The 71,379-nt window shown below is 46.7% G+C and overlaps 2 protein-coding genes and 1 pseudogene across 2 annotated transcripts; 2 read left to right on the top strand and 1 right to left on the bottom strand.

Annotated features, from left to right (window-relative positions):
- Window positions 1–15,450: 15,450 nt before the first annotated feature.
- Window positions 15,451–45,184, bottom strand: LOC120836208 (cysteine-rich hydrophobic domain-containing protein 2-like). The gene is made up of 5 exons (XM_040500854.1): window positions 45,066–45,184; window positions 42,181–42,235; window positions 39,306–39,461; window positions 20,758–20,814; window positions 15,451–15,703 (listed from the first exon to the last, which is right to left on the bottom strand). The coding sequence occupies exons 1-5, from the start codon at window positions 45,182–45,184 to the stop codon at window positions 15,653–15,655; spliced, it is 438 nt and encodes a 145-aa protein (XP_040356788.1). The 3' UTR covers window positions 15,451–15,652.
- A 1,317-nt stretch (window positions 45,185–46,501) lies between these two features.
- LOC115326644 lies at window positions 46,502–47,229 on the top strand (annotated as a pseudogene).
- Window positions 47,230–48,421: 1,192 nt separating this feature from the next.
- Window positions 48,422–69,829, top strand: LOC115326642 (G2/mitotic-specific cyclin-A-like). The gene is made up of 8 exons (XM_042287668.1): window positions 48,422–48,880; window positions 52,437–52,683; window positions 53,781–53,926; window positions 56,200–56,423; window positions 58,890–59,094; window positions 61,305–61,418; window positions 65,598–65,731; window positions 69,114–69,829. Exons 1-8 carry the CDS (start codon window positions 48,662–48,664, stop codon window positions 69,160–69,162), a joined length of 1,338 nt encoding a protein of 445 aa, XP_042143602.1. The 5' UTR covers window positions 48,422–48,661; the 3' UTR covers window positions 69,163–69,829.
- Window positions 69,830–71,379: the final 1,550 nt, after the last annotated feature.

Below are 71,379 nucleotides of genomic sequence, written 5' to 3'. Positions count from 1 at the left end.
GTTTCTTTTTGTCCAGAGTAACATTTTAGATTTGTTTAAACATGAGAATACAACGCGAGCGGTCGACCAGTCGCGTCCGCTTGAGTGGCCTCGGCAAGACAGGTCTCGTGCACACTGACCCTCGGCGAGAAAGGCTCGCGCGTCGCAAGCAGCAAGTTGCCGGCGATCGTTGACCATTTTGCTGGGTATTTTCAAACAGTTTATGAAATGGATCTCTCGAAGGAGTGAAATGTCGTCGTGTATTGAAAATCGCAGCTGCGAGGACGCCGCTGACGTTGCGCTCACGACGACCGCCCAAGCAGCGGCAGCCGCCGCAGCTCGCAGCCGCGGTCTCGTAGGAGCCGCCATTTTCTAACCGTGCTCGTCTTGGCTTTAAACAACTTCTCGAGGATCACGAATCCTCCTTAGAGGAGCGCAAAGACTATTGGCGCACGCACGCAGTTTCCAAAAAATAGCGTACGCAAAAATAGAGCACGCAAAGCGCAAAACCTGGTTAGCGTTCGGCGCATGCGCAGTGGCGATGACGCTCTTATTTGTGTACGCAAGGCTTCAGTGTGAGCTTTTTTAAAACTGCACAATATCATACAAAACTGTCTGCAGAAATGTTCAAAGCATAAAGCCGCGTTCGCGGATAATCCTCTGATCATGTCCGCAGCAAAAACAGTCTTTTGTATGAAGTATGACAAGTGTATCTACAACTTAAGATAATAGAAAGCTCATTATCTTCACGCTTCTTGCTTAGGCGTGAATCGTTCACGGGTATCCTTTTCGGCTAATGCCGCGATCTCATTGGCAGCGGAGCGATAATGAGATGTGCGGCCAAAAATGGCACCCCTCCCCCCCTCCCCTTCCCGGTTGCCCCCATCTTACCCGTTTGCCACATGACTGGCCACTCGACGTTATAGGGGTCATGAAACAATTCAACTCATAAATGGCACGTTGCATCAAACGGTTCAAGAAGACGGAAAGGGGGAGTCCCCTCTTGCTCGGACTCTCATTTGTGTACCCGGACACAGCCATTCTCCCCCTAGAAGATTAGCCCGTCGCTGAAAATTCAGACAAAAGTTGCTTTCCCCACCCCGTTTTCCCCGAAGCTGACAGTGGTGTGAAGCTACGTGCTCGTTGGGCCAGCCACACTTTTGCTACGTGATCACGCCCTTTCGCGCATACCCGCGCGCAGAGAATGAGGTCATGTGATGAAAGGGAGGCGGCTGATTTTTCGGGCAAGCGCGTAGCTTCCACCGCAATGTCAGCTTAGGGATGAAGGGATTAAGTGAGGTCCGGTGCCGTGTGACGTGCGTTTGGACCCGGTAACGCGCTTTGGGGACCGCGGATGTATCACAGTGAGAAGGCAGAGAGCTTACGAAGGGAAGGAAGTACAAAATATCGTATATCCTACTGTAACCTGGTGTGGGCAACCACGACCAGTACAAACCTTAAAGGGCAACTCCGGTCCATACTTTCGATTTTGGGATTATGGCTGTTTTTAGTGCAGTTAGCGCCCCTGAATCGCAAGGTGTAATTTTTTTCTCGTTATTGTGCGTAGTTTTAAAGATATCGACGTCTCAAAGTTTTGTTTGGGGCGCGGCCGACAAAACCGAAACTAGCCGCTCGAGGTTCCGGCAACACTGGAAATCACCAGCTATGTGGTCGTGACGCCAAGATCGTTCTCGTTCAGCGAGTACGCAGTCCAAGCGGCACCTACCTCTGTTGCGCTAGCCGTCTAAAGATAGAAGGTAAGCTGATTTTGTTTTAATTCTGTATACGTTGTAGTTCTCCAGCATATGTAGCAAGAGTTACTGCGTATACCCAAAAGCTAGCGACTGGAAAACCCGTCAACTCGTTCGGTGGCGTACTCGGCGGCCGCCGCCGCGCGTGCGCTATGCCGTGCCGTACTCGTTGCTTGTATACGCAAAAGCTAGCGACTGGAAAACGAGTGAACTCGTTCGGTGCCGTACTCGGCAGCTGTCGGCGTGCGTGCGGTCTCGCGCACTCGTCGCCAGGCCTAAATTGTCATCGGGGCTCCGTGGATGGAGCGGCGTTGCTCTACACCGCGCTGCCAGTGACGTACAGTGCTGGCACTTTCGCGCGGGGGTCAGTCCCAGACGTGAAGCTTTGAGGCTCTCCGGCGCGTTCCGCGACAACCGAACAGACGTGTGTCAAGCTATAGACGTATGTTTTTTCGCTATTTTTTCCTCAGGCACGTAAATGCCGAATTTGTAAGCTACGACACTAATTCACCACATAAGTTCGTCCAGGTAGTGAATCTTTGTACAAAGAAAAAAAAAAAATTTGCCGCACTAAAACAAAAAAAAAAAAGTTCTTTGGGCAGTTTTTTTGTTCTCAAAGCTAGCAAAAGTTTTTGTGGGTGATAGAGGAAAACAGAGAACGTTAGCAAGGTGAGAACACTTTCTTTCCCTTCCGCATTCCCACCCCACCTACAACATTTTTTTTTATTAGAATACATAGTATTTTAACTTTTCCTTCGTAACTTTTGACTAAGCCAAGTTTTTCTCTTTTTTTTTTCTTTTTTTGCATTTTTAAATATTATATTTACCTCCAGCCAAACTCGGGCAAATTAGAGAGTTGTAACTTACAAATCCGAACTTTCGCGATTTCTTTAAAGTCCCTTGTGGTATTCACAAGCGCATTGTTAATTAATACTGCTGCGTAACGGGTTCGAACGATTGGGAGGCGAATGTTTATATCGCATGAGCTTCACGCGCCGGCTGTTTGCTGGTAGTCGTTACGGACCTGAATACTACGCACTAGATTGCGTAGTAAACAAGCAGTGACGCAAAGCAGAACATTGTTTTCGTTTTCATTACAAACTTCAGTGTTTGGAGCTAGTTAGTGGTTGTACTCTACATGCCCACCATTCCCCATTCAACAGACATTCAATGGAGCGTGAATGCTCAATCTTCAACACTGCACTTGACAATGACTGTTTTATTTATTGATCAGGATACTTTTATCATGCTTACCTTTCTGTGCATGTACGATGGTCAAAGAGCGACGGCACGGCATCCTTTTAAGCCTCGACCCCTTCGCTGACAAGCCACAAGCAACCAACACCTGTAGGTTTCGTTCGTAACTCTCCGGCGAAAAATGATCGGAGCAGAGCTTCGATCTGGGGGTCGACGTCCAAGGCTTTCCAAAGTCCACTCGTCGAACAGCGTTCACCCACACCTTCTCCAATTTCCGATCCGTTGGACGCTTGTGAAAAAGCACCTCCGGGTTGCGCAGCGGCTTGTTTGAGCAGCCCACAGCGCTTTAAACTGTACTCGGCATCTTTCGAGGAACAGCTGGGCAGTCTTGGGCGCACCGAGTTGCTCGCTAAAACGAGTCTAGGAGACCTCACAAGCAAATAAACAAAAGGCTATACCGAAGCTACGGAAGCTACAGGTAAAAGCAACGGCTAAACACGCAATTACAAGCCGAAGTAGCGGTGGTAGCGGCACAAAGAAGCGCGCGCGACGGCTGCGCCGTGCTCCCGTCCAGAACGGAGGAAAAAAAGAGAACGATGTTGACATCACGGCCCAATGTTGCTTTAGCGATCGGCAACCCGCTAGCCGCCCGCTAAGGAGCAGCGGCTCGCGGCGGGTCGCGTTTTTATTATCGGCATTAGTTGAGAATGCGGCGTCCCACGGACGTGAAATTTTGGCTGGGGTCGTATTTTGTGTCACTAAAGCGATACCAGTAATTTAATTCATTTTGAGTTTTGGCCGCAGTTGCCCTTTAATAAACTTTTTTTATTGCAGAAGAGAGCAATTCGAGTCGTAGCCAATGCGTCGTATTACGCACACACCGATCCACTTTTCTGTAAGCATAAAGTAATAAAAATACAAGAATATTACATATATAAGCTTGCGACAGTAAGAAAGGCCACAGAAAGAGATCGGTGGCTAGAGGGAATTAGCATGCCAGAAGAATATTATTACGTGCTAGCTAAAGTAACCGCCAGGGTGTCGAACCGAAATTTTTATCGGTTCGGTTCCGGTTCACGGCTTTCGATTCGGTTCCGGTTCAGTTCCGGGGCGCAAAAATAACGGTTCAAACCGGTTCGAACCGGTTTGAGCCGCTAAACTCTGAATATATTTTTCCGCGTTCTTCTGGCAATATACACTATTTCCGTTGTGAAACAATTAACTATATAGTTTCTTCGATCGTCCGTGCAATTTACTTTTCCTCTTAGGTACCAAAAATATTAAATTCAGTTATTTAATTTTGACGCAAGTGCAGAAGAAAATCTACATTAACATCCATAACGTCGTGTTAATACAACTCAATATCCCTTTGTTTACGAGTAAAATATATTTTGCCTGAATCAAAATGTTTAGTTACAAGAGTAAAGAGTTGAGCTTCTTGGTACATACCTGTAAATAGATCAGCTTCTAATTTAGAACTATACTGTATTATCTTGTCCTTTCTTCGTGTTTAAGTAAAATTCTAAAGTTCAAGCTGATCTATTCACACGGTATAAAATGTTGTCGCGAAGTGTGGTAGGTCGTCTAAAATACCCGTGATTGGTACAACTTTCTGTCGCAGTATTAAAAGTGAAATCGTGTCATTGAACTGAGGAATTAATTACATCACATAAAAATATGAAATGAGCATGCACCTCGTGGCCATATATCATAAAATAAGGTTTACGAAATACACTTCACAAAATATATATATATATATATATATATATATATATTATATATATATTATATATATATAGAGAGAGAGATCGACTGAAAGGAATTATCCTAAAACTTTGTTACATTTCGAAAATCTCACTGCTTTTAGCACAGTTGGGTCCGTCATCATATATATATATATATATATATATATATATATATATGATGACGGACCCAACTGTGCTAAAAGCAGTGAGATTTTCGAAATGTAACAAAGTTTTAGGATAATTCCTTTCAGTCGATCTTTTATAGACACACCGAGCGGCAATGAAAATTCCTGTTGTTCTAACCAGACATTCGCAAATCATGCATCAAGAAGTAATCACAATTGTTCACTCTAATATATACGCACCTTCGCACTCAGATCGAATCTGGCCCAAAATAATGCTTGCCCAAGTGAACATTTTCTTATACAGAATAAGCTTGCATAGCCTGGCTGTTAAGGTTTGTTGTACACATGATGCCGAACAATTTAATTTACAAATGAGCATCACCCTTGCTAATTGATGATTTTAACACGATAGCGTTAGGGAGCTCATGCCGCAGAAAAACCGATGTCGGTGGCGTGACTGGAAAATCCTGATGGGTCGATAGGTTCATGACGTCAGAGCTACATACCCTAGCGCAAGAATTTCAAACAACCCACAATGCTTACGTGAAACATGGCATCACGCGTGGAATGAGGGTGATTAAAACATGATATGTAATGCGAAATAAAGGGTGCCGTATGTTTCAAATGATTTCACTTTTGAAAGTAATTCCTTTGCCTTAAAGAAAAAAATTAAAAATTTTAGGCAGGATTCGAACCCACAACCCTTTAGTTGTGAGTCAGACGCTTTTCACTATAGCCACGCGAGGCACGCTTGCGCGGCAAATGAGAATGCGATGCAAACGAGGCCCGTTGACGCTATCGCTTTCCTCTTTTAAAGGCGAAGCTTAAGCGTCCTTCAAAGTTATTTTCTGTTAAGTAAAACGAAGTAGCATTTCACGTTCTACTCGACATGGCAGCTACTTAATTGGACATTTTCTGACGGTTTGCGTGCATAATCGTCAAAGTTCCACCGCGCGCCCCTGTTTACTTTGTTTTCGTCCAGCCCACAGACACATAAAGCTAATGTTCACCACATAAAAGAGGCAATAACAGACTATATGTTTGAGAAGTTATATGTGTGAGGAACACATAGTTATTTAAATTAGCTTCCAAATCAGAAATGTATGTAAGGCCGTCCCATATCACTTACAACGTGCCTGTCGAGGATAAAAACGCCGGAAAAGATTGGCATAACACCTTTCGAATAATTCGGGGGGCATTGCTTTAGAGTGGTCCGCCCTCTATTTATGTTGTCAAATATTCAATTAGTAATTAAATATATTTTATATTGATAAAAAAATTTTACTTTATAAAGTTCACATAACCGCTTGAGACCGACGCGGAAGGACGATACTCGAAACTACACGATCTGTGGAGTCTACGTAAAAGTGTTTTTCTGTTTGCTGATTGGCAGTGTGAAACATCGGGCTGCAGGGTACGCTAAAAAGGACTCTGTGCTCACATGATGGATTGGAAGTTAAATACACGAAATGTTCAGAAAGAGAGAGATAATTAATGTTATTTTTTTCCAAATAATCCCTTGCAGAACGCCTTACTGCAAAAAGAGATGCGTAAAGATGTACGCAATGATATTCATGATTTTACATAAATAGCGCGAAGGACAGAAAAAGCTTCTTGAAATCTTAGTATAAATTACAATTCGTCAGCTTGCATGAGCTCAAAACTTCCGAATTACTACCTCGGGAGGCTAATGTTATATTCGGTTTTACCTGCACTTATTTTGGGCCCTCACTTTACAACACTATGCTAGAATAGTCATGCGTTCTAACATTTCTCTAGGCTGCCATATCTCATCGCGAGACTGCTCTAAATACGCACAAATTTACAATTGGGACATCTATGGCTAGTGTTGCGAACATCGCATTTCACCAGAAAGCTGAACTGTTTGGCATGGTATGCACGTGACGTCATCACACTATAGGCTGGGGGTCATTCTGATTTCTTCTTGCTGGGAAAGTCGAATTCGACGGTGCAAAAGGCACGCTGCAGGAGGCGCAAGCTCAGTGAAAGCCAAGTATTTGAAAGGCACGTATTATCATTCTTAGTGCACCGTCGTGAGGAACGGCGCGAGCGTCTGGCACGACAAAAACGTGCTTTTTGGCAAGAGCATTTTTCCAATCAAAGTAGTTTCCGGGGTCACGCCTTTTGGTCTGCGCCAATGATGCAGGGAAGAGGAGCCTTTACAACACAGTATGTTTTTAAAACTCCCCCTCCCCCCCGGCCCCACACACAGACGCACTTATTTATACAGCGGTTCTGTTAAGGGCTAGTTTCCCCAGTGCCATGTCCGTCAGCAAACAAATGATGACACTAAACTCTGGAGAGCTACCGCCATCTATAAATGACGACGGCAACCAGACAACCGGCTTGCCAGTTGTCGGGTTGCCGCCGTCGCTCTTAGATGGCGGCAACCTTTCCAGCCTTTCAACTCTGGGTTGCCCGACTTGCGGCTATAGTGTTAAAAGTGCATGGGAAAGCCAAAACGACAGGTTCTTTGAAGAGTGCAAAAGCTGGAGACAACGCTTCACTATACGATTCGAACTGCTATTCGCACACCCCTAGTCTTTAGTCATTGGGTACGCGGGAATATTTTGTTTGCCTGTCTGGTCTTTTTTTGTTCAAAACCCCTTATTATATTTTAGATTGCGTGTTTTCGTTGTTTACCATTCAAGCTTCCCTCTTTGAACATTGAACGAGCGAGATGTGGCAAAAAAGATTGATTTTCTGTCTTTTTTAGAGACAGGAAAATAGTAACTAAAATAGTGATAGTGTAATTTATTTTTCTCTCTTTTTTGCATTTTGAATGGGTTGAGCAAGGAAAAACACGCGCCGGAAAAATTCCCTGGCTACGCCACTGCTATGTAGAACAAGTAACGAGCCCGGCAGTGCCTTGCCAGGCCTACGTCGCGTGTCGTTTCCGCGGCTGAACAGTGAACATGGCGAGTAGTCGTCGGAAAGTTTAGTCGGATTCTCAAGTTCGAGCAGTGGCCATTTTGAACGGCAGGCCGTCTCCGACGAATCGTTCCAGAGATACGAGTCCACCTTCCGCTCGTCAATTTGGAGGGGGTCCCACAAAACGAATTTTCGCCTCTTTCACCGATTTGGGGAAGCGTTCCGGATCTGCCAGGGGGATTCACCGTTAGTTTATGGAATAACGCAGGTGCTTTCTGTACTTATTTCGTACATTGAATGTAATCCTTTTAATGAGCCTAGGCATCAAGATATGAAGCGAAATGGTACGACATTATGAGGACATGAAGAGACATAAGAGACATGGGTCCAGATTAAAAAAAAGCTAAAACTATATTTTGGCTTCGGCCAAATAGGAAGATCACGTATTCGCTCAGGCCACTTGACTAAGCGTATCCGGTTCTGCGCTCGCAGAACTCGCTTTTTCGTATTGGGGAGCGGTGGCGACTGCTTTTTCTAAGACTGCGATGGTTCAAGCTCGACACAATGTCGGGGAAGCCAACGTGATTGTCCCAAGAGTGAACACTTCGACGCTGTCGCCGGGCACCGTCATGTTTCCGTGGATTTTGCCTACTATTGGTGAGCTGCTAGCGACGATAGTGCGCTCTTATTGGCTCTTTAGTGCGATTGACTGCTTGTTAGCGCAACTGTGTGTACAAGCTTGGAGCAAGCGCTCTTCGTAACAGAACGGTGTCTGCTTGCCGCTACGGAAGCACCGCACTCAAACGCAAATGTGCGTAGAACCTCTTCTCGCGGCTTGCTTTGCAAACGCACCCCACAAACCATGTGGCCCCGATCTAGCAGTTGGAAGCACTCAAATAGAGGCGCGCTAAGACTGAACACGAAGGGACGCCGAGCGTCGAGAGCGGCAACTAGAACCTGCGCAGTCGATGGATGCTTCAAAACACTACACCTGTCGGTCTCAACCACGCAGGAAAGAAGGGTCATTGGGTCGTCTTTTTTTCTAGATTTGGAGTGCATATACTATAAGTGAATTAATTTTTGCAAATATCTAATCCTCCTTTTGGCGAATATGTGCTGACCCCTAGACATGCGACTGGGTTCGAGACTATGTGGCTAGAAAACAATGCACACGAAAGCCTCTCCCACCCGTTATCAAAACCTCGGCCCCATCCTGTTCGCCCATTAAGCCACTGTGGCCTAGATACGCCTCCCCCAAACTCGCCTTAGTCGCCATCGTGGGTTATCGTCTGCCCAAAAGTCGACGCGAAGCAACCATCTTCCCTCTCTATTTGGCCTGAAGGAAGAGAGAGAGGTTACTAAGAAGATTTACTCTCGAACCAACGTTTCTACAAAAGGTCCATTTTCGCGAATCGCCTACAATTCGCGAAATGTAGGTTCCCTTTGAGCAATGGACCTTTTATAGAAACATTGGTTTGAGAGTAAATGGTTCTAGTACCTTCTCTTCCTTCTGGCCGAGTAGAAAGGGAAGATGGTTGCTTTGAGTCGACTGGTGGCATAAGATAACCCGCGATGAGGGCAAAGGCTAGTTTGGGGCCGCCGTATCTAGGTCACAGCAGTTCAATGGGCAAACTGGATGGGGCTGACATTTTGGGTGTCGAAAGAGGGTTTGCGCGCGCATTGTTTTCTAGCCACTTAGTCTCGAACCCAGTCGTGTGCTTAGGTGGCAGCACATGTTCGCCAAAAGGTGGATTCCGGTAAAATGTAAACACATTGGAATCTACATTGAGATTCCACCGCGTCGCGAAAATTAGAACCAGCGAATTATTCCAAAACTTCAGCTTTGATCTAAATCGGGAAAAACTGAACCCAAAAAAAGGAATTTTTTTTTCTGCAATGATGAAACATGTTTTGCTTAAAAAGAAATCTGCACGTCCAACATGTTCCCAAACGTCTCATCAAATTTTCCGTTACTGCTTGCAGGTTGAGGCTACTAGTCCGTGGAGTGGAGGATACCAAGCGTTTTCGTCACATCAGCGGCAGTCGCCACTTGTTTGTGAAGCACGTGTTGCTTTGTAATTATCTTCCCGATTGTGGTACAGTCTAGTTTAAACCTGTTGTTTCTTGCTGGAGTTGTGAGGAATGGCTAGAAGTTGATTTGCGCAGAATTAGTTTGCAAACATGTTGCATCGTTGATGCAACATGTTTCTTGCATCAAGGCCTGAAGTTAAAATAATATAACTATAAATGCTTTCACTGTTTATATATTTCTTATCTAATGTTAAGGTACACATTGTGTAGGCAGACTCCATTGAACTGTCAAATCTCAAGTTTAGATAATTATTTGTTTTGCTGGGACTACAGTACGTGATGCGAGAATGTCCTTATCATTGATAAGATTGCTTTCTAAGACTATTTAAGCTCGTTTCCTGCGTATAAGTACTACTCTTGTCATCGAAAAATGAGGTGCCATCTGTGGACAATAAAAGGCCTGGACCTACCTGTTCAACTGTTTTGCTGGAACTAGGGTCTGATGTGAGAATGTCTTTATTGTTGAATAGTTGGCTTTCTAAAAACTTTAATACTTATCTTGCTATCAAGAAATGATGTGCTGTGTGTCCACAGTAAAAGGCCTGAACCCGTGTGCTTATCTGCTTTGCTGAAACTACAGTCTGATGCGAGAACGTCTTATCAGTGAAGATGGTTTTCAGAGACTATATAGGCTCATTTCTAAAAGAATATTGTTGTTCTAGGTCTACAATGAACAAACTTTCTGGATGTGTGTTGCCCAGTAAATTGCAAGAGTGCATTGCAAACTATCGGGACTTTTTTGTCTATCAAACAGTCACTACTGCCAAACCTAATGCAGTGATGTGATTGGCCTAAGCCATTTTGGAGCATCTCTTGGAGCAGCCAAAACAGTGTTTCGCAGCAGCAAAAGTGGTTTTTGAAGCGAAAATTCTTAGAACATTTTTTTCTTTGAAGTGCTAGACTAACGAAGGGCGCTTTGTGCTGTGTCGTGAAAGACTTGCTTTTTGTGTTCCCGACGTGCCAGATTTTCGTCAAAAGTAAGCAAACATAAAACAATAAATTGCAAGAGTCCCTGCTGGTGCCTCTGTCGTGTAGTCATGTTCACATGCACGTGAGGGCAACATCAGCATGCTTTCACTGGTACGTGCTTCGTCGCGCAAGCGGAGGCAACGGCTGTTCAATCGAAATCGGAACAATGCCACTCCGCTCCATCGCCAACTGGTTCCCAAAATAGTATGCAAAACGTAACTGTCCAGCATACGACAAAACAACACTCCAGTGGCGCGTGCTTGCCAGACCGGCAGGTGAGATACAAGCTAAACACACAGGAGAAAAGAACTTGAGCGCATCGATGCAAGACATCGCGAGCCAGGGTAAAAAATTTGGAGCGCTTTGTGCAAAGACTGAACTCGAGAGAAGCAACCACGATGTGCGGGTGCAGCGTGCAGACATTGCATTTTTTGCTTTAGCTCTCTCCCCTTCGCCAACTTTCTTTTGCTGCAAATGTTTCATGTACAAATGTCCGTCTCAAAAGGAAGCCCACCGAGAGGAACCTAGGTAATCGTTATTTCGACTAGCAGTCTTTGAATTAAAGGGACACTTTAACAAAATTTGATAAACAGCAGTCGTGTTCAGAAATAGGTTGAATATGATCTTCAATACCCGTAAATGATAACTGCACGTCTGTATTTTGAGCCTGATCACTGTATTTTGGGTTATTAACGGCCCACTCTGCTAAGCGCTTGGAGAGCAGCCAGCGGAGAGCACGTGGCATTCACCGCAAACGTGACGTAGTTCATCTCGGAACGAGCAAAGCTTCGGCGAGGCTGATGCCGCGATGTCCTAACGGTTCCAGCCACCGAAGCGGCTGCTTTTGTATGAATTTTGAGTGACAGGTTAATCTTCTATAATCTTGTAGGGGGACAATAGCGAGTTCTGGGAGACACAAAGGATATTCTCAGGGGGGGGGGGGGGGGGAGCCCCTCCTTCCCCTTTTCTCTCGTGGTGGCCGGAGGCGAGGCAGTCATATTCACTAGCTCTCAAGGTTCCTAGACGGGCATTACAAACGAGGCGTTAGCGACATCCACCAGGTGCTCTTTGCTAATCGTTTAAAGGGGGACATTACCCAGAAAAAACAATTTCGGAAAAAAAAGCTGAGTTAAAAAAAATTTTCACATTTACTTCCACCAACACCTAGATAACGTTCGCAGAAAGTTTCATTAGCTTACACTGCATAGTTATTTTTTTATAAATTATTTTCGGTCCTCCGATGCTAAAGAAAAGCCAGGGGTTGGAACACTTTAAACACATTTTTCCCCGTTCCTTTTTTTGGCATAAATTTCACTTTAGGAATGCTATCCTTTTCTTATTACGTAACTTGGATTAATTTTTATGAGTTCTTCTGGAGTGAAATTTAAAGGGGAAGATAGCTATCAGCTTTTATTTTTTATTTTGTCATCTTTCATGGTCAAGAATGAAAATCTTGGACAAAGAATGGAAATCTAAACAACACTATTTGAGTTTATGTGGCCTTTTTGTCATGAAAGATGGTATAATATAGAAATATGGCTCGACTGTCCTAAAGGAATATAACACATGAAAACGACAAATTTATAAGTATTTTCGAAACAATAGTTTTCCTACGCAGACACGCCCACTTTCTTCTTTAAACATTTGCAATTTTTTTGTACTTCACCCAGGTTAACAAGATTTGGCAGAAATATTCTCACCGTCAACAAAAATAAGCCCTGTAAATGTCATTTAAATCAGACAAGTGGTTCAAAAATTCACTTTTTTGGGTAGTGTCCCCCCTTAGTTCGTTTTAAAATTCCTTTTCGTGCCTTTTTCAACAAGAGATTGATGTTGTCAGTAAAGCAACTCTCGTCGCGCAAAAACGTGGTTTTGTTTCACAGCATGACGTCATGTCTGGCACCCGGCACACTAGCGTCGGGGCGTTCGCACACGCCCGCGCCTGTCGTTGAAGAAGTTTAAAAAAAACGCGAGACGAGATTCCCGAGACGACGAGGCACGAAACGCGAGACGGCGGCCAAAACCATGCAAGACCGGATGGATGCAGGGCACTTTGTGTCGGGCGGCCGCTTGCGCCACATAGCTCACGCATGCTCAATTACGTTCTTAGTTTAGTTTCGGTTTTGAAAGGCGACCAAAATTAATCCTTTGGAGCAGGCTTGGCGCAGAACACCCGTATTTTGTCAAAATGTAGCAGGGTTAGCCCCTTGGCGCAGTTTGGCACAACAATCACATCACTGCTAATGTACACTTTCTTTTAACTCAATTTAAAACTCTTGTCACCAGCATTTCACAACCAGTTTTAATTGAAAGCTGCAAGGTTTCCATATGTTATAAAAGATTATCCAGCGTAAATTTTTATGATCATGCCACGAAAAAAAAGTCAACCATTCTGTGGAATGCAATGTTTGTAAGTACAAGTTTTCCTTTTAATGTCACACACTTCAGAGGTACACAACGTTACGCTGCCATTAATTCCGTGCACTTATTTTTTTTTACCTTTTGTGACATGAATAGGTAAGAATGCGAGAGTTCGTAGCAAAAATAAATATGCCAATAATTCAGAACAAAATAAAAAAAAACGTTTTAACATTTTGTACAGGTGCCTCGGGTTACAAGAATAATGTATATGCGCCTCCAAGTACTGTCATCACAAAGGCTACCTACCCAACCGAACAAAAGCAATGTATGCACTTTTCAACCGTATTTATACGTATAATGCATGGCTCCCTCAAAAAAAAAAAAAAAAAAAAAAAACTATATTTACTGGCCGACGAAATACGTTTGAAGGGAGAGCACGTTTATATTTTGCTTTTTCGTACTAAGGGCACCTGAAGGCAATGTAGTTATTCAAGCTCAGTTTGCATTCGTCGGCTAGTAGCGGCTACAGGCTTCCTAAGCTCTTGCACGGTGCTTTGCCAATTCCATATGTGGCGCACTTCAACAACTACCAAGTGCCTACTATCACTTGACACGATACTGTACTCGCTGTGCAACATTGGTTTGCAAGGTTGCTTTCGTGAGCAGTAATTGTAGAGTGATAAAACGTGTGAACCTAGTTTGCTGTTTATAATTCCAAGAATACTTGTCCGCCGTTGGGGGCACTAGCCACCCGCCATCTTGAAGTTTTCTTTCGAGCGTCGGTGCAGAAGAAATAGAAACCTCGACGAAGGTGTGCAGCGAAATCCTGTGGCCACCTCAGTATATTTTTGTTCTCATGGTGGTCGTGCATTGAGTTTCCTTATGTCATGGCACGTGTATGATACACAAAAAGAAGGTTTGTACAACAAACAATAGTCGAGATGAGGCGGAAACTCTGAAAGAAAATACTCTTTGAAACAAGTGCACAACCACGACAAAACATTAGGATGTCGAGACATCTCAGAAAACAGACAATAAGAATCGCTCGGAACATTGCCATGTGCAGCTACATGCTCTCGGTATCGCAAAACTGAAGTCACCATTTTCCCGTTGGCAAGGAAATACATGCCCACCCTCTATCACGAAACGACTCTCATCCTTGGCCTCTCAAAGTTCACCATTCATATTGCATTGCCTTCTCTCTGCAAGAAAAAAGCACCAAAAAAAGGAGGAGAAAAAATTTCCTGGCTAGGGACTTCTGATGCGTCGCAAGAACAAGGATGCGAACAGAGGAGCGCGTGGCTCGCGGTACAGGCTGCGCCGCCTGGAAGTGAGCCTAGGGGCGAGGGTGCGTGGCCTACTTCGATGTGTTCACGCCCCTCGATTGGCGCTCCCCAAGCTTCAGCGGTGCGCCTCTTAGTGCGCTGAAAGCTATCACCGCTATCTTTGCTGGCTCAGCGCGTGCGGTGCAAAGAAGGTCGCCGCACTCGCCGAGCAGGCAAAGATAGCGGTGACAGCTTTCAGCGCACTGAGAGGCGCACTGCCGAAGCTGAGGGAGCGCCAATTGAGGGGCGTGAACACATCGAAGTAGGCCACGCACCCTCGCCCCAAGGCTCACTTCCAGGCGGCGCAGCCTGTACCGCGAGCCACGCACTCCTCTGTTCGCATTTCATTTTTCCCCGATAGTACAATAGTCGAGGTCTTCAAACACACTCTTCGTGGCATCCTTCTCTTACAGTTGGCTCGTATTCGTGAAAAGCGAACAATTGGCGCCGATTTGCAAAGCTCCAAAACACACAATGTCAAGTTTTGATGTGTGTACCCTTTCCTAACGTTTCTGAAACTGATTGCCCGGTTAAAAGGGTTTAGCCAACACAATCCAAGCCGACGATCACGATCAATGGCACGCCATAAAGTTCTAAACTTTGTCGGCAGTCACCGAGGAAGCAGTCTCAAATGCCAGGTGCACTCGTTACGGAGTTGATGACGCTAATTGTACGAGCACCCTTGTCAACAACATTTGCGTATTTTAGATCGGAGCGCCCGCTAACAACTTTATTCCTACTGCTTCCGAGTTTACGCTCAGACAACTTGCAACTGCTGACATCTGAAAAGGATTGATAGCATCGAACAAGCAACATGTCTTTGACGCTGCTTCCAGCAAACTCCAGTTTGTTAAGTCTAAGCGCGTCCTACATACGTTTAAACACGGTAAATTAAAGGCACCTGTGCAATTCTCTGCTGTTTTTTGTTTGCGACCTATCTCTGGTCAAACGTTTCTTTTAAACGACACATCAGATCTCTTGCGTCTGCACTTGGTACAACAGTCTTGTTGTGTCGGCTAAGAACTCTTGCCTTGCGCCGTTTTCTTGTCTGTAAGACGGTCTCCAAAGAGACGCAGCAAATGCTCAGGGCGGGGCTGTCTTCGTTCCGCCGTGACAGAGATTCGCTGCGCTCTGGTCGTCCTCGAGAGCCCTCTTGCCGCCTCATTGGTCCGAGCGCCGCGGCAACACTTGAGAAAGGGGGACTGGCTCGTCGGCCTTTAGTCGGGCCGATGGATGGCCAACTTGGGGATGAATTCGATGAGCAGCAGCTGGTTTCAGAACCAGTGGTAAGGGACCCTCATAATTAGCAAACTTAACTATTTTTGTTTGTAAAAAAAAAATGGTTAGACAACAAGTCAAACAGTGAGCATAAGCAAAATTACATTGTTAATTTTGTCTTGCAAGAAAAGCCACTCTTCGAAAGTTGTGTATATTGATTGCAGAAACATTTCCTCACGAAAACTGCAGCAATGGCTGTCGGCTACAGTTTGGCTTACTAAGATAGCCAATGGCCGACACTGACCAATGGCTAACACAGTAAGAATGTGTAATGGCTAACACAATAAGAATGTGTAACCTTCAGGCCATTTCATTCGTAATAAAAAGATTGATGTGATTGCCGTTAGACAAAAAGTATAAAAGGATGATTGAAGGCAAACTTTGCTTGCTTTGTGTCGGATCAAAAGCCACTCTTGGAAGTAGATGCAAGCTAATTAAGGAAACATTTGGTCGAGAAAACGGCAACAACAGCTGCCGTTTTCTCGACCATCGCCACATTTGCCACCGGCCAATAGCGACATTCAGTGATCTCGCCAACTTTGCTGCCAACGTGCGCAACAAAAGTCTGAGAAACGGAAGAAGTGTCTCTACGTCTTCACTTTCTCATTTATAAGCTTTTTCTCTGAGCACTGCACAAGCTGTGCTAGCCTCGCAGCCGTAGCACGAACAAGCTGACGCAGAGTAGTTTCAATAACTGGAGCCCATTTTCGATCGGAGGGTACTTGCGTATTCCATCATGCTGTTGGAATCGTACTGCTGCTTTCTGAGCTTCCAATGTAGACCGAGTTGAAACGAAGCAACACGCTCGTTAACCATTGAATAATCTGCAAGAGTTGGAGCAACAGTCCTGTGCCCCCATGGGGGGTTTACGCCTAGGCTAAATGAATATGGCAGAAGCTCTTTTGGTGGAACTTTCACGGGCGGTTTTTTATAGATATGCAACTGAAACTTCACCGTTCCATTCAAAGTGGTCTTCTAGTCATACGATGGGTGGAATTCCCGTCAAGAGGGAGAAGCTTGTGTGATGACTCGGATTTCAGTATAAAGAGATTGTACTCTAGCATGAATCGCCTTGATATGATGATGACATGACATACTGATAATACATCATATATCATATGATATGACGACTCTACAACCTACTATCAGGTTGTGCAATTGCCGAAGGTGTATAGTGTGGATGCAAGACTGTCTGCAGCACTTACTTGCTGCAACGGAGCAAGCGTTTGCACAAAATTTCTCTACGTTTCTGAAAATCGGAGCCGTCAGCAGATGATGTTCCTGCTGCCATGACGAAACGAATGCAGTGTAGTGGACACCCCCCCCCCCCCTTTTTGAATATTAAAAGGTGGAAGAAACCAAAATGACAGAAAAATGTTCACACTGTGGTGTCTCTAGTAATAGGTCGGCATTTTTGTGAACAAAACCCGCACACTTACTTTCTCACCAAGAACTTGGAGGCTAATTGTTTGCACAAAATTAACGAGGCAAAGATCTGATTTAGAAAAAGGAGCGAAACCGCCGGAATGTTGAGCGTGATGTTCACATGGTCAGAACCTTGGCACAGATCACATTTTCTGCACTCCCTCTCTCAATTAGAGTGGCTAACTGTATGTGCTTGATGTGCAAAGCAGGCACGTTGAAGATGCGCGAGCCTTTCTATTAGAAGTCTACCCATTATCGAGTAAAGCCAGCACGAAGAAAGTGTGGCTCTGTTGACTACAGTGCAATCCGCTTATAACGATAATGAAAAACCCCAAAATTCATTCGTCATAACTGATTATCGTTGTATCTGGACTAAAAGCTGGGCGTTTCTAGTCTTGAAACTCTAGAAACTGACCGTTATAAGCAGTAGATCGTTATATCTGGTATCGTTAGAAGTGGATTGCACTGTACTACACAGATTCCCCTACCAATTGCCTTTGTTTGCTGAACAGGAATTTGATGTTCGTTTGATTACAGAACGCATTTTTGCAGCCGAACTCTTAGGAGAAAATCGTCGTGAAGAGCAGTCATGAAGAAGTGTCACAAAGGACTGTGACGTCACCTGACGCCATGGCATGGTGATATCAAGACGGCGTCATTTTGTCACAGCTCGTAGCCTTTTGTGCCTCCCCAGTCCTTGTCGGCATGATCAAGCTATTCATTGTTTCACCTCAAGTGCAGCCACATCCGACACTTTGGGCTGACGTGACCGATAAGGCAGTGTCAGACGCGCACCGTCGTGGTGCTTCTCTTGTTTATGTGTGCGTTCTATCATCGCTGAACCAATTGCAGACAGACTGGTTCATCTTGTGGTTTTAAAGCTGCTTGATTGGTCCCAACTACCTTGTAGCAGCTTTCAAGTATCCTCATAGATGCTGCCAGAAAGTTTCACTCCCGTAACTGAAGTATTTTCTCTGCAATAAATTACTTCCGACATGCAGGTGCCACCTGGAGTGTGGGTTTCTGAAATTTCAAACACATTTATCTCAATTTCACTTTTCAGCATCAAACCTTGTTTCAGGAAAGCTACCATTTGATAATGAAATGATGTGTGGATACAATTTTTGAAGTTTCTGTACTGAAACTTTTGTAAACAACGTTTTTTTTTATGAGCTTACTTTCTGCATTTTCATGGTCCTTTGTTATGAAAAACTGCAGTAACTTAAACCGAATGCTGGTAAACAATTTTTTTTTTAATTTTCACATTTTTATTTTTAATAGAAATGGTGTTTTGTCATTTCTTTACATAGCCGTGTGACAGAGATGTTATACTGCATGCTTGTTCAAAAGAACTGGACATTATCATTTCCTTTTCTAAACGAGTTTGTCTGGGGGGGGGGGGGGGAGGAAGTGCATGTTCATTTTATGTACATTTATGTAACTTTGAAAAAAAATATACTTATACTATTAAAATTTAGCTTGTCATCCTCTTTACCAGCTATCAATATGCTCTGCAAATTTTATACGAAAAAGACTAACGATTAAAAAGTTTGCTTTCCTGAGTAGTATCCACTCTTAAAAAAACACTAAACCTATGAAAAATACTTTTTTTATTTGGAAGGACAGGACGTCCGTCTCAAAATAAATACATCTCTCAAAATAAATGCATATAAAAATTGTTTTTGTTTTGTTTTGTACAGGGTGGATTTAAGGAGACGCCAGGCTCTTTAAATGAGCCACAAAATTCGGTTTCTTAACCTATCACGCTACGACTTTGCGCAGCGTTGCCCACAGATGGTGCATTTTTTTGTAATATTTGCAAAGACCGAAATTACCTGAGAAAAAAGTAAAGAAACAAAAAGTCTTAGCTCCTATGGAAATGCAGCGAAGCCACCGGTCTTCAAACAACACGGCGCCGTTTCGCACTGGACACAAGAGATGGCGCAACGGACGAGCATACGGCGCCCAGAGCCGGCGTTTTTAGCAGACAATCTTTTCGACTCAAAAGCGGCGCGCATTCCGCTGTCGGCGACAGTCGCAAAACAAAAACAGGCGCGGTAACAACACAAAACTGCAGTTTCTCGTCTGCTAAAGACGCCGGCTCTCAGCGTCGTATGCTCGTTTGTTGGCGGCAGTTGGCGTCGCGACCGCTTGCGCCATCTCTTGTCTCCCGTGCGAAACGGCGCCATGTTGTTTGAAGACCGGTGGCTTCGCTGCATTTCCATAGGAGCTAAGCCTTTTTCTTTCTTTACTTTTTCCTCAAGTAAGTTCGCTCTTTGCAAATTTTACAAAAAATTGCACCATCTGTGGGCAACGCTGCACAAAGTCGTAGCGTGATAGGTTAAGAAACCGAATTTTGTGGCTGATCTAGAGAGCCTGGCGTCTCCTTGAATCACCCTGTTGTATTGATGATTCAGTACACATTTTTCGATATCCGGGCAATACCAAAACTGTACTCTAGGCCAGGTTTGTACGAAACTATTTATTGTCCATTCCAACTCAAGAAAGTTTTTGCTAATCTGGGGATAATGAAAATACATGAATATTACAAATATAGACTTGCCATGAAATATAAACAAGAATATACCAAGAGTAAAAGATTTTTATTTGACTTGGCTTCCGTCAGAAAAAAACCGCAAACACATACCCTTCGTCACCCTGACCCTCTGATAATAGATAGATACATCGCGTATACTGACTACGGCCTTCAGACGATTAGAAGAAGCCTGCCTCCGTTGCTCAACACTTTCTCGCATTCCAATGTTGATATAGTATCTTTAACCCTACGTGAGATCCGTGAATATTTTCTTTGAAATAATGTCGTGTTAACTTTTTGTATTTTGCAAGTCCATTTCCTTCATTGTTGTGTGTGGCTGATATCTAGTTGGCATTTTCGGCCCAGTGTTTTGATTTTCTTCCCTTTGTTTTCTTATTCCTGTTTTGCATTGGTGGACTTCTTTGCTTTGTACAATTTTTGACACCGCTGTGTTCCTGTGAGGGGGCTGGGGACCAGTCAAGCTCTTTGTAAGCTTTCTTCCCCAGCTTTCACCATATAGCATACATGTCTATGGTAAATGAACTATTATTATTATAAAAAAAAGTAGAGCGAGGGAAACGAGGGCTGGGGAGGAGGAGGCAGACGAAACGCAAAAGAAAGGAGGAAGTTTCCCCCTCTCCTCTCCAGCATACCGTCTGCTTGCTCCTTCCCAGCCTTCCTTTCCCTCGCCCCACCTTCTTGAGTTGAAATGGGCTATAGTGTTCGCTCGGAGGCAACTCGGAGGTCCAGCAAACTCGGAGCGGACACTAGTTGGGTACGAACCCCATCATCATCATCCCACAGGGGTACAGTTTCGGTTTCGTCCGCAAACCAAAAAGTTTGTATTGTAGCATAAATATTAGTAAAAAAAATGTTTTTTGCGACAGACACATTTTGAGACATGCCTGTTCTCTCCAGATAGGGTACTAGGTGCAACGCTTTTTAAAGTTGAAATGAAGTAGAATAGTGTAATTTCGTGTTTGACTTCAGCCCGATTTTAGAATGAGACAGCCCTCTAACGGTTGCCTGCAGAAATGCAATGGGCACAAAAACAGGACCGCATGGCGTTGAAGCCACACTTACCTTGTGGTAAAGGTGACTATTCTCCCAGTCCAGGACTTTCTCTATCGAATGCCGCGTCTGCAAATAAGATAGATTCCAGTTTTCTATCACGTTCCGACACAGTCTTCGAAGGTCTGTAGCCGTCTATACACGTTCAAAAGTGTACATTGGCGCTTTAGTATTTGCAAGATGCAATCATAAATGTGACGTTGCAGCATCCAATTGTGTACAAGTTGTGGTCATACACCGAGCGTCTGTCAGGACCTGTTCTAGTGTGCTAACAAAAACAACAAAACAAATGTACAGCACGGGGCTTCAGAGTCTTCCCAAAATGATAAGCATGTAGTTCTTTCAGATTTGTTTTAAACAATGTGGAAAACACGATCGAAGGATACTTGATTTTTCTTGCCACGGGCACTAGTCGAAACTTGAAAGCTACAGAGGCCAGATTCACGAAGACTTTCTCAGGCTACGCAACTTAGCTATGTTCGCAAGTCACACACATCGTAAGAAGTGCGAAAGTTAATATTTACGAAATGAAGTTCTAGTCTTTTGGTGCCCTGCAAGCTCCCGATGCCAGCGGGAGCGTGGCTATTGCTATGGCGATAGTCCTTTCGGCAACAGAAACAACTAATCAGGGCTCAACCCGCTTCGGAGCACGTGGATTCTGAATTACAACAAGCGTTGGTGGACTTTCCGCCAATGCTTGTCTGGAGATTGTTTCCGCGCAGTGAAATGACGACGCTAGTATTTACATGGGCCCTAATGTCGAGAGAGAATGCCGAAATAACTGCCTCGTACGACTGCTGTAAACTCAATCACTACGAAGTCAACACAACTACCATCGTTGCTAAAAGAAGACGGCTTGCACTGTTCGTCTGCAAAAGCGGCGCACAGGGAAAAAAAATTGCTGCAGCGTTTTTTCGCGGCCTCGGGGCTGTAGGAGCGAGCAGTCGTCCAAGAACATACATGTGAACTACAAAAGTGTCGGCAAGAGCCATGTCAATACCTATTTAATACACTGGGAGGGGACATGCGCGTGTTTGATCGAGTCGCTGGAACAGCGCTGTTGGACTGCATCTCGGTCAGTGCCTCGGGACCAATCTTTTATTTATTTATTTATTTACTGAAATACCTTAAAGATCCACTGAAAATAAATGTTTTTAAACAGTCTGGTTGAAACACGCGTGTCAAAAAACTAACTTTGCGCAAAACCAAAATAAGTTTTTGAGCAATATTGACGGTGTGAGACGCGATTTAGTCGGTAGTAACCTCCTTTCCACTTGTTTTCTCTCTCGGCATTTCGGGTGCACGGAGGAGAGGTGGATCGGCTTGGCCCTCACGTTGAGGTGGCGAGAGTGTATGACCATTCCGTGACCTCATGGACATTCCACGCAGAAGTTTAAATAAATCTCGAGCCTTCAATACTCCTCCAAAAATGTATTTTTTCACGTAAAATTAATTTTTTGAGACGCGTGTCCCAACCAAACTGTTCAAAAAAACTTCTTTTTTTTTCGGTGGCCCTTTAAAGGTTTTCTCAACTGGATTACATAAAAGAAAAGGCACATACCTTACGAGGAAAAACTAACTAAAAACAACAAAAAAAAATCGAAGCAAAAAAAAAAGAATAAATAACTAAAGCAAGTCACACAGCCACCACTATTTTAAACAAGAAATGATAGAAGAGAAATCATAACATTTCTAAATAAAAGAAATAAGAGTCTAAAAATATTTGGGGTTAGTTTTGGTGACAAAGGAATCGGGAAGGGCATTACACCAAACAACATAGTTTTGAAAAGAAAAAAAAAAGGAAAGAAAAAGGAAGAGGTTTTTCAGGTGTGGTGATCAAGTTTGCACAGGTGGTGAACATGAGGCGATACATTGAGAAAGTGATTTTCGCGGGCCTTCGCGGCCCTTGGCCAAGACTCTCGGACGGACGGCGGCAAGGCGACGCCTGGAAGTAGTCGTTCTACCGCACACAAGTCTTCGTCGAAACCTGCCGTGACTGTGGTTTCCTCCGCACTGCCAGTCCAGGTGACGGACGAGGTAGCACCGAAAGACGCTGATGGATTTACGCCCGTCCAACGGAAGAAACAGGTCAAGCCTTCTTCTGGAACCTGTGCAAAGAGTAAGCTGTCGTCAGTCCCTAGACGACCGAGGCTTGAGGCACTTGTTGTTTCCCGCCTTAGTCCAGACACTTCATGCGACGATGTAGGCGCAGCTCTTACTGCCCTTCTGGAAGGGAAACCTTTTACCTGCATCAAGTTGAAAACAAAACATGATAGCTACTCTTCTTTCCACATACCTGTGAATGAGGAAGACTTCAGCAAAATTAATGTGGCGGACGTCTGGCCAATGGGCTCTTTTTTCAGACCATTTTTTGGAGCGGTACGGGGTAATGATGATCGTGACACAATTACGACTTTTTCTTCGATTTGGAAAAACGCGATAACCGTGCCGATGCATAAGAAAGGAAGAACAGATGACCTATAAAAGTATAGACACACTTCATTAGTATGTCCATTTGCAAAGGTTTACAAAATAGTACTTTCGGGACATATTTCGAGCTTTTTTAAACATAAAACCCTGCCCTCACAACACGGTTTTGTGCGCGGAAGATCAATATAATCAAACTTGGTGTCTTTTCTTAATTTCGTTTTGCCTATCGTGTGTCAGCAGGGTCAGGTTGACAGTGTATATTTTGACATGTCCAAGGCATTTGATTTGGTTGACCACTCGTTACTTTTACAAAAGCTGATATCGTACGGTATGAGTACTACACTATGCACATTGCTTCACAATTATTTGTCCGATAGATAGAACTTTGTACGTATTCTCGGTCATCTCTCCCGGCCTTTTGTCACCCTGTCTGGTGTTCCCCAGGGGTCCATTCTTGGACCAATTCTTTTTAATGTTTTCATAAACGACCTTCGTTAATGTGTTCTACATTCAGAAATCCTGCAATAGGCCGATGACATCAAGTTATTTAGGCAGATAGTATCTGTAGAGGACTGTGTGAAACTAATGGATGATGTTGTGGGATTTGCCCTTTGGGGGGGGGGGGGTTACCACTTAGAAGCACAAAGGTTCCATGGGTCCGGATAAAGACGTGTTTATTGACTGCAATGCCAGCACGCTTCGCTGTTAGACAAGAAAAGTCTGGGCGCTGGCTCAATTGCCAGTATCACCCGGTCGGTTTCCCGCGCTGCCGCATTAGACAGATTCACGGGAAGTCGGAGGCCCACAAAGAAAAACCGAGCTCCGTAGAGCCAGGGCCTCCGCCGACGAGAGCCCCTGGCCCACTTTCGGGGCCAGCTTATGTAGCCTCGGAGAATGAACGCGCCCGGGGAGGCCACTAGCAGTCGCGTCCATTATAACTCTCAAGGGTGTGCCGAAGGCGCGTCCACCCAAAATGGGCAAGGGAGAGCCGGCCCCTTCGGGGAATTCGGCCTCGTGGTTCCTTGTATCCGGGAGGCCGAAGCCATTGGTGACGACGGCTCCCACGGCCTGCTCGAAGCTAGGCCTGGATAGGGATAGAGGGAACCCCATGGTTCCCACACTCCCCCCTTCTCAAGGCTAAGGTAGGCCAAAAAATAAAACGGCCTACCGGCTCTCGAAAACAAAATAAAAAAAAACGAAACCGCAAAAAAACTACCGCCTCCGGTACCGACCCCCACATGCTAGGGTTAACAAATGGAATATCTTCGGGGACGCTCCCGGCGTTGAAGTCCGTGGCTCACCATGGCGCAGGGACAGGACGATGTCTTGGCCGAAGTCCAGGAATGACGACGCCGGAGCGTACCCTGACGACGCGCCCCGTCGTTGGCGTCGACATGAGCGCCCATCCGCAGTGCATGTGGCTTGCAGGCGGGCTCCAGGCATCGGGACGGGAATCCGCAGATTGGGGCAGCAGCAGGGTCGCCGTGACGGCGAAGTGTGTCGGGGAATGACACTCGAAGTCCTTGAATGGCAGCAAGTCCCCAGGTTCCCAGGGTTGGAGACGGAACCAGGCAGCAGGAGGACACGTGACGCCATCTTGATCACAGCGGAAGTGAAAAAGTCTTCGGGCCGGCAGGGGGACAGGCAGCCCCGGCGATGATGACGTTGCCCCGGCGAATGATGACGCTGCCACGCTGCCCCGGCATTGTTGTCCTCCTCGTGGGCCGCGCCATGACTCACACCCGCCTGGTACTGGAATGCAACCTGCGCTCTGACCCCTCTCCCGTTTCTTTCCCCAAGAAGGAAGCTTCGGAAATTCCGAGCAAGGTGGAGCCGTCCAAATGAGGACACTCGACCAATCTCTGGGTGCACAGGGCCCCAGAGATAAAAAGAGGCAGAGACAAAGATGTCTTTTCTGCCGTGAGTCACGTGCTTCGCACTGGCTCGGCTCGCGAAGTTGTTGTGAAAAAGTTCCACGACTCCGCTTAATGTGAACACGGATGTCCACATACCATGCTGACTCGCGTCACCCCGGACAATAGATTTGTTGGTGACTGATCGACTAGGCAAAGTTCTTTGTAGCTGCTTTTGCTGACGATGCCTGATCGCTTCGATTTGCGGGCGCAATGAAGTGTCAAATACACCACCCTGTCGTTTCTTGTGATATTGAAACGATGCAGGGCTGCAATCGGGCAGGCTCGCCAACATTGTTATTTTTCAAACATGTTAGCTTTTACCTTAGGCTAAACCACAAATTCTTGTGGCCAGGTATAGCACAGCGACCTAACTTCGAAAAGTCTTGGAGCCACGTGCTGCCCTGGCCAACGCGAACAAAGAAGAGCACCGAATGCAACTCCCAGCCGCGCAGGACAGCCACCTTGAACTGCAATGTTCGTAGAGGCCAAGCGCCGTAGCACGAGTTTATCCGCATCAGCAAGAACAGAAACCGATCCCAATTAAAAAAGAAACCCCGAGCCAATAGCAATACCAGACTATTTACGGCACCGATCGGAAACAACACGAGTTGCTCGACCCGGCGAGTACGCTGCCCGGCTGCCAAAGCCCGTCTGCAACAATACGAGTTGCTTAGCGACGTTAGTGGCGAGCGTACCGCCCGGCGAAAGCACCACCCGACTCCGCAGAGTCCGCGAAAATATTTACAACTATTCACATGTTTACACCCCGGATCCTTCTGCAGAGCGTCAAAAACACCGTCGATTCCTAACGAACACCTCGAGTGCCGTGGTTCGCGATCTCGTCCAGTGACCGCATGGCGCCTTATTGGAAAACCCCAATATAAACAGCGTATTATGGATATTGGTAAACAATATCTTTTTATTGTATTGCAATACAATATAGACAGTGTATTGGAAAACATTACATTTATTGTATTGTATTACAATAAGGATTTGTTATGGGATTCCAATATCCATAATACGCTGAAAATATTGGAATCCAATACCGTATAAACCATTATTGGATCCCCATGTGTCGTATGGGGATCCAATAAGGGTTTACGATTCCAATATACTCAGCGTATTATGGATATTGGAATCCAATATATTATATCGGCTACCAATAAAACTATATACGAGTTGGAATATCACGTTCAGCGCAACATTTCTCTGCAACGAGGTCTCTTCTTGTGTGTATTTCTGAGTGATAAATTAAAAAAATGTTGCTGTTGTGAAATTGTGAACAAAGAAGCAAAACACTGGACTTATCCATACCAAATATATTTAACACATTCCTGAACTGGAGGATCTGGCATTTACTGCAAAAGAAAGTTAATTGTTTAGGACTCTCATTCAAAAACTTGATGTTTGAAAACAGAATGTGAAATCCTCACCTTAATGAAAACAGCACCTGCTAGCTGTAGTTATATAGAAACTGCAAAATAAAAATTTGTGATTAGTTCGCGACAAGTAGCAATCCTTCACCAAGCGGATAGATTCAAAATTATGTCTGCGTTTGATTGTGGAAAAATAAGCTTCAATGCCACTGCCACAGGTCATTCTGAGCTCAGTCAATTAAATATACGTATCCTCTCTTCTGGCTTCACTATTCCTGCTTCGCACCTAACTAGAGTATCTGGAATGCTCACCTTTGAGGAAAAACGAACTGGTGCTTGCTTGCTTGTGGGCCGTGGAAACTGGAAGAGAGATTTGCGGTTAGTTGCGTCCAAGTAGCCGTTACTTTGAGTACCCACGTAAAGTACACGAAGTCTGAAAGATTCAAAATTACATGCGCGGGACATAGATATCCTCTTGCGACGTAACTGGGCACGTGTCAATGTCGCCCGCTTGTATTACCGAAAAATAAGCTTCAATGCAGGAGCTCCCAGTCGTTCTGAGCTCCGTCAATTAAAAATGCTGTACCGGTCATATGGCTTCAGTATTACTCCTTCGGGAATCTGGAATTCTCACCTTTGAAGAAAAGCAAACTGGGACCTGCTGGCTCTTAGGCTGTGGAAACTGCCAGAAAGATTTGCGATTAGCTGCGTCCAGGTATCAATATCTTTGACCAGCCACCTACAACACACTAAGCCCGATAAATTCAAAATTACATGTGCGTGACATGATATGCCTCTTGTGACAAAACTGGGCACACGTTTTGTCGCCTACAGCAACACTGAAGCCAGACGGACAACAGGTACGGCACCTTTAATTGACGGAGCTCAGAACGAGTAGGGACGCTTTCACTGAAGCTTGTTTTGCTGCAATACACACGTGTATTGCAGCAAAACAAGCTTCAGTGAAAGCGTCCATAGTCGTTCTGTCAATTAAATATGCCGTACCGCTTCTCTGGCTTCAGTATTGCTGCTTCAGAGCAATCTAGAATATCTAGAATCCTCACCTTTGAACGAGAACGAACTGGCGCCGGCTGGCTTGTGGGCCATGGAAACTGCAAGAGAGGTTTGCGATTAGTTACGTCCAAGTAACAATTTGTTTGGGTAGCCACCTACAGCACACTCAAAATTACATGCACGGGACACAGATGCCTCATGCGACGGAACTCCCTTCATCCTTGTTTTCTGTTAACTCTGCTCACCTTCACCACTCGCCTCCAATTTCTGCGCTACTTTTTTAATCTCAATTCCCTGGTTCCCAAAGGCCATGCCATGGCTTGCGCCAGTCACGGATCTGTCAGCCCTGCGACTGGCGCTATTGTGGCAAAGGCGCCACAGCACCTGACGCTTGATGTGCTCTTTCAATATTTTGAGCATGGCTCAAAACAGGTGGATGGGTGTCTGGTATGCCCTTTGCTTATTTGCGGATCGTTCCGAATCAGAGGGTAGGCGCTTCTGCGACCTGGGCGCATGCTCGGTATTTTACAATAGTTGAAACCGAACTCTGCAGGAATCTTGAAACATAACAAACATAATGTGCACGCCAAAAGGCATAGCAAATGAAACACACACCATCTATCTATTTTCGTTTCTTGTCCGCAAGAAGCTGTCGTATATGTAGCCTCCCTTGCTTAAGCCGTTCCTCCCTAGTGTCCCGGTCGGGTCTCGTCCTGATGAATCGTCGGTGGAGACCTGAGGAGCAGTCAACATCAGATTAGACCTTTTTGAGACAGAACCATATACTTGCTGAGAGGAAGTGCACCCAAACGAATCTCAGGCATGTCATTTATAGTGCGTTTTAAATTGAGACGAATGATGTAAAATGAGACGTCAATACTGACGCACCCCTTTTGCGAACCCAAAATTTTGAAGGCCTTGTCCCCCTCGCTAGGGGGACAAGGCACATGAATCCCGGCATGTGGATGAAATTTTTACCTTAACATCCCGACTCAATGCCCATCCCTGAATATTCGACCACCACACTTTTAGAAAAAAAAATATTTTTTTTAGAAAACACCGAATCATCTACCACCCCTACAAACGCCTGAACCAACCATACTCGTACCGTGGCTTGTTTGCTCAGTGCCGCCCACGAGTTAATTCGGGCTGACAATGTTGTTTTGTTTTTTTTTCAAATGGAACCCACATTCTTAGTTTTGGTTTGTCTTGTAGAAGCAGGTGGATACTTTTATAAAGCTTCCTTTCTATGCGCTTCCGAGTCAACATTTTTGCAATGGCCAACCCCCGGGCTTTGATTTTGCGCTCCTTGATGAATGCTGAAACTCATATAGGCGGGCAATAGCTCGCCTTGAAAATACTTGGTTTTGGTGGCCGAGAACAAACTCGTGTTCCTGATTGGCAGCCACTTGCTGCCAAGAATTACTGCAGATATCCTAAAGATTAGTCTAACACAGATGCTTTGGTCGGACAGAGACACAAAAGCCTGAAACAAGGCCACTATACAGACAGGAAATAGAGTGTCTGTGAGGAATGAAACGCACAACTCAGATAGGCGTGAATCACTCACCTTGAAAGCACTTGCCATGCGCGGCAAAGAGCAAACTTCTGGCCTTGATTGGCTGGTGCTTGCCACCAAAACCTGCATGTATAAGAAAGAACCTGGTCTTAGTCAAATTTGGGTGTTTTTGCAGAAGAGAGACAACAAAATACTAATGCAAGACCACTACACATAAGTTATGGCATTCAAGAGGAATGAAATACAAAACTCATAGGCGGGCAATAGCTCACCTTGAAAATACTTGCTCTTGGTGGCCGAGAACGAACTCGTGTTCCTGATTGGAAGCCATTTGCTGCGAAGAATACCTGTAGATATCCTAAAGAACCCAGTCTTAGTGTAACACAGATGCTTTGGCCGGACAGAATACAAAAGTCTGATACAAACCACAAAAAGCAGGAAATAGTGTCTGCGAGAGATGAAAAAAGACCCAAGTGGAGAGGCTCGTTCTGTTTCACGTTAGTCAAATAGTGTAGCTCATTTTGCTAAAACGATGCATATTTGCTAAAAAAAGTATCTATATTTTGCCCCATTTAGCAGGGTTTACTGCCAAGGGTACCTGCACACCAGAATAAGTCAGAATTAGTCAGTTTTTTTTGTTGTTTTCTTCTTTTGATGAGCGACAACAGAATCCTAAACAGATGATGAAACAAAATATGAACACAGCAAGACAGGCTAGTTTGCCTTCATGCAAGCGCAGTGCCTCGGCCAACCAAATGAGGTTCTATTCTTTATCACTTGTCATATTTGGTGGGAATAGTAAAGTAAATGAAAATAAGGCAATCTCTCTTGCAGCCGACAGCTGCAAACAAAATTCATATACCTCAATAAACGACCTGGAAATAAAATTGGGTGGTGGCCAAGTGGTTTAAGGTGTGGAATTTCAAACTTACAGACTGTAGTTTTGGTTTAAGTCCTCCTGGTGTATATTTTTATCCTTATAACTATATTTACATTGTTTTTTTTGTATTTTTGAGGCACAAGTACTTAATTTATATACTAATTCACCTTTAGAAGCGTTTTAATTACACTCCATGCCTTTCTAGTGCTCGTAATTGATTCTTGGTGAAAGCGGTCTTAAATTTTTCTTTTCTTGTTGTCGCTGCTGCTTGCTTTCTCACCTTTAGAATGCTGACAACTCGACACAAAAGTAATGAAAATTGTGTTTAAAATGTCATGAAGATCAGCATTTCCAAGCTGTACCCCTGCTTCATGCCCCGACCATGCCACCATACCATAGCTGAGTGCAGTGACAAATGGTCCCAGGTTTGTCACCCAACCGTTTTTTGGGCTTACGGTGTGGCGCGACTCATGAAGCACCTATGCTTCGCGATGGAGCCAGTGTGCGAGGTGTGACACACTAGAGCTGTGCAAGCCACAGCTTTACAGCCTGCAAAGCGTGGGAAGATCCCTCTCCCTTTGCAGAGCTGGCATTAGCTCACCGAGAAGCTATGGCAAGCACTAGAAAGCCACAGAGTGTGAATAAAAGCGCTTCTGAAAATGAATTAGTGTGTAAATTATGCATCTATATGTTAAAACTTAAAAAAAGTATATATGTATATATATATATCTATTTAAATACTAAAAAGGCAAAAAATAAAAACAAAAATGTTTCCAGGTGGGCTTGCCCCCAGAGCTCTACAGCCCTTGAATTCAGTTCCCTAAAGCCCGCTTTAGACGGAACAATTTCGCCCAGCAACTTCATGTCGCAACACCAGCAACACGGGCCGCCCGCGTTCACATGCAGCAACCGAATTGCTACGACTTGCCATCATCATCATGAAATTTTATTTTTCTTACAGTATTTAGACACACAGTTATATCCTAAAAACACGTTTTTATGTCTTTAAATTGGGCTGAGAATACTAACTCGTCTTTTTGAAACAGTTTATTTTCAAAAATGATCCATTTCAAACCAGAACTAAGTCCTCAGTTCTCATCATCACGACCACAGGGGTGTCACGTGAAAATATTGCATTCCTGATTGGCTGCTGCCGCTTCAAACATCTCCGAGTAGTCAGAGTTGCTCGTCCGCTTCGAGCCGGACCCAATCTCAGCAATTCGTGTCGATCTAGGGAAAACTAGGGAACAACCCGCCAGCAGCCCCAAAATTGCTGGAAAGGATGCCCCGTCTGAAGCGATCCTATACTCTGTTTCATACATAGAGTGCAACGCAGTCAAAGCTAGCGCACTGGTTTGCATTCCTGACCGTGCCTACGTTCGCCCCATAAGATAGTGCGTCCCCTGCAGAAAAATTTTAAAAAGTCGGAAAATGTGCCTCCCCGGGGCTAGTAACTGATATTGGCGTTATGATTTCAACGGAGCACAAATGTTTTTCAAGTAAAGGAAAAGAGAATGTAAACCACCTTAAATTGTTTTCGTGTTCATCCGTGTGGCAGCCGCTGGTTTTGAGAAGATGGCGTCTTACGCAGCAAGCTCAAGTACCTTTCCTGCTGGGATGTTTTCGAAGATTCGTTCTGCGAAAATCTTGAAAGAGTGCAAGCAGTTGATCGCCAATGTGTACGGGAGTATAAGAACACATTCCCCGGTGAATTCGGTCGTGAAGTCCTGGAGACGGCCAGTAACGACACTGGAGTGTGCCCTGTACTGTCGCGAAGTGCAAGGCACAGTGCCTATCTGGCAAGGTGGCGTCCCCGAAGCAAAGACCTCGCAACAAGAAAGTTTCGAGCACGGGGACCGTCAAGCATGACGAGTTCACACAGAACGCCATTCGCCTGAAGGTGCATTGCAAGTGCTCCGAGAGGGAGATTCCTACCCTTGACAGCTATTTCAAAATAAACTGTACAGGCCACAACTATTGTCGTTAATGTTTTATTATAAATTTTGGGACAAGGCCGCTATCAGGGCGATTCCTCATTCCACGCTGCACGAAAGAAAAATATAACTCGGTGCTGGAGGCAAATAACACTTGCAAGCGGCAGACCAGATGGTAGAAATCTGGCCTCTCGGCGACTTATAAATAAAAATCAAGAAGGAGGAACTCAAATATGCACTTCGTCAATGCGCACAATCTTGCAGAAAAAGAATGTCTACAAAAGAAAGAAAAAAAAATCTTTGCGCGTAAATTGGGTTTGAACCACAGCCACCGAGAGATCAATATCGCCAGAGCAGCGCCTTCTACCACTCGTCCACGAAACGCGCGGAGTAGCACTTTTTCTATTTTTTCATGCGCACCACTTTAGTACCTTTGACAGCGTTGCACGCTAAGTATGAAACAGAGTATAAGACACCCTATTGTCTGGTACAGAGACCATTTATGAACGCTTGGGTGTTTAAACGATGTACTACACATTTTACAAAAAGAAAAAAAAAAATTGGGTGTTTAAACGTTGTACTACCCTTTTTTCAATAGAAAAAAGCAACAATAAAAAAATAACACATTTCAGAAGAAAAAGTTAAGGAAACGGAATGTACCATTATGTTCAGTGAAGTTTGTTGACAAAACTCGGGACTCGAGCAGGAATGCAGTCATCCTTGGTGTGACCCCATGAGACGGTCTTGCTGCCTTTGCTGGGGTTTATCTAACTGAAGTACCTGTACGAAAAGTTGAACACATGTGCATAACACTCATTATTCACAAGAAAATTTGGCAATGTCCAAAATGACCCATGAAGAAAATTAGGCGAGGAATTTTCAGGCTGCGTTGGCCGAGTCACCTCTCGTGGCCAATGTTTCATAGCAACTTTAATAGTTGTGAACAGTTATAGGGTATATTACGAACAAAGTGCAATTTGGTTTTGTAGGAAACTATAACACACAAAACGACACTTGAATACAGTATGTTGAGGTGCCTCTAAACAAACTCCAGGGTTTCATGGCGCCTTCTTCAGATACCTGATGTTGAACATGAAATATGTGCACCAAGGAGTGAGGAAACAGCGACTTCAGATTTGTCTCTAACACCAGCAACATGTCGACAAGGAGTGCAACGTGTAGAAGGTCGTCTAGAAGTGTGCCAAGATGAAAAAGCAAGATGTAACGATATCAGAATAAGATCACACCAACGAGGCACCAGTGTGGTGAGACAATCTACGATGTAGAGACAGTAATCGGGAGTCAACCGACGTACGGCCGCGATTTACTTTGCAGCGACTAAAATGAAACATGGCAAAAAAAAAAAAATTTGAAAATAAAAAAACGCGTTTTTCTTTTTGTTTTTCTTTTTTTTTACTTTATTTGTTCAGCGCAGCCGGTAGCAGAGCAGTTGGGCGGCGTCACGAAAATCTGACAGACTCGCTAGCTTTTCTCAACTTCGTACGGCGCCAGTCGGCACCACAGATGAATGGTTGGCACTCTTAATCTACCAGGGAAGAAACAAGTACGAGCTCAGAGCCCAGGCCCAGCGTCGATCGCGACTTTCGTATAGAGAAGCTCCGGTAACACTTCGGCGACTCGTGAGCGTTAAACAACGCCTCTTCGAACGAGCCCACGAATCCAACACGTCGAACGGTTTGCGCCGGTAAGCACGCTGGGAGCCAGGGGGCTGGAGGTTGAATATCCGAAAGAGACGAGGCGCTGGTTTCTACGTCTATTTCGCACATGAGATAACAAGCCGAGTGATAGCTAGCCGAGTGTAAACACTGACTGACGTTACATCAGAGTACACGCAGTCGAAATGACGTCTGCAACAGAGCACAGCCAGACGCTTTCAGCAGAGGACGCATGCGTTCAAATAAGCTGCGATTTCAAAACATCATGTCTCCCTTCTGTCCTTCAGTGTTCACTTTGATCTGTGTATACCAAAGCACTCAATGCTGCAAGTAATAAAGTCGTCTATACGTACCTTTCGAAGCGATTGAAAGTGCGTTGGTTTCACTTGGAACCCACAAGCAATGTGCGCGACGAACTTGACGAGCTGTCATCCGTCGGTTCCGCCATCGCCGCCATCTCGCCGGGTTGGCGCGGTCGCGGTCGCTGCGCAATGGCGCAATCGCGCAATCTCGGCGGCTCGGCTAGGCTTGGCTGGGCTAGGCTGGGCCGGCGGGCTCGGCCACAAAAGGAGAGAGGCGTTCGCCTCTCCCTTTGTCCACCTGTTTGATCCAAGGCCGGAAATTGACCTGGTTCGTTATCTTAGCGAAATGAGATGGATGCTGCTGTCTTTGCAGTCCACGGAAAGCCGCACGTTGGGGCGCCAAATGTGGGATTCTCCTTTTTGAGGGTTTACCATTTAGAAACACAAAGAAGGTTGCTCGGGTTCGGATAAAGACGTGTTTATTGACTGCAATGTCAGCACGCTTCGCTCTTAGACAATGATAAGTCTGGGCGCTTGCCTAATTGCCAGTATCACCCGGTCGGTTTCCCGCGCTGCCGCATTAGACAGATTCACGGGAAGTCGGAGGCTCACAAAGAAAAACCAAGCTCCGTAGAGCCAGGGCCTCCGCCGACGAGAGCTCCTGGCCCACCTTCGGGGCCAGCTTATGTAGCCTCGGAAAATGGACGCGCCCGGGGAGGCCACTAACAGTCGCGTCCATTATAACTCTCAAGGGTGTGCCGAAGGCGCGTTCACCCAAAATGGGCAAGGGAGAGCCGGCCCCTTCGGGGAATTCGGCCTCGTGGTTCCTTGTATCCGGGAGGCCGACGCCATTGGTGACGACGACTCCCACGGCCTGCTTGAAGCTAGGCCTGGATAGGGATAGAGGGAACCCCATGGTTCCCACACTCCCCCCTTCTCAAGGCTAAGGTAGGCCTAAAAAAATAAAATGGCCGGCCTACCGGCTCTCAAAAACAAAATAAAAAAAAAACGAAACGCTAGAGCGAAAAGAGCATGCCGCTAGAAATACACAAGGAAATAAAAAAACGACCAGCGCGGTACATGCTGAAAAACGCTAGCTCGCTGCTTGCAAATGAAGCCCAGGTGCGGTCGAACTCTGCAGCCTACGCTTCGTGGCAGGCTTATCGGGAGCAGCGTTGAAATGTCCGTGTGGTGGCCCCACGTTGGGCGCCAAATGTGGGATTTGCCCTTTGGGGGAGGGGGGGGGGTTACCACTTAGAAACACAAAGGTTCCATGGGTCCGGATAAAGACGTGTTTATTGCTGACAATGCCAGCACGCTTCGCTCTTAGACAAGAGAAGTCTGGGTGCTGGCTCAATTGCAGTATCACCCGGTCGGTTTCCCGCGCTGCCGCATTAGACAGATTCACGGGAAGTCGGAGGCCCACAAAGAAAAACCGAGCTCCGTAGAGCCAGGGCCTCCGCCGACGAGAGCCCCTGGCCCACCTTCGGGGCCAGCTTATGTAGCCTCGGAGAATGGACGCGCCCGGGGAGGCCACTAGCAGTCGCGTCCATTATAACTCTCAAGGGTGTGCCGAAGGCGCGTTCACCCAGAATGGGCAAGGGAGAGCCGGCCCCTTCGGGGAATTCGGCCTCGTGGTTCCTTGTATCCGGGAGGCCGACGCCATTGGTGACGACGGCTCCCACGGCCTGCTCGAAGCTAGGCCTGGATAGGGATAGAGGGAACCCCATGGTTCCCACAATGTAAAATCAGTGAGCGATTGGTGTAGTCTCAACAGGGTGACACTTAATCCCACTAAGACTGTTGTTATGTCATTTGCTAAGAAGCTAAGGCCTTTCATTTTTCTTACCAACTCGGCAATGCCCCATTGCAAAGGGTGGATTGCACTCGTGATATTGGAGATTATATAGACTCTTCTCTGTCATTTAATGCATATGTCAATAACATTGTCAACGCGTCTTTTCGAACGTTAGGTGTCATATCCAGAATTACACGCGAGTTTTTCATGTGGGCCTGTATTATGCAGTTATACTTTTCATTAATTAGGTCTAAGCTAGAGTTTTCGTCAGTTGTGTGGAATTCTATTGGGCGTACGCACCAAGAGTCGATTGAAAATGTCCAGAAACGTTTTTTCGAATTTTTTACGACCGCTATGTTGGTTGCATTGTTTACTTTGAACATAGAAGACTCTTAGAGCGATACAATTGTTCTACTTTGAGTGCCAGACGACGCAACAGAGATCTCATATGTTTGTTCAAATGCCTTCACGGAGTCAATGATTGCCCTGACCTAACTTTATCGATAAATATTCATGTCCCGAGAAGATTTTTGCGAATTTCTCTTCCATTTTATGTTAATGAATTTTTCCGAACCTGCCCCATGACACGTATTCAGACCTTGTATAATACTTTCAATGATTCTTGCATTGACATTTCAACCCATTTCTTGCACCGTTCAAGTTTTCTCTTACGAATCTATAACCATCTTTTTAGCGTTCAAGTTTTCTCTTGCCAATTTGTAGAATTATTCTTTTTTTTGCTATATGTTAATTTTGCATCATTATCAAGGCTTCAAGCGTTTCATGAGCACAAAAAATAAAGAAATGAATGAATGAATGAATAAATGAATCTCTCTACATTCTGTAGAATCAACGAAAGTTTCCTTTTTCAACAAGAGCGTTTGCCGTCGCTGCCTCTGAAAACAAGGCAATGACAAGGAAGAGACTGACTTCTGAGCTGAAAATCGAGGTCAGAAATTAAACTATTTATACGGGAAGGGTCGACAAGGGTCGCGCGAGCACATTCTATTCAGCAGACGGTCTTGGCCAGGGACAGTCGGAGCAACACAGCGAAGAAGTGCCTTGCTAGGCTTAGTGTGCCAAACTTGCCCTTGGCAGCTGCTTGAATGGCGAAATTGCTGCCGTTGTAGCTTTTTTCGGATATCTTCGGATCCAGCGTTCGTAAGATTGTTTCATAAATCTGACCTCCGGTCTATAGCAGCTTCTACGTTGCTTGCACTCATGGAGAAACAAAGCGTACAGTGAAATACCACTTGAAGAAACTTGAATTGAAAAAAACTATTCAGATGAACAAACTCAAATTCCCCAGCAAAGCCACACTGTGCATAAAGCATTTAATGAAATGAACTTTCACCGATGTAAACTATTCTTTGAGGTGCTTTGAAATTTGTTTGAGTTGTATTTCACTGTATCTCCCGAGATTCGAAATGGCGGGGATCGAAGCGCCATAGACCTTATTTTTCATGGTGAAGTCGTGCAGGACGTTGAGGACTGTGTTGCGAGACTCAAAGATGGTGACACGTCTGTGCTGTTTTCGTGTTCCTACGTTGTTCCAAATTAACTGTACAAAGGAAAAGAGATGAAAAACAAAGAACTGCAGCCTGCACTAGAGCCTTTTCTCTCAGACCCATTGGGAACATTGTTATGAGAAGCGATAGAAGCATTGCTATCTTCAAGGACCATTGCTTCCCATTAAGGATAAGTGGCACCAAAATAGAGAAGATCTGCACTCTGTAGGTGGCACAACCTGTTGTCGAATGAAAAAGGGTTCAGCCACATTTATCTACCTATCTTTTGGGCTCCTATGAAACTGCGCCGAACAAATCTTTCCAGTATGCCTATGCTCCTACAGGGTGCAGCCATAAGGATCAACACATTGGCTTGCATTGCAAAATTTCAAATTCTTGCATACCCGCAATTGGGACGCGAACATAGTCTCTCAAGATATATGTCTGTTTTTTTCAAAGCTTAAGTCAGAGATGGTAATATATTAAAATTAAAGCACAAACGACGGCTGTGCATTTCCTAATGCATATACCGGATGTTTGTTGTCTGCACACTGGTTTGTGAGCTTTCCCACAGGTGGTCATTATTCATCATATATTGTTAAAAGTATTAATTATCGCGGTTATCTCGCACATCGCCAGACTCTACTATTGGCTCTTAGTGTTTTTGCGTATTGCGAGCCATGCGGGAGCGAACTCGTAAACCAGTGTGCAGACGACAAACAGGCTTTTATAGGACAAAAAAAAAGTGAAAGCCGTTTACAAATCCCCGTAACGCCGAATTGGAGCGCAGCTCTTGAGGAGGAGGAGTGAAGGGTACTGAGGGGAGGGTAGACCCCTCCTCCTTCTCCTCCACCTCCTCTCATTCTTTAATATGTTCCGGGGGGGTCACGTGACCTCGGGGAGGCGTGACCTGGGGGTCACGTGACCTTGGGTGTCACATGGGGGTCACCTCAAGGTCACGTGACCCCCAAGGTGACCCCCACGTGACCTCAAGGGGTCACGTGACCTGGGGGTCACGTGGGGTCACCTTGGGGTCGCGTGACCTTGAGATGACCTTGGGAGGGGTCACGTGACCTCGGGGGTCACGTGACCTTGGGGAGGAGACCGCGTGACCTCGGGGGTCACGTGACCTCAGAGGGGTCACGTGATCTTGGGGGTCACGTGACCTTCAAAGGGTCACGTGGGGTCTTGGGGTCACGTGACCTTGAGATGACCTTGGGAAGGGTCACGTGACCTCGAGGGGTCACGTAACCTTAGGGGTCACGTGGTCCCAAGATGACCACACGTGACCCCCAAGGTCACGTGACCTTGAGGTGACCTTGGGAGGGATCACGTGACCTGGAGGGGTCACGTGACCTTGGGGGTCACGTGACCTTGGGATGACCTTGGTTACGCCGACGCCGACGGCGACGGCGACGCCGACGCCGCTCAAGCCGGGAACGGGCCCCTAAGAGCTGTGCTCTAAAAAAGAAGAAATACACGGCCAGTGGTTTCGCTTTATTTCTACCATTTCACATCCTCCGAGTTGGGCTCTGAAAACAAGACATAAATCTTCTTGCTAAACTATGCTTCCGTGTCCAATTTCACGGATGCATGTTTGGAATTCGAATTTTGCAAGGCGTGCCAAATGTGTCGGTCCTTACTGCCCCACCCTGTACATACACCCTCTCCCGTTGCCTTGCTTCCCGCTGTCGTTCTTTTCGAAGGGCAACGTCTCGCACGACCAACGTGGTCAGAACCCGTCTTCGCGCATATTTAGCCTTTTTCGGCGATTCTCTTTTGAGCAATGGTAGTATGCAGCATAAATATCAATAAAAACCGATACAATGCCAGCACGTTTTGACGGGCGGATGCTATGTTGGGCTGCACTTCGTTTGAAGTTCACAGGCAACCTTCTAGACTGTGATTGTTACTTGAAAAGGGTTCATTACTACAGTGGAATCTCGTTAATTCAAAGCCTCTATATTCAAACTCGTGGATAATTCAATCTAACATGCAGGTCCCGTCCCACGAGTTATAAGGGAGGAAACTCCCAGTAGTTCAAACTTTGCATTATTCAAAGAACGTTTTGGTCCCCTTTGGGTTCAAATTATAGAGATTCCACTGTACTTCCTCCTAGCGCTTGGGCTAGATGCTCCCAAAGAGAACTTGGGGAAAAGATAAACGTTGGGAAGGGAGCTCAGTGTTCGAGAAGACGAACGACTCACCCGTTTGCTCAAGCAGACGACGGGCCAGAGCGAGCATCCGAGGGTGCAGCAACAACACAGGCAGCCGCAGAAAAGCCACTTGACGTTCACGGGTAGAGTCTTGCGCAGGACGCTGTTGATGCGCACAATGGTAGCTTTGAATTCTTCTGGAGCCACCTGCGGTAATTTTGCAGCTGGTTAAATTACAGCTACCACAGCACGCCACCTCGCACGAGAAACAACTTTCGGCCTTACGTGTAAACGAGGAGGGCGCCATTTCCCATCGACTACGGTCAATGAAAAGTATGGGTCCGGCAACGGCATTTGCTCATAGTGCCCACTTGTTTCGCCTGCTCAGTTAGAGCCACTTGCTTGCCTCGTATACTGCCCAACATATTTTTAATGCACATTCCTAAAACTCGTTACACACTTCACGAATGCAAACCTCTGTACACGTGGACTACTTCCTGTGGCATTTCAGAAGTGAAGAGCGCTTTTGCACGGCTCTGATGTTCGAGCATCCTTGGGCCGACAATTTTGACCGCATAGCCACAGCAAGGTGTCCTTGAGTATATACTCTGTTGCAGGTTAAGAAAAGGAAGACAAGCTTTGCCCAAAAAGCTCTCCAATCTTTCTACTTTAGCAGAGTGAATGCCAAAGAGGAGGTCAGTTCACCTGCCTACTCTCCAGTCTTTGATCTGCTAAAATCGAAAGAATGTAGGGCTTTGCAGGCAGAGCTTGTCTCGCTTTTCTTAACCTGCCATACAGTGTACACCTAGTGGTCGGTTTGCCTTGCTGCATGCCCGACCCGGAGAAATAACACGGAGCAAAACGGTTTCAACAACAAGAAACTACATTTAATTGGACGTGGACGGGACGAGGAAGAATACTAAAAACCAACGAGCACTGGTTGTGCTTCAGTCCAGCCAGCGACTCGCTGACGGTATCACAGTCCCTGGGAGCAGTTAAGCCGCGGCACAAATAACATCGTACGTCGAATCTTGCCGGAGCCCAACATCATGTAACCGCGCATGACGATTTCACTGCTTTATGTTCCCATAGCCGTGCTTTAGGATTCTGGGGCCGTCATATCGCTTATAGGTGATTTCTCTGCAAAGCATAGGAGACAAGCCTCCAGGAATGCAAAACCCCGTTTGCAGCTAGCTTCTGACACAGCGATAACAGTTGCAGGAGCCGTGAGGCTGCGGACTTTGTTTAATGGAAAGAAGCGGCGTCAGCGATTTTTTTATCTCCCAGGACTCGTGGCACCCGTGATCGTGAGCCAAGATTTCATTACAGGCGAAAGCATGACACTCGACTTTTCTGGAGGCGGATATCGGTCGGGACAGCAACCGGAACTGAGTATGTGTTATTCCTCCGGGTCGGGCAGGCAGCAGGGCAAACCCAAACACAGCCTTTCCAAAACAAACGCTCCTGGGCTGCCGCCTTGCTGCTGATGATGAAAGCGTCTGGTGCGACTCTCGCATGCCCTAACAGTTTTTCTGCCACTCTCCTGGATTGTTGAAACCTGCTCAGTGCGATCCCCCACCTCTGTTTTGCGGTTTCGCATAGAAAGATATCATGCCTGTCTTGGAAGTTTCTGCTTTATTTTCCTGGAGCATGCTGCATGCCCTTTCTCTGTTGTCTTCCCCCGTGAGAAATGAGGCTGGTAAGTGCACACCATTTCAGCGGTTCTGCTCGACTTTCACAAGAAACAAAGCAAGGAAAGAACATCGAACGGCCCACGACGCAATTCTGCAAACAAGGACAACTGCTCTTTCAAGTCCCAGAGATAATCTGCGTAGAGATTTATCTTGGGGTCTGGAGAGAACAGTTGTCTCTCTGCTTGGTGCTGGTATTGTGAAAAAAAAAAGAAGAAGCTCTCCCCAAAACCAGGTCCTCTTGGATTACGGCCGACTGTAGAGGTGCGACTGTCGTCGACATTGCTGTGCCGCGTTATTTCATACCGTGTGGTATGCGCAATATATTGTTTGAATGTTGACGCTTGCTAAGTTTGATGTCAGAGTCGTGCCGTGTAGATTGGTATCACATCATTCGTGCGCGTCAAATAGGCGTTCCTTTCGGCCACCTTCTGTTATTGATTTTCGACAGGTTTGTTGACTGACACTGCCGGGCAGGCGGCGCCAGCAAAACCCGTCGTAAAACAAAACAAACATACCAGTCACATTTGTTTAGTCGTGTAGGTACCCAACAAAAATAGCAACCAGCTTCCTTTTTTGTTTTAAGTGCGGCAGAATGCTTCTTCAATGTCTTTGGGAAAGTAAATACAGCATTAAATGCGAAACAAAACAGCGGGAAAAGGCGAGAGTTGAGCTGCCAGCTGTGTCTGAAGTTGCAGCTACGCAGCCTGCACCTATCGAGATCAACGGTCCACTCAGATAGGGTTAGCGGGGAGGCCGGTAAAAGACTAGCGCCAAACGCACTGAACAGGCTCACTGGGCTTGTTAAAGATTGTTTTCCTAGACAGGAACAATTATCTCTCAGTGATAGCAGGCAGTTACTATTAATTAAAACTAAAGTTATGAAAAAACTGGTGCAAGCCTCTATCAAGGTTGCATTCACAGACAATACAGAATGATTGTTTGCACACAGGAGCTTGTGGAAGCCAGCAACATGTATCACAGCCTATAATCAAGTTTGTCTGGCCATAAATGGGACCAAAGTATGTTAGCGAGAAAAAGCAATTTTACGACAATTGAGCCGGCGAAATTTCGTGAACCCACATTGTGCGTCACCATATCACAGCCAGATTTGTGCTTAAATCTCAACCTTTGTTTCTTAAGACTCGCATATCTCTACAAGAGCGTCTCTCAAGATAACCACCACGGTTAAGGATTGTCAGTGATTGGGGGCGGATTTCGAAGAGGGTATTTACCTTAGCAGATAGCGTTGGCGGGAATTCCGTGTCGAATTTATTTCTCAGGCCAAACCTGCAAGCACAAGAAAGCCACATTTCTAAACAAACTGCCTCCTCTTCAAAGATGTCTACTGGATAATGGGAACGGTCCCACGCGTGGACCGCATAACACGTTGAAGATAATGAACATGTGATTGTTGTAACATGACAACAGACCAGTCAAATGATGTGTGTACACCCCTCCACGCTTGGGTATACAAATATATTGTAAATCATAAAATAATTGAGCGAGGCACGGCGTCGCATTTAAAAGATACCGTAGTTTGCATCAAGGGTTTGAAAAGCACAGCGATACGGGGAAACGATCAACACTGGAAAACATACATAGGGACACTTTGGAAGTTGTAAGCTCAATGGTATCTTTTTTTTATTTTTTTTGAAACAGAAGGTACAACTGGTCTCTCAGTGTGTTTCGCTTTGTCCCGTACCACGGCATCCTGTTACTCCGGGAGTAGTGCCAATGAAGAAGCTTATTTTGTGGATCAGGGTGTCTAGCAAATTATTATTTTGAAATTCCCTGACCATTTCAGGTTAAATTTCCTAACCACTGTAGAGACGGTTAAATATATAAGGCCATTACAACACAAGGCATTGAGCACTGAGCACTGTGAGAATCATTTTGCACGGGCTTAATCCAACTTGCATATTCCGAAATATTCGGGTTCGTCTAGTCCGGATTAAATGAGCACTCTCTTGCTGCCAACATCGTCAGTAAAGAGGCCACTTTCGGAGACACGATGAGAACATAACGCTCAACTACACACGTCGATAACCGAATGGCAGCATGGCCACCAGATGCACACTTTCGGATACTTTCGTAGTAAAGCTTGGGTTGGGGTCTGCGGCTTTCCCCATTTGTTAGTAACTCTAGTAGCCCTAGCTGGGTCTAGTTTAGTGTCGCGCCCTCAATCCAATCCAATGCTTGGACTGGATTTGTCGGCTGTTCTCTTTGCATCGGGTAGCACAAGCTACATCGAGTGAGCAGCGCCTGCGCTCTGCTCTAAGCAGAATTTATGCCAATTTTTCTTCCACCAAGTCTGCAAGTCTTGGCTCAGGGCACTCGATGGCGTTTCCGGCTTATTTTCCCAGACTGGGCTCGTTTTTTGACAATGTCTCTGACACTTCCGGGTTGTGCCTCCACGTCACACCACTTAGGAACAGTCGACTAAAGGAACTTAGTGGAAATGAACCAATGCATAGCATCTAAAAGAGAAGTAATATTAAAAATCTTTATTGGCTCATGAGAGCCACACAAAGGCAACAGTTCAAACTATGGGGACAAGAACCACAGGGCGTCTGTTTCAAATGCCCGTGCTCCAGCATGCACAGTGCTGGGGATGCGCACTGCAGGCTTTCAAGACGCCGAAGCGGTATCAAAAGTAGGAAGCCATCATTCTCATCTTGTCAGACTGCAACAACTGTGTTCATATGTTGCGATACAATAAGCTAGGTGAGGACAACACTGTCATGCAAATACAAATCGCACGCACACTCGCAGGCAGGAGATTTTTTGCCAGTATGGAGAAGTGAACGGTAAAGGGGGAAATCACGGTCGAATCGAGAAAAGCAAAGACGGCTTTTACAAATAAACTATGCATCACGGAAAGCTGAACCGTAGTGAGAATCCGATGCTAGCGTTGGAGATAAAATGTGAAAGTGTGAGCGCATGAAGTTATCTGGATCAAAAGACACACCAAAAAAAAAAGACTTCTCAATGAGCCGATATCTACTTGAGCCTAATATTCATCGAGGAGTAATTTGAGATTGTGGGTGCCTGTAGCCTTTATTTCAGTGAAAGAAACTGGGGGGCTATGTGCGACAAATATTTCGTTTCTCCTAAAAAGAAACGGAAGTGACGGAGCTGACAACATGGCGTCTGATTGGTTAGAAGCTCAAATGACTAAAGTTCCCTCTTTCGTCATTTGAGCCTCTAACCAATCAGACGCCATGATGCCAGTTCAGCCACTTCTGTTTTTTTTTAGTAGAAACGAAACATTTGTCGAACATAGCCCCCCTGGCCACTTAGAAAGACAATTCTGTCTTCTTTCATGCTGACAAGTTTCTTCACTGACATATTGCTGCAAGCACTGACAGTCTCAAATTTTAATTTGGTGAAAGTTTGGCTCAGGTAAACGTCGACCCATAGAATTTTTTTTTTCTGTAGTATGGCAACATTATGCGCTCAAACTTTCGCATTTTATCTTTACCGCAAGCGTCAGAATCTCACGGAGTTTCAGCCTTCCGCGAAGCGTACTTTACTTATGAGAGCTAAAAAGTCGGGTTTACCTTTCAGGATCGGACTTCGTAGATCAGCCGATCGATAATGAAAATAAAATTCCGGATCGACGAGCTGTTTAATGGTCGTGACGTGTGCGAGACGTGAAGAGGAACGGCGCGACACCACAAGAAACACGTGGGTGAGGCTGAATCGATGCTGGAAAAAGACCTCCCCTCCATTTCCCCATACACGCACGCCGTTACTATCTAGAAAAATTTGCGGCACGCCAACCAAACACACTGGGCGATATCGTTCCCTTTGTTTGCCGTAACTACCACGAAAAATGCACAAACAAACAAAAAGCGCGTCGCTGGCAGCACTCGCCGCCTGCCTCTGGGCGTTTGGAGGGGATAAAAACCCAACGTGGTTTGTGTCGCTATTTATTTTCAAAGCGACCTGACGTTCAGAGACGCTGTCGGTCATACCGCGGAGGTCTTTTCCTTCTTTCGTAAGCAAACACCGAAGCATGGTTTAAAAAGGACCATAGAAGTGCTCTTGCAGCGCGTGACGTTGAGGCACATGGAGTATGCGCTAGCTCGTCCGGAGGAGATAGACCGGTACTCACACTGTCATGTTTCCGGCGCCTCGTATGACCATCGGTTCGGGTACAAGGCTCACCAGCGAATCTTTGTTGGCCCTCAGGTCTTCGTCGTCCTCTTCGTAGATCGCGTCGAGTTCTGCCATGTTTGACTATGGCGACGCCGCCATCCGGCTTCAGGGTCACGGGCACGCACTCGTCGCTCTCCTGTTTCCGTCTGTGCACGAGAAGTAACCGTGGTACGCCCTAATGCGACTTCAAGCGAGTCATGGCACTGCACGAGCCATAACAAAAAACGCTTAGGGTTCGTTCAGCTGTTGTGAGGATCTCTGCCAGTCTCTGTTTCGCTCTCCCCTGTTCCTCTATGATAGCTTCTTGCTTCTCTCACAGGTGACGGCACTAAAAACATGTTTAAATATAATAATAATATTGGCAGATGGCGCGAGAAGCCGTCTAATTAAAAATAAGATTGTTTTGTACATATATAAATGTTTCTGTCACGTGATTTGTTTGAGTGCGTTCCAACGTTACTAAAACACTCAGTTGGGAAACTCCCATAGAGACAGCTGTCAAAAAGTGGCCCCAAACTGTCTCCGAGCACCGAGCTAATGACGAACACAACGACACCATTTCTCCCGCAGCGGCCACTCGAGGAACTGCACGTGACTTCTATTTTGGCGTTAAGAACAGATATAGCGGTAGAGGTTACAGGGGTGCCATCCCCGTCTCCCCGGCGGACGCGCCGCGTCGACCTACCGAAGTTAAAATGCACCTAGGGCGGGACGTGCTACCTGAAAGGCCCGCTGAGGCATGGTTGTATAAAAACAATATTAATTGTGCCGCAAAACCCTGCAAAACCCTGATTTTAAAAACATAACGCGCCCCTCTTTTGGTACTAAACTCCAATAAATTTTATACAAAAAGAGTCTTTTTCGTTTGTTTTTACTCAAAAACAGGCTTTCAGAAAGCTCAAGGTGACCACAGTACAGACAAATGATAAAGAGTGGCGCTGTTGTCGCATTTAGCTCGGTCTCGGTGGACGCCAGCGGCCCAGGTTTTGACGGCTAGTTTCCCAACTGAGTGTTTTAGTAACGTTGGTGCGTTCTTTTACTTCCTTCAAGATTAAACAAATGCCAGAACGCTCGGCATGGCTGAAAATGATAAAAGTAGTAATAATGCCTTAACGGTATAAAACAGAAAATTATTGTTCTCATCAGCTTATCATTGCAATGTTTTCTTCTTTCGGGCGGTTTATATCCTTTATATTAGAAATAAATTAACCAGCGCAACCCGTAACATTCGATACTAAATGACGTCTCTGTTAAAATGAGACGGAAGGACTTGTGTACTCGAGCGCGTCCATATCACTGCTCTTGTCGCTGGTTTCTGCGATCTTTTAAGGCGGGGTGTGTTTCGTGTCATGTTTGTGTCTTGGAACCGTTTTTCGCCATTCTTCACGTCCGTAAACGCCACCGGCTTTCCGCTGGACTTCTCAGCGATGCATCACGGCATGTCGTCCGAGAAGTTCGAAGACCTCGAAGAGGACCTCAGGGCCCTCCTCGACGACATCAAGCGCAAGTTGGACGGGACCCGCAATCGCCTTCAAAGCGGCGAAAGCAAGAAAACCCATCTACGCGAAGTACAGCGTAAACTGCACCAGGCCAACGACGTTCTCCAAGAACTCCAGGACGAAGCCCACTCGGCGCCCAACCCGTACCGTATCCAGATGAACGCCGAGACCCCCAAGTAGCGGGCTGAACTCGAGGACGTCAACAAGGCGTTTGTCACACTGGCGACCAGCATCAACGCCAGCGGCGCGAGGCAGGAACTCCTGAGCCCTTCAACCGTCATCGGTGACTTTGGGAACGATCCTCAGCGCAGTCGGCTGCTTCAGATGAACGAAACCTTGGGCAATACCACCGATACCCTCGCGCGAACGTTTCAAGTCGCTGCCGAGACCGATCAAGTCGGGGTTGCCGTGGCCGAAGAGCTGCGCACGCAGCGCGAGTCTCTGGTCCGGACCAAAGAGCGACTCGAAGAGACCGATCAGAAATTGACGACGAGTCGCAAGATACAGCGCACCATGTACAGGCGCGTGATCACCAACAAACTCATTTTGATCTTGATCATCATCATGGAAATGATCATCTTCGGTGGCATCGTGTACTGGAAGTTCTTTATGAAAAAGTGATTTGGCGATGGTGAATCTGAAAGTCGTGTGTTGTTGCTTTGTTGTGTAGTGTTGTTTTGCCCAACAATTGTCAACGTTGAGAACCCGACGCTGCGCAGATTTTCCTAGTTTGATTTTGCGTCGCGGACGACGGGCAATGAAAGCATGTGCCCATATTTAGGGATCAATAATATATTCGATAAGGGCGTCAAACAAATAGCTACACATTTTGTGAACTTGTACGAGTTCCGTACTCCTATTCTTAAGAGGTATTTTTCGGCAATAATAAACGAGTAAAGCTATACGCACTCCGGAGTGCATTTTGGACGAAATGGGTATACGCACACCGCGCAGAGCTTATGCCGCTCGGGCCACCCTTTTCGAACGGCGCGTGTATCGCTGGGGGCTCGTTAACACAGCCCTCCGCCTGCGTTCACGCCGCTTCGCGGCGACAGTATCGGCTGCTAATTACAAAACTTCACCAGTACACGCCGCTTCGCGGAGTCCAGCCGGCAACCCAAGCCCCGCTGTCCCCGATCGCACCTCCGAAAAGGGAGACCCATACCATTTAGTTCTGCGAAGTTTCGTCGACAACATCATCGCAAATAAGAAATGTAAATATCGTGAATGCCTCGACAGAACAAAATGTTTTGAGAAAGAAAAATAGGCAGATTGTTGATCGAACCCGCGTCCGCTTGCGTACAAAGCGGTCTCCTTCACCTCTATGCTACGCCATCGCTTAGAAAAAACGTTGTGGCCCTTCGTTTTATACGAGTTTAGCGGAGTGGGTATAGCCACTTCGACCGAAATGCACTCCAGAGTGCGTATAGCTTTATTCATAATAAACTAGACATTAAATCGTTATTTATGACTTGCTTGAAGCTCATTGGGACGCCGCAGAGAAACAGCGATTAATAATTCGAAAAAAAAAAAAGATTAATTTTTAAATCTTGCAGCACAGCGCACACAAATATCTGTTATTTTTGGACCAGATTTTGTGTTTCCAAATAAAGGTTCGAAGTGGCGCTGGTGGCGCCGTGATCGCGAAGGCGCGCGCGGTCGCGCGAACTTGCGCGATCAAAAAACATAAAAATAAGCGACGTATGGGCTTGACACGTGGCCTCACGTGACCCGAACCGGCACATTTCATTGGTCCGTTTGTGCGGAACCAACCCGTTGCGGTGAATTTAGCGCTTTTTGACTCAGCTGCATCGCTGCATTTCTGTCAGTTGGGTTCTGACAGCGCGGTTGGCTCGGGCGTGGGAAACAAATCCACATTCGGACATCAATACGAAGACCGCACACCGGCTCTGGTCAGCCACGAATGTCACCGAAAGAAGCCCCCATGCAGCCGTGAGTCGGACCCACACCGAGAGACGCGAGATTTTCAAACTGACCCGTCTTTCTTTCTGCCCGTGAGCGCAAGAAGCGAGCCGACCGTTTTTTTTTAAACATGGCGAGGCGTCAAGCTCACGTTGCGTCAGTTGTCGACGCCGGCGACGAAAACTCCAGAGCCTTCGGGGCTGCCCCTTCCAAGAGGTCCGAGAACCCCGACAGCAAGATGCAGACCCAGGCTTTGACCAAGAGGCCGGCGCTGACCAATTTGCAGCCCGATTTGATGGTGGGCGGTGGCAAGCAGGCCGGGCCCACGAAGCGGGATTTGGTTCGACAGGTGAGTCTTTTCATGCCTTGTCGCTTTGTTCCAGTCGTTGACTCCCCCTTTTTTTTATTGGTTTCCGGAGAACCTTCCTCATTTCTTTTATGTTTTATGTTGTCCTTGTTCATAGATCTTCCCGTGCATGAATATGCCTGTTCATTACGTTATCTTGAACCATTTGTAAACCTAACGTGTTGTTCGTCGCTTCTCTGTTGTTCGCGAGATTTTGGGGGTGCCTTGGACCTGGGATCTTTGTCGTGAAAGCTTCGGTTTGCTGTAATTCTGCTAGAGTTTTTCGTGGTAACTCCGGATTATCTTCGCAACATTTATTAAGCGTCCTCGTTTCGCTAGTTTGGTTGTGTGCCTTACGTGCGTTTTCAAAAAGATTTCGTAGATTTTTGTTTTTCTTACCGAGTAAATTTGTTAACAATCATGATACTCTGTGTACTGGATAAAAATATCTCGGGTACTCCTGATTGCTGCAGGGGTGAACATGCTAGGTCGACGCAGCAAGCGTGCTTACATATCCAGCCTGGATCGGCTTTTCCGAACGTTAGTGCTCAACGCCAGAATCTCAGTATTTTATTGTGAGAATATATATTTTAAAAGCTATGGGGATTGGCAAGTACAGTGCTAATCAGACTTGTGTATAACGCGCGAGCGTGCAGATTTCTCCGGGGAGCGCTAGACTGCTGGCATTCGCGGAAGCTAAGCTAGTCACGTTGCGCAACGTGGAACGGCCCGCCCGAGAGGTTTCCTGCCCACTCTATCGCTTGATAAGCGATAAAAGTAAAGTGCTTTATAATCTGCTTTTTTTTTATGACGACATTGTTGATATGCCTTCATGCTTCAGTTTGTTTATTGTTCGGGCTATGGTACTTGCAAAAAGCGTGCGAGCATCCTTCCGCGTTCGCCGCCAGCTGATAGAGTGGGCAGGACACCCCTCGAGCGGGCCATTTCATGTTGCGCCACGTGACTAGGTTAGTTTCCGCGAATGCCACCAGTCTAGCGCTCCCCGGAGAATCCGCACGCTCGCGCGTTATAGACAAGTGTGATTAGCACTGTGCATGCATCATTTACAAGCCGGTAGTGTTTGGTGCGAACTGCCTTTCCATTGTGCTAACACTTCCATGCACGTTTGCGTAAAATCATACCTGTTCCTTTTTTTTTAGATATTTTTTGGCAATGCAAAATTTGAACAATCGTCAGCTTTCCGGTCATAGTGCTTTTCGCCGATATCTGTGACAGGAACTTTGGAATGGGTGGTTTTCTATGTCCACCATTTCTTAAACTTTTTTTGTCTTTTTTTTCTGATTTAAGCCATACATACAACCACTCATGCAGCTTCTCAAGCAGTTTGTTTATCTATCGAAATTGCCCAGTTTGTGAGGTAAAGACCTTTGCAGTTCACCTGGCCTCTTTTTGAATTCTGGTACATATGCGACGTTGTGCTCTCACTTATAGGGAGAAACTGACTTTCTCCCTTGGCAAGAAACTGAGAGCCTGAAGACTTAAGTTTCGTGTTCCTAGTAACCCATACCCCCCTTTCTTTATAATGCTATGTGACCTTGTTAACCTAATGCTACAGAAGACTGCATGTGAGTAGTATGTTTACATCAACTAGAAATAGAGTAGTTTCCTAAATGTCAAAATGATGACATTTCTGGCTTGGTCAGAGTTCTCATGTGCCAAACGCAAACAGTAAAAAGACTATAGTTAGCAAATGTAGATGGTGCAGTTTAGAGCCACTGCATTTTGCAAAAGTACTGTATACCATGGCGTCGAATTCAGCTGGAGAAATTTGGCTTTAGATTTCTTTAGGTAAGAAATCTTATAGGCTGTCATTGGCCACCATCCTCAAGAAGCACTAAATGGCGTTTCTGAGATTGTCTGTTCTAGGTGATTACTCCTTCTACGAGAACTTAGCATCCCAGAAATTGGGAAATTGTGCTTGTGCGATGTCTATTTCCCTGCTAAAAATGTGATCGAAGTTTGTGCCACCCCCCTTTTTGAGCGGCAAAATCTGGAGCACAGAATTCAGCGGAGGTGCTGGTGGCGCCTTTGCTTGCGATTGGCTGGCGCCTCTGCTGAATTATGTGCTCCAGATTGTTCTGCTCAGAAAGACGAGTGGCACGAATTTCGATAGCATTTTTAGTAGGGAAACGGACTTTGCAGGAGCATAATTTTTCGATTTCTGGGATGCTAAGTTATCGTAGAAGGAGTTATCACCAAGAACAGACAATCTCAGAAACGTCTCTAGTGCACCTCTAAATCCGGTGGGGAAAGGGGGGTTATGCAAAATTGTTTACACACTCTAAACAACCTGCGATTTCTGACTGTTCATAACGTAATGTGGGCATTTGAGTGGTTAATGAACGAAAAGGTTCGCTAGGGCTACTGTTGAGTGGTCCACAGTCCGTGGGAGGTTGGGTCTTTGTTCTCTGTCAAAGCTTGCCTACTCCAATGGCGCAATGCGGGCATTTTGAAACCACCGATGGTGTTGAGATGCACGTGTTTCGCTGCTCTTGAAACATGGTCGCTCTCGCGATGCCCATGCTGAGTGTCTAAACCCGATGGCTGCTCCCTAAGAGCAGCCAACAAGGAGGATAGAAGGGTAAGAGAGGGCATGACCGCGTAGCCTCCACAAGCCATGCTCCCTTGATGCCTCTTTCTCACTTCCCTCCTTACTCTCCTCACTTAAGCCCAATATGACCACGTGACCATAACTAGCCTTCGTCTAGCCTTCGATTTCATAAAACTTACTGGACGGAGCGTGCACAAGCCTGCAAGGAATCCTTCTACAATCAACGATCTCACACGTGATATGCCACTCGTACCAATTTCCAGAGGGATCTACGATCAAATTGGCGACATCGTTTGAACATTTTATGACTAGGCTTCACCAATATTGCAACGTGCCCCCTCCTAGTACTTATAACCTCCTTGGCAGCCAACCTGCTTGGCTCTGGTCTATGCTCCTTGCAATAATTAAGGAGCTTCTCTGATCTGCCGCCCAGACATCCCGTACACAGAATGTCTCAGTAATACATATGCGAATATGGGCAGCACCACGTCGAGAAGTCGAGTCGTGGTGCCACATTGCACCGCGACTCAATCCCCAACGTCGCTGCAGGCGCTGGCAGATAAAAAACGGCGTGTCTTTGAATTGCCAGTCTTCGAACACGTGCTTCATGCCTTCTGCGTGGCTGTGCACGCGTGATGCAGGTGTACGAGTTGTCGAAGGTAAGGCAGTCGCGCTGGAGTCGGGACAACTGGAGCTTTTGATTGTTTACGACACGACTACACTCATTCCGTGTTGCGAGACACCGAGAAGTCGCATGCCCAGGTGATCCCTTGCGGCGTTCCCACCAAACGTGGCGAAACGGTAGCCGAGGAAAGTTAGCCACCGTTCCAGAACGGCTGCACCAATCTCTTCTCTGCCTCTTTTAAAATGCGTTCCGGATTAATGAAGGACGCCCGACTCTCCGCGTGGCTCTAAAGCGACCCGTGCCCTTCTTCGGTCGCTTTGTCGATCGATTGAATCGACGGTGGCAACAACGTTCGAACGCAGCAATTCAACGCCCGGCGGTCGGCCAGACTGAGCTGCAGAGGATCCAGTTTGTGCCGTGCTCCACCGAGCTTCGAGATCTACGCAGAGTCGTCTGGCGCACGGGAGTCGCAAGTCGACGTCAAAGCGGCTGTCCCCGCCGTTGCTTCCGACGAGGACGACGAGAAGGCTCCGCATTCCGATGATCGGGGGGCGTCCGGCGATGTCTGCTCAGACTCTCCAGACTGTGGAATGGAGTGCGAGGCCGCGGGTGAGTCTGCCTTCGCGTCGCATACTGTCGGCGTTGCGGCTTTTTTTCACAACTCCTACACATCGTTTCACTTATTGCGCTGTGGTTAGCCCCATTGGCTCATGTCATAGGTAGCTTCCGTATTAAAGCTGCCCTAAAGACGTTCCTGAGATCGTCTGTTCTTGGTGACAACTCATACTACGGGATCGTAGCACCAGAGAAATTAAAAAGTATGCTCGTGCGACGTCACATTTTTTTACTAAAAATGTGATTGAAGTTAGTGACATGCCCCTTTCTGAGTGGAAAACTCTGGAACACGGAATCCAGCGGAGGCAGCCGCGTGACGATGAGCGAGTGTCAGCCAGGCCGTGTGCGCGTTGTCACGGCTCCGCTGGATTCCGTGCTCCAGAGTTTTCCGCTCAGAAAGGGGCATGTCACTAACTTCAATCACATTTTTAGTAGGAAAATGGACGTCGCACGAGCCTACTTTTTAATTTCTGTGGTGCTAAGATCCTGTACAATGAGTTACCAACAAGAACAGGCGGGCGGATGCAGGAATTTCCTGAGGGGGGGGTCAGGTGTTGGTCAGCGTACCATATGTTTCGGAACCTCTTTTTCCTTGTTTCACGCCATAAATTTTACATATTCAGAAATAAAGGGGGGGGGGGGGGGTCAGGGCATCCGGACCCCCCCCCCCCCCCCCTCTAAATCCGCCCCTGAAAACAGACGATCTCAGAAACGTCTTTAGTGCACCTTTAAAGTAAAAACAGCCTTGTTAGCTCACGTGTGCAGTTTTTACGCATGGACAAGTGCCAGAGAGCCTCCTACCTGATGCACACCTGTTCGGACATTTGCATAGAACGCGACAGACTAGGGAAGGCGAGGCTTACTCGAGGAGTCGCGGCGTAGTTGGTCACACTGAAATTCAAATGCCCGTATCGACCTTTACTCGACGGCTCCTGCGACTCGCGTCGTCGCCGCTCTGAAAATGGTGTAATGCGTGGGCGGAACAGGAGGCCGGGCGCTCCTGTCAAAACGTGTTAAGGGCGGCACTTTGGTTGCACCGACGAGCGGACCCCCCGCCGTCTTCCCCCCTCCCCAACCGGGGAACCCTGCAGACCGTGGACCCTGGGGCCAAGACTCCCCCATGGTCCTGGACGCGTCCCTGCACACCCTGGAGCCCATGTCCTACATGGAGATCCGGGACCTGGAGGCCAGCTCGGAGTACGCCCAGGACATCTACACCCACCTCAGGCAGCAGGAGGTGGGTGGGCTTCTCTTGTTCACGCCGCTGCTGATACGTCTTGCAAAAGGACGTGTTGGAAGCATACAGATGTATGAAGTAGACGTGCTCCATGTACGCACCATACCTCTTGTACGTTGTACGGGCAGTGTGACTGCGGCCTTGCGGGACGGTGCCGCTGCTTCGTTTTGGAAGGGCTTCGTCGCAGCTGGCGTGGTAGAGCCGCCAAATGGGCCGCTTTCTCCACCGGGGTCGGTTTGCTAGTGAGTGTGGGTATCTCTGCCGGAGGTTTTACTGTCGCTTGACTGGCTTCGTGGGGACAAGGTACCTACAAAAAAAACTCGACGTCTACTGTTTTCTGCTATGTTTTCGAGGCTAGCGTCTCTTGTGTTGTGCTGCAGCTCGGCACTGCTGCGAGAGTGCACGGCTTTGTCTTGCATCTCGTTTTCACGCGCCCTCGTGAAAAGAAGACCGTCTAAACGCGTTTTAAACGTAAATGAGGTGTAATGTAATGTAAGATAGAGGAACGCCGATTCAGTTGTACGACTTTCATCATCTTCTTCATTTATTATCTCATTTCTGTTTTTTCTTTTTTTTTTCTTTAGACGATATAGCGCTCGAGCGAATGGCTTTTACGGTGTGCGAGCACTGTGGAAGATGTGCCAGCCTCGACTCTGCAGGGCAGCACAGGAGAGATGGGCTAGTTGGTATATCATTCCTTTTGACAGCAGTGCCATGAGACATGGACAGAAAGTAAGACGTAGCACAATTCTGTCCTCACTTAGATTATTCAAGTATGCTTTTGCACAGGCGAGAAGATGAAGAGGCTTAAAATGCAAGACTAATAGCATTTGTCTGCTTTAGGAGTGGCATGTGAAGTTATCTCTGGGAAAGTTAGTCTTGGAGTGAGAGTAAAAAAAATGGGCAAGGGTCTGACGAGCGATATCAGCTGGAATGCTATTGCCTGTGTTACTAGTTGCATGCGGTTCAGGCAAAGGCAGCGCCAGGTGAGAAGGGGCAAGCACTAGGAAGGCTGGGGACGCGGAGAGAAAGCTCCTTTCCTTTCCAAAGTTCGTAGCGCTCTGCCTTTTCCCCTCACCTTCCTAGTCCTCGCCCTTTCTCTCTTTGCCTGGCGTTGCCTTCGTCTGCACTGCACACAACTAGTGACATGGAGTACAGGTACTTTCCGTTCTGAGCCAATGACGTCGCCAGAAAATCTCGCTGGGAGAAATACCTGCGTTCAGCAGCGAACCGCCCCGGGGAAGATTCCACACTCGAGGAAACCCCAATCTGGAGATTGATGCAGTAAACTGGTCATCTACCATCCTGGGAACAGTGGAAGCCGTGAGTTGTCGGGGGAATTCAGCGATTCCGTAAAGGCCGGGGATTCTCCACCTCGATCGGCATCGGTCGGGGAAATTATGCTTTCCTTTCTCCGAGTGACTGCAAACAATGAGCGTCTGGTGCAGCACACATTGCTCACGACTCCGGTTGAAAACTAGTCTTGGTGGAACCCGAATTCTTGCCTCTCAGAACTCTGCCACCAAGACCAACTTGTCTTCTTGCACTTGCACCAGTGGGCTTGCCCAGAGGTTTATTTAAAACTGGACATTTATTCTACAAAAAACGTCAGACTGATAAGGTAACAGGTTTTTTTTTAGATGCCCCAGTGAGGAGGTTAAGGAGCCCCCGTTGCTCACAAGATGTGCAGGAAGTGTATGGCTTGTAGTTAAGCATTGACAGAAGGCTTAGATCTGCTAAAATCGCACTTAAACCGAGGAAACTCTTCACTCGGGGGTGGGGACGTTCGAGGAAATTTGAGAGTTTGGAGAGTCTTGGAGGAACCCCTACATCCCCCAGAAAGGCAGTTTGGGAACCCAGAGTAGTGACACCGCATTCCCCGATTGTTTCGCAAAGCATAAGAGCAGTTGACTATAGCTACCACTCGAATTGGGACTTCGCGAACCTTGGATACGGCGTCGAGAGGCTCGGGCAAATTCGTCTCGCTCAGTCGCGGAACCGCTTAAGCTGCTCCGCAACTTCAGACGAAACCTTGCTTAACTGTCAACGACGAGTTCGAGCACTTGAATGAAACTGTCCATCGTGCAGGCTTCCCACAAGTCCTTGAAAGTGTCGGAACTCTGAGCCGTCATTTTCAATGCCTCATAAGTTGTTGAAAAAATATAAAAAAAGTTGCGGCACTGTACGAGAACGGCAAAGGGTGCAGGACCTCAAGCACGCCTTCTCACGCGAGTCTCTCAAGGCTTTCCTCTTCTCTCCTCGGGTGTGCGAAGGAGAAGCTGACCCCGAAGCCAACGTACATGAGCAAGCAGCCGGACATCACGTCCTCGATGCGCGCTATCCTCGTCGACTGGCTGGTGGAGGTGGCCGAGGAGTATCGCCTGCACCCGGAGACTCTCTTCCTCGGCGTCTCCTACGTGGACCGCTTCCTCTCCGCCATGTCGGTGATCCGCAACAAGCTGCAGCTCGTCGGCACAGCCGCCCTCTACATCGCCGCGTGAGTGGACTCTTCGTGCGTGAGAGCGAAGGTGGTGACGTCACGCTCGTGCTCCGATCTTGATTGCACCCAACACTGATGCATGTTCTTTCTTTTTTTTTTATGGTTAGGGCAGCTTTTATGGCACAAGCCCAATTTATGTGCCCCAGGCATCGGTGATGGAAGTGCTGCGCCATTTGCGGCAAATTACATTATGAATCCTGGTACTTTTTGCGCCAGAATGCCATTTTTGCTAAGAATTGTGCCTCACATGTGCCTAGATGGGAATAAAATAAGAAAAATATTGATATTTTATTATTGGTCCACTTTAATATTTGGGGAAGTAGAGGGAAAGAAAAATTTGACAAATATGACTTTCACGGCGTCTCTACACACCGTATATATATAGTTTGCCTCGTCTTATGTCAGACCACTGGCGAAGGCTCGAACACCCGCAACCAAAAACACTCGTATTACAAGTGCAAATCACGGGGCTATGGATTGCGCTTGGCTGGTTTAGCCGATGAAAGCACAGGTACAAGGAGATGATCAACGCAACGATGTCTCGCTTGGAAGCGGCAATTCAACTGGGCAGAGCCGTTGATGCTGGGCATCGACCGCTCTGGCCGCTTGATGCACTGGCTGGTTAATCGCCGACGTTTAAATTTCCAGTCTATTTCGGAGACAGTCTTGAGAAGCCTGTTGCAAAATACTAAGATCGTTGATTGCAGCTACTCGTACTCCTGATAAGAGCGCTCGGTTATCGTGTGTGCCACATGCCTCCGTGCCGTGGCACTTGCACCGCCTGCGTCAGCCTTCACTGCCTGTCATCAGTGTGCGCACGTCGAGCTTCACCGCTTTGCACCAGAGTGCTACGAGCAGCGGGTGACCTGGGGCAGCGCCGGGCCTAACGCGATAGGCATGGAAATTATGCTCCGAATTGTTACAGGTCGAGGTTTGTCCTAATTGCAAATTAATCTCTTCAAAAACATAAAAACAGAGAAAAAGGGAGAAAAAAAAACAAGGGTCTATAAACAACTTAATTTTTGCGAGGACCTCGTTTTTGCGAATCGCTTACAATTCGCGAAAAACGGGTCCCGCGAACAATTCCGGTAAAATGTAAACGCATTCGAATCTATATATATTGAGATCATCCCACCACATCGCGAAAATCGAAACCTGCGAAATATTCCAAAACTTCAGCTTTGAAATAAATGGCGAAATATTGAGCCCGCGATAAAATTATTCGTTTACAGTATAAACATTCGAATACATACAGTAGGCACGGTAGTCCCCGTGCAGCTGTAGATCGAAAGAGCAGCAAACTGATCAACTCCGATTCCTATGCCACTAAGGGAAGTGTCACCTTTAAAGCTCAAGTGTAGGCTTTTATAATCTTTTTGGGTGGTTGTCTTTGCACTTTAGGATATGTCTCGAGTTTGGTAGGTTCATTAAACTTACGGGTCAGATTGCTCTTGGTAGACGTGTTAGTGGATATGTTGTTTCTTGCTTGTATTTTAAATAAATTATATTTACAGGCTAAACAAACTACCAAGTGTAAAAGGGAGGGAGGATTTATTCCAGTGGAGTGTGGCACTACGATTCACGTTTCAATCATATTTGGTACCCATTATGCATGAAACCTACTCTGACTAGAGCCTTATTTAATACTATTCCTTTTACTCCATATCTGTTCTTATCAGAAATGGCAATAAGTAATATGCTCGCGTGTCAGAGGAACCCTCTATCGCTATCATAAGTGAACTCATTAAGATGCAATCTCGCAGTCGTCGGATATAGGTTGTCGGCAATTTCTAGATCTCGGCGTCCTCCTTGAAGGGCGAGGTTGACGTAAAGATCCACCTTTCTGTAACAATGGAAGAGCACGAGGAAGTTGCCTAAAGAAAAGAAATTATGTGCCCACAAAAAGTGACACTACACAATCAAACATTGTTTTCATTGCTTGCCCCTTGCATGCTGCTACACGTTTAAAAAAACCAAAAAGACTGCCCGGTTGGGTGGGGCAGGCAACAAACACAGACACCATATGGAAGCGCCCCCTGCTCTATTCGGGCGTGGCACTCGAAGCGTTAACACTCATCCACGCAGTTGCATCGACTGCGCTGCGTTGAGCAGCACAGGTGCTCCCCATTGGCTCGTCGTAGGGGTCACCATAGCAACAGCTCGACGCTAGCAGTCTTAACGAGACGCAAGTGGCGTCAGTCATGTGGAGGAGCCTTTAAGCCATTCGTGACTTATTCGGTGCCTTCTCCTAGATTAGCTGCATTCGACAAACCCGTTGCAGATTTGACACCTTTTGTTGTGTTTTGGTGTCGCCAACCAGTGGCGTACGAAAGCTCTTCTTAAAGAGCAGTTTTGGCAAGACTAGCTCGTACGGCCAGAAGACCGCTCTCGTTTCTCTCTTACCCTTGGTAAATGTGCCAGTTGTCTGTAGACCAATTGGTGCATCTGACGCGGGCGCTGCAGGAAGTTCGAGGAGATCTACGCGCCGGAGGTGTCGGAGTTTGTCTTCATCACGGACGACACGTACACGAAGCAGCAGGTGCTCCGGATGGAACAGCTGGTGCTCAAGGTGCTCTCGTTTGACATGGCGGCCCCCACCATCTACTACTTCCTGCTCCGCTTCGCGGAAGTCGGAAAGGCCCCGGACACCGTCAAGCACCTGGCTCATGTGAGAGGCTTTCTTCGATTAGGTGACACCTTTGCCCTCAAAGGCCGGTGCGCACTTTTGCGACGGCTTGCGACTTGATGCATTACGACCTCGCGCGATATCCTAAAGGGGAACTGAATGGGTTCTAAGATTGTCTGTTTATGACGACGACTCAATCTGCAGGCTCAAGTCATCCTAAAAAGTCCCGAAATCACGCTCGTAGGTGGCCGATTTCTGTATTAAAAATCTAACCGAAGATTGTGACACATACCTCTCTGCGCCTTAAAGCAGAGGGCGCCGTCGGACGGCATTTTCACTACAGCCTAGATTGAAGAGATGATCCGTCTTAAACCACGGCGAGCGTTTACAATTTAATGGTGGACACCTCGTGCGATCATGAGTCGCAGGCACGCTGTGTTTGCAGGTGGCGAGGAGGAAAGGCGGAGACGTTTGCAGACGATCGACGCTTATGCCACCTCCTCGCAGCTCGTTTTGCCAGTGTGGCCCATAAACCACGTCACCCCGATCGGGCACCCAAAGATTTAATTCTTGTCGAAATGTAATGCTCGATGCTCCTAAAAAGCAATATTACAGATATTTGTGATCTCGACGCAACTACCTCTTTTCATTGGTCCAATTTATGGAGAGAGTGGAGACCGGAGGATACCCCTCCCTCCCCACTCCCTGAAGAGGAAGTAGTCGTAGGGTATTTTTTGCTGGCAGTTTACGGTGACATCTTGCCATCTAGAACTGGTCATTTGTATTGACCAAGGCCCAATGAACAATAGGTCATTAAAAACAAGCGTCTACGAAAAGCACTTGAGTTCCCCTTTAAGACAAGAGAAAATACTGGCACCATGTATGAGACAACTTTGGAACTGCATTTCACTACAGTGAAGGTTTTGCAGTATTTGTGCTCGTTTATGACATTACCGTAAAGTTCCCAAAGAGCGCCCACCCAAAATGAAGAGATAAATGGTGAAAAATAGGGGTGGGCTATCTTTGGGGACGCCACAGCAAAACTTTATCAAAAATCGGCTACAAACCACGTGATGCGGGAACTGATAAGGCACATCGCGAACACCAAACATTCGAGTGTCGCAATGCGATACGCGCGGGAATTCGCTAAAAGCCTGTCTGTCACGGGAACCTATATCGCGCATGCAGATCAAGGACAAAGAGGCAGGAATCCGCTAAAATCTTTGTCACGGGATTGGATACCACAGATTGCGGACGCAGAGGTTCGCATTTCAGAGTGCAACATACATGTGGGAACAACTCGCGTGTTACAGGAGCCAATATCGCATGCGCGGTTCACGGACAAAAACGCTGGTACCCGCTGTAAACTCGCTTGTGACACGTGCCGGTACAGCAAATGGCACAATCGACGCGATTCCCGTCGGACATTGCGTGACGTCCGACGGGACTCGGCGGGTGGGCGATGTTTCGAAATTTTGTTGCAGATATTTAGCCAGAAAAACGGGATGGGCGATCTCTCGGAACTTTACGGTAAGGTTTTCAAGCCAGTGCGGAGAGAAAGTCTGTTTTTTGCACAGGATTTGCGGTGACATCCGAACGACGCTGGGCTCTGATTGGCTTGGATTGAAAAAATAGTGGGTAAACTTCAATGCTGAATGCCTTGAGGTCTACTCACTATTTTTTCTCCATTAGCCAATAAGAGATTGTCGTTCTGACATTATTGAAACCCTTGCAAAGAAATAGACAAACTTGCGCTCTGCATAGCAAAAGAATGACGCGAATAAAAAACGGGAAATGTCCGGAAATCGCAAGAGTTCCACAGCTGCCCGACAGATGCTAAGGGACCGCAAGAGGTTGTGCTTTGCATAGCGTGCTCTTTACATCAGTGCTTTGTGGACGCATTTTGCCGGTTTATGCAGTTGTCTGCTACTCATTTTATGACGTCGACTTTATGCCGATTTTGCCTGCAATGCAATGGAGCTGCGAAAAGCCATTTTACAGATTTAGAATAGGAGTGTAGCAGTTCAGCCATTTTAGGAGTGGGAATGGGCTCTGTCTTCACTTCTAGGAGTTGAAAAGGATAAACTAATTCCCTGGAATTTGGGCGGGGAAGAGGGTGCTTGTTCCAGAACACTGGCCTAAAGGGACATCTACCCCTTCCATCAAGCGTGTTAATTATGAGAAGTTTGGAAGTGTCTTCTCTGTGCTTTTAAACCAGTGGCCGCTCGAATATAGCGTGGCATTTCTTTCAGTATCTGTGCGAGCTGACGTTGCTGGAGGACGACCCGTACCTTCAGTACCTGCCCAGCATCGTTGCCGGTGCCTCCTTGTGCCTGGCAAACCACACACTCAAACGATACCCATGGGTAAATCTGATTTATCAATCGCTTAGCGTTCTTATTCCCCGTGGTGAACAGCAATGAGGATGTAGCTACAGAAGTAGCGGTGCTAACACTCCCCCACCTCTTAAAGGCAGACTTCGCGCTTTCCACTTTTGCTGTCCTCCTTTCCTATATGCTCTCCAGTTTTTACCTCGCCCCAACTTGGCTCTTCTCGCAGCTTAGGAGAGGGGAAAGCTAAGAGGATTGTCTTCCCGGCAGTAAACCGAGGTTGTACGTCGGCCTTTCAAGAGAATGGCATCTCCGCAAAATTAGTTTTATTTTTTGACAGGCGGTTTAATATGGTGTCGGGAGACTACCAACCAGTTCAACGTGTGTCTCGTAAGTTACGACAAATAACGAGTAATAGAGGTAGTACCGTCAGTAGCACAGCGCGAAGAAGAGAAGCGTATGTTCACGGCGTAAGAAAAATGGGCAACGTTTTCATTAAAACTTGTTGCACATTTCGCGTTTTGTTTTATGACTCCTTAAAAACTTTGTTTGAAACTGTGGGGTTTGATTTCCGCAGTTTCAAAGCCTGAATTTCCATGAAATTCAGGCTTGGAATTTAAAATTCAACTTTTGAACCTTTCGGTGTTCAATTCAATGTTCAACATTCAAATTTTTCCAACTATATATAAAAATATTTTGATGTCTTAGGACTGTTAAGTTTCAGAAAGCTTAACATTTTCGAATTATTCGAACCATTGAACCTTAGCAGAGTTATAATGTTGAAAACTTTTCAAATTCGGATCTAAGAGAGGTTTGAACATTTCGAAACCTTTAGAACTGGAACTTTGGGGGGTTCGCGGCATCCCTAAAAAACGTTTGCAAAGCTCTTGAGGGTAACTTTAATTGGTTCGTGCTTGTCGATTCGAACGTTCCCGTTGTAGGTCCTGCAACAGATGCTGCGATCGTAGACTTTGCGTGCGGCCGGGGCAAACAAGAAGTGACGTTGGAGAGGCACTCGGGAAACGCCGACGACTGCGGAGATGCGAAACATCTTAGGGCTACTTCAAAACAAAGCGGAGTGCGGTGACGGTGACAGTGTTCTTGCAATGCCTGGAGCAATTCGAGGAGAACTCGTGCCAGGATGAAACCATCTGCAAACTCCATTTAGTTATGCTTTTACTCTATAAATCGGCCGCAAGATGTTCATAACCAAGGTTGGTTTGAATAAATGTACGGTCAGAGTGTACCGTAGTCTTACCATCCGCCTTCAAGGTGTTGGCACCATTTTTTTAATATGAAATTCTTTTTGCTGTCCCCTTGACTTCATTATAGCTAAGGATTACTGCAGTTTGACCGGAGAGAAAACGAATTTCCAGCCAATATATTTCGAGGACACCTACGCACTTATGAGTTGTGAATGGGAAAGCATGCATGTCGACCTTCCGTTCCCTCAGTTCTTCTGCGGCGTCATCGCGTGGACGGCCAGGTTTTGCTTGCCGACGGCCGAGCATGCGCTCTCGTGAAGTGGCCGCGCTCAGCTCGGCCGTGCACCCTTTCTTGAGTTTGCCCGAGCGGGCTCTGCGGCCAGGTCTGCACCTCGCCGGGCCGCTGCGTACACTGCGCCACCACGGAGAGGGCTTCTCTGGTGGCGTCCCTTGGAACTACGCCGCACGAGAGCCAATGGGAGCCCCGTTCCTTAAAAACTATGACATGCGCCAGCCAATGGGCCGTCAGATTTCTGCTGCAGACAACATTTGGACGGGGGAAGGTGCCGTTTGGCGTGGCTTCAATGCTGATGACTGCGATTCGCTCCATGGGACCAGTTAAGGCTTTCGCATTAAAATTGTGCTATGGGTGGTTGGGCTCTTGGAGGTCGTGTTAAAATGAGAACATCAGTGAGCATAGATACCCTGTCGGCCTCGCACAGTGGTTAGAGATCGTCATCGTATTGACGGCAAGATTTCTTTTTTTAATGTTCTAGTTGTAAGATTTGACGCGAGTGTTTGTTTTGCATGTTGCTTTACTGACACTCTAGTTCAGGTGGGCAGTTCCTTGCCCCTTGACCAATTGTGCAGCGGGCAAGCGGCGCATCTGCTACTTTTTATGCAGACCTTCATGAGCCATCGTTGTGGGGCGAACGTCAAGGAGTTTCGGCCAAAAAGCCATTGAAGTCTGTTGTGCTTAAAGGGTTACTCCCACCACATTTTTTTCAGCCACCCCAACTAACTCCGTTTTTTTAATCGCCGGCCTTTACCATCTCTGGTGTACTTTTTTGTATCGCAAAAGTCAAAATAGTTATTGTGAAATGGGCAAATGAATGTGATGTCCAACCTAACATTCAAGTATACCTGGACTTTTCAGTGTCACATTACAGACGAGCAGGTAGTCTAAACACCGTATTTACACAATTGTATGTAACCCCCCCCCCCCCTGAAAAAATACCACAGCAGCAAAAAAGAAAGATGATACTTTAGAGGCACATTCTATGGCAAACCGCTGCCTCCAGCATGCATTCGATGCCTTCTGCCGTGCTTTTGCCGCTCAAACACATGCGAGGCGCACGAGATGCCGGAGAGTTATCAAAGCTGGAGGCGGAACAACTGAAGCTGCTCCCTGTACTTCTCGCTCTTTTTCCGCTACTAGACACTATGATTCGTCGATGTCGTCCTACAAATTCTCGCTCTTAGCAAATGACCGCATCTTCCGCGCTTCCTCTGTGATCGCGTCGCCCGTCACGGGCAACAGACGATCGCGCACTTCTGCGACGTACGTTGCAAGCTTGACCTCTAATTCCGGAAAGCATCCGGACCTGTCCTGACTTTGGCCCTCGGAAGCTTCTGTTTGTCGCCCCGATTAAACCCCTTTGCCGTTGCAGACGCTGCTGGAGCACCGCCCGCTTTGACGGGTCGAACTTGCGTCCAGCAGCGCTGTTTTCGGTCCCTTTCTGATGAAGTAGGGGCCGTAAATGAACATCGAAAACCGAAGCTGCCTAGATCACAAGTGTCGATAGCAAAAAACCTATTTGGCACCCCAGCAAGCTTGCATGACCTCGACTTTAGATCAAACGATGTGCGACCGTGCATTTTGCGAAGAGCAGGGGAGTGAGGCTGTTCCAGGGTCGTTCCGAAGGGGCTCTTGCTTTAAGTGCCGTCACCCTTGTGATTCAGGCGTGTCCGTTCACTGCGAAACATTCAGGCTGGTTTGCGAATAGAAATGATTAATACTTTTCCGCGCAATTAAAATCAAGAGGAAAAGTTGTAAAATAAGCGTACGAAATGGCGCAGTGCTACTCGTTCAACCGACTGAACTCGAGCAAAAGTGTTCTTGATGTCGGAGTTGATTCATTTTTGTCGGCTGTGGAATGCTTTGTTTCTACGACTCGACCTACAATCGTGTAAATGCAGTACAGTATGCCAAGCATTTGTTTCATCCTGCAGCATGGGTGGTTGATCGAGTTTCCAAAACATTTATTTGATGCCATGAAACTGCTTGTAATCAGTGGGAACCTATTCTACATTCCAAAAATGAACCCCTACCTACCGCTGGCGTCACTTTTTCATTGTTGCCAGTTGAAACTTTCAGTCTCAAAAAGAAAACCGAGGACCAACATTTTAAATTTAATAAATTGGCGGAAATGTTTTGGCCAAACAATTCGGTTAATTCGGCAGTGTTTGTCGTGTGGGGGCGGTGGTAGTCCCCAGGAAGAAAGAACAAGTTTAAAGATTAAGATAACTGTTTATTACGGAAAAGAAAGGTTTGTCTGAGTCAATGGGACGGTCAGAAGCAACTGGAAAGAGAAGAACGTGGGCTTGGAGTACTTTGAGGCGATGGCAGCGGGCGAAGGCGAGGCTAGTTTATAAAGTGAGGGGTAAGGTTACAGCTGCGGCGAAGAAGTCGGCTGCCGGGGCTTGCGAGCAGAGTCGACTTGGCTGGTGTTTACATTTGGGCGATGGGTAGAACCGAGGGCGAGAAGAATGGACGGTGGGTTTGAACAGCGAGGGCTCGTTGGCTCTAGAGAACTCGGGTTGCGGGGAGCAATTCGGAAGGAAAGAACTGAGCGGGGGCGGCAGAGGGGATGGAAGAATAACAGATGGCTACGGTTAACACATGCTCACAGTTGAGTCAATTTGAGGCAAATCGGGGACTATGAAGAAAACACTGGAGTGCCCCTTTAACTTCCGCAATCCGTATGCCTTTCCTTCTCATTCCGTGCAGTCCTCGGACCTGGTCCTTTACTCTGGCTACAACCTGGAGGACTTCAAGGAGTGCGTCCACAGCCTGTACAGCAGCTTCTGCAATGCTGGCACGAAAGCACAGCAGGCCATCCAGGAGAAGTTCAAGTCCTCCAAGTGAGTAGACTGCACTGCATGCCTTTTTGTTCTGTGCTCCCTTGTGAGCCCTCCAATTTCATTGTCAAGACTCCTGTGACGAAAATGACCATGTGGGGAACATCGATTTAAAACTTGATATCTTGGCCTTGTCTGGCGGCTTGTTTCGAGAAAGCAGCAATGATTGACGGTACTTCAGGCATGGTGTCAAACATCCTTTGCAAAAATGGGAAGACATTGGTGAGAACATAGGAGATTGCATTGTTGCTGTCATGCAGTATAATCACTGGCAGTATCATTGCGTTCAAAACGATGCGGTTCTACTTCGTTTGGGAACTTCGAAGTCCCTTGTAATTTTACAGGGTGCTGTTAAGGACTAGCTTCCCCAGCTACCGTCATCTATGAGCAATGGCGGCAACCTTTCCTGCCTTTCTACTCTGGTTTTCGCCAGAGTGGAAAGGCTAAATTTCTCTAGGTGTCATCCTTGAGGTCGCCCATGAGGTCGTCTGAGAAGTTGTCCTTGAGGACGTCCAAGAGGTCTCGAGGTCGTCCCACCATAGTACAGCTTTGCTGGTCTTCCTTCTTCACCAGAGTGGAAAGGCTGAAAGTTTTTTAAAGTTTATTTAGGGGAGCCCTTTTATGGTATTTGTGGCAGTGAAGAGGCATATTACTCGGTGTTCAAGCAAAATTAAAACCGCTGCACTCTGCTAGCCCCCCTGATGCGAGATAACCAAATGCCACATTCTTCAATAACTCTATCGTTCCTTTGGCTTTTCGCAGCAGCTGTATGGTGATAGTGCCAGGCATTGCCATACTTTTATTTATGTCGAATTTGGGTGGTCAATCGTCGGCAATTTATTTTGCCAGAAAACTGGCAATAGTGTTTCCTACCTGCCAATTCTTCGGATTTTTTTTAGAAATGTATGAATTGAGACTAATTTTACAATTTTACAAATCTTGCTTCAAATTTTAAAAAAATTTAATAATTCTTTTTTTAATTTTTTTTTTTGTAAAATTGCTGCTGGTGGTATATTGCACCGCCACAAGAGGGCGATAGGTACCATCCACGCAGCGTCGTGGTTTTTACTATTTGTCTATCCAGTGGCCACGGATCCAAAACCAATCCAAAGCCGAAAGCCTTTGTTCATATGTTTGGCGGCGCACGTTGGTTTGACGTGTTGTGCCTCGCTGTTTTGGCCAGTTTCGTGGCAAGCAGAGCGGTGTCATTGATGCACGTATATTCATAGCATTTCCCTAGTCGCGGTGGCTTTGCAGCGCAATAGCGAACTCCAAACCTCGAAAGAGGTACTTTCAAGTGTTCCTGAAATCCTACATGTTGGAATTCCCGTGCTTCGTGCCGTCCAAGACGTGAGAGAAGTTTGCATTTTGTCACACGTGCACGTGTGATGTAAGCGTTTCGCACGGTGGCAAGGCTGACATTAAGCTGCACATCGCTTCGCATAAACACCAGCGATAAGTGCCTGCCTCTTACGACTCCCCCCCCCCCCTCCGCGACTGCGGGAGTTTTACGAATTTGAAAGTCCACAGGTTGGCAGGTATGGTGCTCGCGTTGTCAGTTTCTGGCTGGCGCGCACCATTCGGGTGGTGGTTCTCCGGCGAGCACCAAAACATTTGCGGCGCTTTTTCCGCCTGAGCTCCGAACGGCCAGGCGAGCGGGCGTCAGACTGTCCGGTGTCGTCACCTCCGAAATGGGAGGGGTCAGTGAGAAAAACTGAGCAAAAGAACAATACTGATCCGAAGTCTATGTGGCAATTTGAGTTAGTTTGTTCATGATCGTAGACAAGCGCCAAAAAATAGACGGGCACAAAAAGTTGACGTAAATACTGGCCCCGAGTTGCGCCAGTGTTCACGTCAACTTCTTGTCCCTGTCTGTAATGTGAAGCCACTTGACCAGCCAATACTCGAGCCAGTCCATGCCATTGGGACACGGGTGACGCGGCAGCAGCAGCCTCGCTAGCGGTGTCTTGCGGTCCAGCGGCGAAGTAAACTGCCACCGTCTGGCGTTCCATGTTCGGTTGCTGAGGGTCACGTGATGTAACGCCGGCACGTTTGTGGTGGCCGGTACCACTGGCTCGGTCTTGCCGGCGATTGACCACCCGAATTCGCCATTAGTGTGGACACTTAGAGAGAGTGCAGTGACATGCAGTACGCTCGCAACAGTTCAACCTCGGATATGCCATACTTCTGGTTAATCTGAACTAAACTTAAAAATTTGGGTTGTCCCATTGTGTTTAATGTAATTTTTTAATCAAATTTCATAAGCCGTTTAATTCTAATGGCATTTTCGTTCAGTTCAGTATTTGTTTTGTCTCGCTGCCCCCGTTGAGTGTGCTTTTTTCCAAGCATTGGTGCCATGCGGAGAAGAAACACCTGCGGGGCTTGTATCCGCGGGTGTTGCTTTTCCGCAATGCTCTGGTGCTCGGTAAGAAGCACGCTCAATGGGGCTAAAGCAGGGGACACATGAGCAATGAAAGTGCAGCAGTTTCAATAGCAACTTGCACGGACGTTGTGACAGGCGGCATGCCGTAGGTGCGGCGTCCACGCAAGTTGCCATGTAAATTGCAGTGCAGCGCCTGTTTTTATCGCTCGTGCGTCCCCTGCCTGACAGTCCACAACAGACACCTTTTTTGTTAGATGAACAGACTTAATTTTGTTTTAAGGTGTCACGTGCTGTCTAAACAGTCCACGATAAACATTTTTGAGGGGTGAAATAACTTGTGTTGTATGTTTCAGCTATGTTTTATGCATGGCATACCTGCTTATGATTATAGGCCCATGTGCGTGCCAGTGCATTTAGCCGGCCTGTTCACCCGCTTAGTGTAATTCGGTCGGTGTGGTATCTGGCTGGGAATGGTTTGTTCCTTGTTCCATCCCCATCCGAGAGTAATCTTTCATTTGTATTTTGATAATGGGTCTATATGCTTTATATAACTTCAACCTATGTGGAACAGTCGAGAGTTGGAGCAGTTCTAAAACGAAGTATAAACAGATTCTGCCTTAAAAATGTGGAGCCCTACTTAGGCCTACAACGTTTTGGTGCTGCCTGCCTTCCTGAGTACTAGCACGCTTACCGTTGAATGCAGAAACCTTGCTCCAATCTAGGTGCCCCTTCACTTGCTCGAGGAAAGCGAGAGGGCCGGCGCTGGCCAATCGCGAGGGCGAATAAGCAGCCTAGGTCGCCTATTCGTCCTCCCGATTGGCCGGCGCCGGCCCTCGCGCCTTCCTCGAGGAAGTGGAGGTGCACCTCAATTGGGGCGAGGTTTGTGACTTCGGCGCCTAGTTCAGTGAACGTCCCTTCTATGTCCTAAGGAATTGCAGAAAAAAGTGTGCTGCTAGGGCTCTAGTCGCTCACAAACCGCCTTTTGTTTTTCCTCCACACCAGGTTTCACTGCGTCACAAATCTGAAGCCTGCATGCACGTTGCCTTTCTAGCGGACGGCTCCGTGTCACCGCCACTGCCGCTCAACCTGAAGTTTTTTAATTGCATGTGGGACAATAACGTACACCGATGGTCGAACTGTGCAATTTCATGTCTTGTGCCATTGTGAAAAGAATGAATGTTGCCACTGCTGTTGCAAGCATTTTAATGAAACCTATTTTTTTATGTGGGGCAAGGGGGGGGGGGGGGGCGGGGGGCCAATATTTCTGTGTTTTGTCTATTCCTTTGACGCACTATAGGCGAAACTGTTGACTTGGCTGCCAGGCCCAGTAACGAGAGAGTTAAGAATTGTGCAACGCGTTGCCATTTTTCTAACCGGAGACCTGCAACATCTTAGGGCAGCAGGGCGCATGTTCTTTGGCTCGCTTGAGATTGATCCTGGTGGCCTTGTTTGCAGTTCGCATCTCGCAGCCTTTACTTGCCCCTCCCATTCAGTTTTTAATTCCCATGGTCGGTCTCTGACATATTCATGTACAGTGCAGATATGATTCGCATGCATCATCCAAAGAGACATTTTTAAGGTGTATGAAAGGGAGCTATATTTAATTGTCACATCCTTTTTTTTAACAAACTGACTCCATTTTAAGCCCTGTACATAAGCGTCGAACAAAGTATTATTTTTAAGCCAGTATTTCTGTTCAATAAATGTCCTGAACCAGATTTCGTTGGTCTGCATTGGTGTGTTTTGAATGAATGCGATTGGTTCAGAAAAGTGCATGTCTGTGCTTTAGTTACTCCCCTGCCGGCCTCTCACGAGGCTTACAAAAAAGGTATGTTTTTAGCTCGCAATTCGTGCGGCGATTTATGTACCCTGGCATGCGGCTAAACTACCATTGTGCCGTAAACGCATCTACGGCAAATGCAAAATGCCTCAAGGTAACGTATACTCCGGTGACCCGAACTAAACGAACCGGTGACTCGGTTTTGTGATCAGCCCGAATGCTTCAACCAGAGTGAAAATGTAATCTTTGAATCTGGCGTGTTTCAGGTTAAGATGTTAATGTTGGGGAGGGGTAGTGGAGGAGATGAGATGTAACACCTAGTAGCCATGGTAGGTCTATTGACTGGTAAACAGTTGAACGAATCTGGCATGAAGTTCCGCAACTGCGAAAGGGCAGATGCGTGAAAGTCCTGCAGATTTGCGAAGTCTCCGGGAGACTGTGTCCGAGGGGTACCTGAGAAGCGCAAAAAAGGACGGAACAAAACTGGGTAAAAAAAATAAGTAACCATAAAAAAACTGTCATTTGAAGTCCCAAGCAAATAATGCAGAAACCCCTTTGCCTCCTATTTAGTATAGGGATCTGCAGGGGACTAATGAGCAGGACTTTTCGCCTGCTCGGTCTCGCAAAGAAATTGGTGTTTGTGGGTCGGAAACACCATTGAGACATGTTATGGACGCTCCACCCTTCGGGCATGGATCTATTGTACATCTTTCCCAGTTTTCCAAAAACAAACATTTCAATACAATGCCTTGAATTAGTAACGTGTGTTATGGTCACTCGTAGGCTGGATCGCGTATTAGGAGCCAGACGATGACAGCACCGGCAGCCATTGCTTGTCACCAGGCAAAACTCTTTGAAGCTTGTGTGAAGTGTCTTGTAAAGGAACTTTGTTTTCCAGGAATATTAAGACAGAATTTGCCGGTGTGAGTAACTCTTCAGAAAATTGCAAAAACAACATGCCAATCTCTGTCATCTGCTCAACCTTTCCGAATCTTAGTCATGCTTCAGATAACTCCACAGTGTATCATTGATGATAAAGAGGCAGTCGACAGGATCCCGTGCAGAGCAACAAGAACGTAGTTTTATGGACGTCGGAGGTATTTATCAGATAGCGCCGGGCGCACTGCACATGACTAGTGCCTTGTCATGCGAGGCGTTGTACATGATAAGCCCGATACATCTCTTCACGGGTAACAAGAGACAAAGTACAAAGTACAAGTTCATGCCACTTGATTGAAGTTACTGTCATAATGGAGACGCTCTGGAGGCTTCACCGTGCGAGTCGACTTCCTGGCTTGTGACCCTGACCCGCCATCGCCTGAAAGTTGCTGTTGGCATGGCGGTGCTAAGGGCTGTCTCGTCGTAACAGTGGCCAGGTTTCTGTTGGCCGTAGGTGCTCCACCGCCGATTAGAGTTTCCTGGACCTGCGACGTCGCCCCGTTGCTCGGGGTCGACTCTGTCTGGACTGGAAGCTCGGCGCCACTCTCG

This window comes from Ixodes scapularis, unplaced genomic scaffold, assembly GCF_016920785.2.
Source record: "Ixodes scapularis isolate PalLabHiFi unplaced genomic scaffold, ASM1692078v2 ptg000105l_1___fragment_1__unscaffolded, whole genome shotgun sequence".
Taxonomy (NCBI): domain Eukaryota; kingdom Metazoa; phylum Arthropoda; class Arachnida; order Ixodida; family Ixodidae; genus Ixodes; species Ixodes scapularis.
This window is presented reverse-complemented; position numbering and strand designations above follow the sequence as displayed.

Coding starts and splice junctions, on each gene's coding strand:
- LOC120836208 (XM_040500854.1), bottom strand. CDS start 45,184: ATGGCAGAACTCGACGCGATCTACGAAGAGGACGACGAAGACCTGAGG. Junction 42,236..45,065: donor GGCGCCGGAAACATGACAGT/GTGAGTACCGGT, acceptor TTGTGCTTGCAG/GTTTGGCCTGAGAAATAAAT. Junction 39,462..42,180: donor CGCCAACGCTATCTGCTAAG/GTAAATACCCTC, acceptor AAATTACCGCAG/GTGGCTCCAGAAGAATTCAA.
- LOC115326642 (XM_042287668.1), top strand. CDS start 48,662: ATGGCGAGGCGTCAAGCTCACGTTGCGTCAGTTGTCGACGCCGGCGAC. Junction 48,881..52,436: donor AGCGGGATTTGGTTCGACAG/GTGAGTCTTTTC, acceptor GTTCGAACGCAG/CAATTCAACGCCCGGCGGTC. Junction 52,684..53,780: donor AATGGAGTGCGAGGCCGCGG/GTGAGTCTGCCT, acceptor GGAACCCTGCAG/ACCGTGGACCCTGGGGCCAA.